Source organism: Tenrec ecaudatus, chromosome 4 (genome assembly GCF_050624435.1).
Source record: "Tenrec ecaudatus isolate mTenEca1 chromosome 4, mTenEca1.hap1, whole genome shotgun sequence".
Taxonomy (NCBI): Eukaryota; Metazoa; Chordata; class Mammalia; order Afrosoricida; family Tenrecidae; genus Tenrec; species Tenrec ecaudatus.
The window spans coordinates 66,093,637-66,165,277 of record NC_134533.1 but is presented as its reverse complement, the minus strand read 5'-3'; the positions used below and the strand labels follow the sequence as shown (position 1 = coordinate 66,165,277).

Below are 71,641 nucleotides of genomic sequence, written 5' to 3'. Positions count from 1 at the left end.
CAATTCTGACTCAGGAACTGCTTGAGATGGTGCCTCTCTGTGTCTCAGAACTGCGGGGGAAATGTTTCCCTGTCCCTCTGCCCTATCGGGTCACCATGAGTTAGAAGGGACTCTGACAGTGAGTTTAGTTCGTTTTCTCTCAGAGGAGTCCCTAGGTGGTGCCCATGGTCATTCTAAAGGTCTCTCATCCAAAGGTTGGGGTTTCAGGTGAACCCAGAAGAAAGGCTGGGCTATCTAGTTATGGAAAAAACACAAACCAGTCATTGGACATCCTGTTCTGCGGAAGAGGAACTATGGAAATTGGTTGGTTGGTGAATGTCTTTGCTGTTGATATTTTCACCACCACTCACGCAAAAAATAACCAAGGTACTTTTTTAGAGTGATTGGAAGTAGTTCTGCTTTCTATCTGTTCTTCTCTGACACACACAAGGTTGTTAAGATTCAGGGTTGATTGACTTATTGGCCACTGGGTTTTATGTCTCTCAGAACTAGTCTGGCTCAAGAGAATGCTGTTTCCCCAGCTGTTTATTCCACCTCTCTAACGACCTTGTGTCCATGGGGCAGGCCAACTGCTACCGCACCGCACTGTGCAGTACAATCTGCGAAAGCAACGTGTTACTAGAGGACCTTGCATGTCAGGTTCATGCAAACTTCCTGCCTTAGGCAGTACAGTCTCATCACTTTTCTGTCTTTCTGTATGAATGGGAAATGTTTGCTTTCCTTCTCTGACTGATTTCTGATTTTCACAGGTTCCAGCTTTCAATGATTTCAGTGTTTCTGATTCTCTTATGCCTGCCCTCTGCTCTCAGGACCTCCCTCTCTTATTGAAGTGAACTTTAACTGCTTAATTTGATTTCCTTTGGTCTGAGGCTCTATCCTTTTGCAAGCACTCATTTGCTGAATATGACCGAGATTCTCAAATGCTTAGCACAACACAGTTCCGCTGGATTAATTAATGGCAGGAATGCTTGAAAATTATAAGGGATTTTCCAGTCTAACCAGCCAATTACAAAATCATTTGACCAAGTTCACTTACAATACCAAACCCAAATCAAACCCACTGCCATTGAGTTGACTCCAACTCAAAGTGACCCTATTCGGACTGGGTAGAATTGTAGCTGTAACTCTGCAGGAGCAGCGAGCTTCTTTCGCCCGCAGAGCAACTGGTGGTTGTGACCTGCTGACGGTCCAGTTAGCAACCCAACACATAACCGTCATGACTCGGGGACCCCAGTTACTTTGAGTGCGGTCCTTTTGTGGGTTTGGTGTGGTTTTGAAGTTTGTTGTCATATTTTTGTTTCATTATGTTTTTGCTTGTTAGAGTAAAGGCTTCTAATCCAGTTCTCTTTCCTGCTCCCCACTATTCAACCAATTGTATACAACTCTTATTGCTCCCTATGATTTGGCACAATTCCATTTGTCCAAGGATTCTTGGGATTTCTCCATTGACTAGTTTTTGGGTTTTATTTTTCATCTGTCCTTTGTTTGATCTCACCTGCAGAAGGTATTTGGAGAGATTCATATCTATCCTCTTGCTATACTCAGACCATGATTATTTCCCTGAGCCCTATGACTTTATTTTAGAAAAATTGTTTCATGATCCTTTCAGGAAAAGAAGAAAAAATACAATAGCTGTTTTAAGAAGTAATGCTGGTTTCTACTCTTTGCCCAAGGTTCTGCTTTCCCAAAACTGTGTGTCCAAGTTGAGTTATGCTATAGCCTGTCTTGCCAGTGGGAGGCACATGCTCTTGTGTTTACCTCTGACAATTTTCTACTTGCCTATGAAGTCTGCATTGATGGATCTGCATGAATTTGTGTGGATTTATTTCTCTTCATGAGTTACTGCCCTAGGGATTGGGTACTATGTCTTTGAACTACCTCTCTTTGGTTGGGACATGCATTAAAATCTCTAGACTGGGCTGCTCACTGAAGTACCTGAGTGGCCATATTTCAGCAGATTGTGGAACATGAATATTGCTACTGAAGAAAACTTGCTCCATCAGCATCTACTAGTCTGCTTCTTAGAATCTTACCAGTTCCCTAGAAGATCTTAGCCTCTCACTCCCAGTCGTGTCCTAGAGATGATAACATAAGATTATTTTTTCACTGAACTTGTCTCTTGGTTGTCAAATTCTGAATTGTAGGTGTATGATTTTTATTATGTAGTTGATTAGCAAATATATTTTTTCCATTTCATTATATAGAACTCAGAGAGCACTCTGATATATTTCACACAAGGAAAGTTGATCATAGCTGTTACATATCTTCACCTTCTAAAGTTTAAATATACTTAGAATTATTATTCCTTATAAAAGCTTAGGGTAGTGCCTATAATTTTAGGAAACATAATCCAAGATCATAAAATGGTTTACATGAATGCATTTTTGTGTGTCTCATTTTTAAGAGCAAATTTACTTGAAAGCATAGATGTGAGTAATATATTGATGGGGCAAAAAGGACTTAATCAAAGATCATCTTATATTAGTCTAAGAGAAGTCTGCAATAATCGGTGGCCTGGTTAATTACAATATGCTGCACCTGGTGTTCTGAGCTATGGCTTATAGCCAGGCTACTTCATATAACTAATAATAGGCACCCCATTGTAGGTTGATGTAGAGGATAAGATTGACATCGTCTAAAGGTCAGTTCTGGATCACCTAAATATCACTAATAACAACAAATTCCTGCGATACCTGACTTTCTACTGATCAGAGTCTGGTTCCCAATAGTATCTTATGCAACCTCCTGCGGATCTCTTTAGTCTTGATGGAATAGATAATTGGGTTCAGCATTGGAGGGACAAAGAGGTAGACCAAGGACATGAACTTGTGCACATATTCAGGGGCATGCCTCCCAAACCTGTGGACCATGGACACGCTAACCATGGGCATGTAGAAGATGAGCACAGCACAGATGTGTGACGCACAGGTGTTGAGGGTCTTAAGCCTCTCCTCCCGGGAAGCGATGGCCAGCACAGAGCGCAGTATGAGCACATAGGAGAGAAGGGTGAGCACAGAGTCGACGCCAAAGGCAGAGATGACAATGGCCAGGCCATACAAGCTGTTGATTGTGGTATCTCCACAGGGCAGGCGGATCAAGTCTGGATGTAGGCAGTAGGCATGGGTCAGCAGGTTGGCCTTACAGAACGGCAGCCTCTTCAGGAGAAATGGCAGTGGGAAAACCATACAGAAGCTTCGAATGATGATGAACAGACCCATGTGAGCAACACAGGCATCAGTGAGCACTGTCGAGTAGCGCAAAGGGTTACAGATAGCAACATATCTGTCAAAACTCATGGCGAGGAGGATCCCAGACTCTGTCCAGGAGAAAAAGTGGATGAAGAACATTTGGGCCAGGCAGGCATCAAATGCAGCCTCTGGAGCATGAAAGCACAGGGCAGCGAGTACAGTGGGCAACGTGGAAAAGGACACACCCAAGTCATTGACAGACAGCAGGGAGAGGAAATAGTACATTGGCTGGTGCAAGCTCTGCTCCTCCTTCACGATGAATAGAATGAGAGTGTTTCCCAGGATAGAGACGGCAGAGAGAAGCAAGAGTATGGCCGTCAGCAAGGGCTCCAGAGCCCCCATCTCTGGGAAGCCTGTTAACATGAAGCTGGAGGTGTTTGAGATGTTGGTCCCAGCACTTCCCATAAGGGTCACCGCGTGCCTTCTGAAGAAAACTGAGTGCTGATTCAGTCAGGTGGCGGGAGATGTGAAGACCACGCGAGGTCTGTGTCCTCAAGCTGGACAGAAGAATTATATTCAGACTCCAGTCCAAATCCAAAGATTGTGGAAGAGCCAGAAAAAGGGAGGTCAGGAGTCACTGGTTACATCTCTGGCCTCCTGCCATCTGAAGGGTCCACCATGGGCTCCAGCTTTTATTCCAAAGAAAATCGTTTACTATTTTTTTGGACATTATCTCTTCCTTCCTATCTTTGTGTTATTTACATAGATTAGGATTTTCGCCAATGAGAAAATAAATTATATTTGCCTTTGATGCCCCATAAGTGAGCGCAATTTACCCCATAGAGTCTTCCCTTAACACTCTCAACCCACTGCTTTCTGTCCTCTGGTGCAGCACTTCCTGTCTGCATTCTTGAGTACTTCCACTCTGGGGTCTCTGCACTCAAGCATCCCTCCCAGCCCTCACTCTCCTGGAAATGCTTTCTCTCCTCACTTTCTCAGCAAGACAGAGCCAGGCACTGATGTTCCCCAGCTGCTGGTTCTTCTGGGCTTTCCCCCGGTCTGCTCACATGCGGATTTCACTCTTTTAGATCAAGGATTCTCAAGCTATGAAGAATGTCAGATTAAAGAGGGACTATTACAAATCCCTTCCTCTAGGCCTCTTCCACACCAATTACATCAGACCCCTGGATGGTAAAACTCAGGAATCTAAAAAGTATTGCTTTTTAAAAACTTTGCAGGTGATTCCAGTGTGGAGTCAAACTTGATAAACGAAGGTTGAGGTGACTCCTATAAGCCTTCAAATATGTCGCATTCCCTGCAAATGTCTTCTTTCACTGAGAATCAGTCTCACCAGCTACTGATCCAGGAAAAGAAACAAACAAAAACCTCTGTATTGATCCCACTTGTCCTTATACTTATCACTGGCTTCTCTGTTCTGCCTTATAACTAATGATCTGAAATTTGTTTCTCTTATTAATAGCTTTCCCGTCTTTCCTTTGTGTTGTTGACTTCTAAATTTGTCTCTCTAGATTACACTTCCTTCTAGCTCTAGATTCAAGCATCCAACTCCTTGTTTGACTAACAACTATAATAGTTCAAATTACAATATTAATAGACCAAAATGGTACACTTTGTCAATCACTACCTTTGCTGCTTTCAAATATTCATCATGTTAAAATTCAACACCTGGATGATCAAGACAGAAAAATACAAGAAGCATCCTTGATATTGTTATAATCTGTCCTATGAGATTTAATCTATTACCATCTTTCCAGTGTATATTTAACCCTGTCCTCTAGTCTCCTTCTAACTTACAATTTCCATCTATCCCTCCGTGTCTCTAATCAGGAAGTCTACAAGGGGTTATCTTGCTGATTGCTTGGCTTAGTGTCCTGTCTTTCTCTAATTCATTCTCCAGAATCAAGCTAAAATGTGTGTTTTCAATATCAATAAAATGCTGATACACTTTTACTGAAAACCTCCCAAAAGCCTCCTTTAAGTTTGAATAAGTATTCCACTATGCTATCCTGGGAGCCCTGGTGACCCTGTGGAGTGGTCCCAGGCTACTAAGCATACAACTCACCAGTAGTTCTGAGGAACGAAGATGAGACTGCCTAATACCATAAAGATTTAGTCTCAGAAAACCTATGCCATGTTGACTATGTGTCAGAATTGATGTATTGAAAGTGGGTTTAGGTTTGATTTAACAAAGTCCTATAGCAGCAGCCACACTGCTTGAGAGCTCAATGTCTTTTAATTTTGCTAATTTTTCAGTACTACTCTGCTTATGGTTGTATGTCTCTGTGACACACATTTGCACATATTTTTCTTTGTGGCCCTTACCATGCTTTAGAATGGTAATATATGCTTGGCTATTCATGAGTGTCTTCCTCTCCCCCCACCTCACTGAATTATAAACGTGTTGCTATTGAGATAATTTTGACTCTCAATTTGCTTGCAGGATAGGGAACTACTGCCTCATAGGGGTCCCAAGGCAGCAATCTGTACTAGAGCAGTCTGCCGGGACTTTCTCCCAGGAAGCAGCTGTGGGTTTGAACTGCCACCATTCAAGTCAGCTGCCGAGCGTTTGATCACCAAACCAGAGTGCCTGCAATAAATTGTGTTGTCATAGCTAGATGCCGTAGAGTTAGTTTGGACTCCTGGCAACACTGTATGTACAACAGAACAAAGCATTCCCCAACTGGGCACCATCCTCAACCCCTTCCCTTGATGTGACTCGATGGCACAGGCTCTGGTCGATCAATAAATTAGAGGTACCCATGGTTTTGTTTTCATTGTTCTTCATCTTCATTGTTAAGGTCATTTGACATGGAATTCTGACCGAATCATCAGACCCAGCAGATATTCTAAGCAGCTGTATTTTTACCTTTTGAATTTTTTATTAATAGCTTTATTGGGACATAATCCATATGTCACACAATTTAATAGTTGAATCATATCAAGAAAAGGTGTACAATCATTGCCAAAATCAATTTTATCACATTTACCTCTTTCTTGTGCTCCTTGTTATTAGCTCTCCACCCACCCTCCTACCCGCCATGAGCTGTATTTTTAAGGGTACAATGAATTCAGAGAAGTAAAATTACTCTTTTAATATGCATCAAATGAATTTTTATCTCAGCTTTGCCACAAGATAGCTGTGATTATATTTAACTTCTTCAGTTTCCTTTCAGAACTATAATACAGGAAAAACTATAGAGTAAGGCCTCAAGTTCATATCCAGGTATCTGGTGCAAGGAACTGATGGAATAAAGGACCAAGAAGGAAAAGCACCCCCGGAGCAGGAGGACTGGAATGCCTTCAGGGGAAGACAGGGTTCAGGCAGACACTGCTGGCCCAAAGGCCACCATCCAAACCCACCCGGGCACGTGGAGGACAAGCTCAGCAGCATGCTTCCACAAGTTCACCGTCTTGCAAACTTGCAGAGCAGTTGGGCCTTGTCATCCATTAAGAGCACCACAGGAGTGGGGTCCCTCATCCCCTCCACCCTGCCCTCTCACTGTCAGGGTCTCAACCGCGGCTTTCTTCTTGGGCCTCAGACCTTTTCTCTCATACCTGTGAGAACAGGAATGGACCTTAATGATGGGTCCGCTGAACTGAAGAATTCTCACCAAACTAAAGCTTCAGAAAATGCCTCTCTGGGCCAGGTTTCTCCATCATAGAAACCACGAACTGAAGCAGAAGAAACGGGGTGAAGATAGCAGGATTTCAGGTGCCATCGGCCTTAGGTTAGGAATATGAGTGTTAGAGCAAACTTTCTCAGGATTAGTCACACGAAGCCTCTCCTTCTTCCAATGGTTTCACGCTGAGTGTGTTGGGATGTGTGAGCCCCAGAGGAAGTGCTATCGCCTCTGTGAAGGAATTGCTGAAGGCCCGACTTACCTCCATGGATGGCTTTGGTGGAGGAGTGAGAGGCAGGTGAAGTGCTTCTCAAGATGAGACACACCCAGGACTCCGCTTAGTCTGCACTCAGCTGCCCTGAGGCTCAGCCCTGGTCTCTACAAAGGTGCCTTCAGAAGTCCCTCAGGGCTTAGGAAGTCCAGGGGCTCAGTCAGGTGACTGGAGCCTTAGGGAGGCAAGGAGTGAGTCCTCCTGTCTGGCATTTCTCCTCCTTAGGGATTTCATAGAAATTACAAGCCAGGACTGCCTAACCCTAGAATGATCAAGCTTCCCCACCCCCTTCATCTTACAGAGACTCAAATGAGGTTGCAGAATAATCAATTCAGTACAAACACAACAGAAATTAAGCTTCAAACTTAACGAGTCTCACTGGTCCCCACCTTAGAGGTCTTTAACTTGCCATGCCACACCCGAGAGATGTCTAAAGGCACCACCCTAAAAGCTTACATCTTTAGAGTAGTAAGTAGCTTCCCCGCCCTGTGTTGTAAAATTAATACCTGTGTGAAGGAGCCCTGGTGGTGTGGTGGGTCACACATATTAACCTAAAGGTCAGCAGTTCAAAACCACCAGTGGCTGCTTAGAGAAAGATAGGATCCCTTAAAGGTTTATGCCCTGGGAACCCACAGGAGCAGTTCTACTGTCCTCTAGGAAACCATGAGTCACAATTGACTTGATGGCAGTGCATTTAGTGAAGTTTTTCAAAGGACCCTGGACCCTGGGGATGTCAGGGAAGCTTTGGGTACTAACAGGAAAGTCAGTGGTTCAAACCCACCCATCTCCCGGAGGGAGAAAGATAAAGCTGTCTGCTCCCTTAAATATTTATAGTCTCGGAAACCCGATGGGGCAGTTCTATACTGTCCTGTAGTGTCGTTATGAGTTGGAATTGTCACAGTGTCAATGGGGTCTGGTTGGTTTTGGATGGCACAATGATCAAGCATTTCTAGATGATCAACACCCGCTCAGAAGGAAGGGTCGGACAATCTGCTCCTGTAACGATTGGCTGACAGGAAAGTGTGGGGGACAGTTCTTCTCTGTCCTGTAGACTTGCTGCGACTCAGAATCATCTCAATGGCCCTCAGCAACCCCACACCAGCTTTACCAGAGAAAGTCCTGTGCCTGGGCAAACTGCTCAGTCGTGGGGAAACTAAGATAATCTGTCACCTTATGCTTAGGCCTGAAGTAAAAATCACCAGCTCCTTCCCTGTCTCAGGGAGTATCCCTTGAAAAATGAGTTAATTTGTTTGAGTTTTAGAGTCCTTGGTTGTAAGATTGAAGTTAACATTTCTACAGATCAACTTAAATGTGAAATGTGATCACATGATAAGTGCTTATGAAACAAAATCTATTGTAATTACTTACCGTATGTCTGTCATCTGCCAGAGGAGAACTTGAACTTGAACAGAAGGTATAATCTGAGGGCTGACTGACCCCTCCTCCCCAATTCACTAATTCAAGCATCTTAAAATTAAAGTATCTCCTCCCACCCAGGTGGATGAGAACAGAAACATGGTTGAGGGGAGACAACGGACAGTATAAGACATGAAGTAACAATAATAATATCTAATTGATCAAGGATCCACAATGGTGGAAGGGTGGGGGAGAAAGAAGGGGAAAGAGATGACCTGATACCATGGGCTCAAACAGAAAGAAATGTTTTGGAAATGTTGATGGCAACATATGTCCAAGTGTGCTTAATACAATTGAATGATGGATTGTTATAAGATTTTTAAGAGCCCCCAATAAAATGACTAATTTTTTTTAAAATCTGGGGGAAAATTATAGAATCTTTGGAACACCTTATATGGCAGCTACACTTTGGTAATAGAGAAACTGAAATTCTAAGAGGGCGAAAAGCTAGTTGATGTACAGAGGAAATGGTTTCCAAAGTAGATCTTGACCATAATTTATCTAGTCCCAGGTCAATCCTTTTATCACTGGATTGGAGAATGAAAAAGTAGAGAGGAACACAAAAGCATTCAAGATTTAGTATCTCAAAAATCCTTTCTTAATGTCTGTTTGCAAAGCCTATGTTTGTGTATATGAGTGTGTGGAGGGTGAACATAAATATCCATATGGAAGAGGAGACAGGACCTTGTGAAAGCAGAAAGAAGACATGGAGGGAAAAGTGTCCCAAGCTATTTGAAAATGACAAGACTATATCTACCTTCCTAAAATTAACCAGTAAGTCAATCACAAGAGATTAAAAGAAAGAAATTAAACTTTATTTTCACAATGAAATTATTTCACTGCTTTGACCTGATGGAAAATATACAATAAGAAAAGTAATTTCCAATTATTGAACACCTACATTAGTAAACTTACCAGGATAAATTGTCCATGTATAAAATTTAATATTATAATTCTAACATTTAGGCTTCTTTTATTTCTAGCATTCAAATCAGATATCAAGAAGATAACTGAGCTTAATTAGATTCAGGAAATTTATGAAACTTGTCAGGAATATAACATTAATGTAGGATCCAAGATTCCACTTTAACATCTAAGTCTCCAACCGGTGGTGTTTTTCAGTCAGATCCTGTGTCTATAAAAACTGGACAATGAGTAAGAAAGAATGAACACATTAGAGTCATGGTGTTGGCAAAAGATGGAATGTTCTATGACTCCCAGAAGTACGAACAAATCTGTCTTGGAGAAAATACAGCCATGATGATCTTAAAAATGAGGTGGCGAGCCTTCATCTTACGTATTTTGGACATGCTATTAGGAGAGACCAATCCCTGGAGGGCGACAACGTGCTTGCTAAAGTAGAGGGTGAGCAAAAAAAAAAGGGGGGGGGGAATCTATTATTACAGAAGCTGAAACATGGGTCCAAACATACCTACTCTTGTGTAGGAGACACAGAACCAGGCAGCAGTCATTGTTGCTGCTGCTGCTGCAGAGGGAAGGTTTGCTGTTTCCATTGGCCTGTGCTGGGGAGGCGGGGTCACCATGGTTAAGACACTGACTGGAGCTAGAAGGGATCAGGCAGGAGCCTGATGGTGATAAGGCATGCGATGGTCTCTCATCAGTTGATAGACTTTAGAGGAGCCTCGTGCTTGAGAGGGAGACACTGAGATACTTGCCCAGCCTCCCTGGTGGGCTGAGCAGCTCGTGGAAATTGGTTAAGGGCTCGCCTTCTTCTTGAGGAGTTCCACCTCCTCAGCTAGAAAATGTTTCCAGAGACTATCCCAGAAATGAGGTGTCTGTGCGTATAAAATCACAGGTCTCTGAAGAGTCTGGATCATGTTCTTCCCCAGTGCTCTAGCTTGAGCCTCTGCTGCTCATCCTGGGGCAGCTTGTGGGTGTGCTAGGAGTGACCCAGTTGCTGAGCTCCTTTTATCACATCAGTCATCACCCTCACGCTTCTTGACCAACTCGAGAAAGGACTGCCCCATCCTTTCCAAACCACATCCCTTTGATCTACATGGAAGCCCAAGGAGAGATAAAGATACAAGTTGACCAGACAATTAACAAGGATCTCTGTTTTGGTGGAATTATTATTGTCCATGATTGGTGGACAACTGTAAGCTAACTACCAAGAACAGTGGGGGCAGGTCTAGGAAACAGAGAATGGCCAAGAGATTACCAAAGGTGGCAGAAGAAGTTGGAAGGTGGTCCAACGAGGTGGTAGGAAGTCTCTGGGTCTGTTTCATGCAAACACTGCTGAAGTCAGGGACAGATTCATGGGATCCCTGGACAAACACTGAAACACACAGCATTTTGTTCTCTTACATATATGATTCCTATGAGTCAGTCATGAGGTCTAAAAGGGAACAGTTATCAGACATCAAAGAACTAGAAATGATATCAGTGTGTGCCCACCTCCCAGATATGGTCACTGAAGACAAACATGTGCATAAGCAAATGTGGTGAAGAAAGCTGATGGTGCCCGGATATCAAAAGATATAGCGTCCGGGGTCTTAAAGGCTTGAAGATAAACAAGTGGTCATCTAGTTCAGAAGCAACAAAGCCCACATGGAAGAAACACACCAGCCTGTGTTACCATGAGTTGTTAAAGAGATCAGATAACAAGCATCAAAGAACAAAAAAATCATATAATTGTAAATGAGGGTGAGTGCAGAGTGGAGACTCAAAGCCCATCTGTAGGCAATTGAACATCCCCTACTGAAGGGTTGTGGGGAGATGAGGCAGTCAGGGTGCAGGGTAGCAACAATGAAACATATAACTTTCCTTCAAATGCTTCCTCCCCCTCACTCTCATGATCCCAATTCTACCTTACAAATCAGGCTAAACCAGAGGATATACTTTGGTACAGAGAGCAACTGGAAATACAGGGAATCCAGGACAGATGACTCCTTCAGGACAAGTGGTGAGTGTGGCGAAGACTGGAGGTAGAAAGGGGGAACCAATTACAAGAATCTATGTATAGCCTCCTCCCTGGGGGATGGGCAGCAGAGAAGAGGGCGGGGAGAGACATCGGACAGTGTAACATATGACAAAATAATAATAATTTATGAACTATGAAGGGTTCATGAGGTAGGGGAGAGTGGGGAGAGGGGGAATACAAGCAGCCTATATTAAGGGCTCAAGTGGAAGGCAAATGTTTTGAGAATGATGATGGCACCAAGTGAACATATGTGCTTGACACAATGGATGGATGTATGGATTGTGATAAGAATTGTATGAGCCCCCAATAGTGTGATTAAAAAAAAAAAGATTCCTGTGAGTCAGAGTGCCTCATAGTCTCCTAAGAGCAATAACAAGATTTCATTTGAGGAGAATAATTAATCTTTATCAACATGCACACAAAACCATTACTTGGAAGAGGAGAATTAAAACAAGGAAATAGAGATTTGAAGAAGACTATCAAGCAGACACATACAAGGAGAAGACACGACTGGACAAAGGAACACCAGGAGCTAATGTACTGATGCACTGCTTATTTGAAGATGGACACTCGTTCATTAAAACCTGAGATAGGACACCTTAAGTCACATCCATAGGTCCCATTTTTCTTGTTGTTTGTACATGCACAAATATAATCGTGGTGTGTTTCTCACTAGGAAGAATGCGCTTGAGTTGACAAGAGGATTTTTATCTAAGTAGTCATTCTATTTCTCATAGCAGATTAGTAGCATGACACATGCATTATTTTCTTTTAGAGATCCTTCTTTAAATGATTCCTATTTGTATTGACCCTCTTTCCTCTTATCCTCACACTCTGAGTTGAGTACAGCAGCACCCCAGTTGATGTCGAGACATTAAGTCTGCCTTCTTCCAAACCATTTTCCACATTACAGAAATATGTTTCATTCAAGTTTAACCACATCAAATTTGCTATTTCAACTCTGAGAGTCCAAACCTTTATATGGCCTACAGGACTCTGGATTACAGGATTCCTGCCTTCCAACTTCATTTGAAATATTTGCTCCTTTGTCCCTCCAGAGGCAATTGTATTGCTATTCTTTTGGTTCCTTGAAGATGGTGTTCGCTTTTGCCTGACAATGTTCACTTCTGCTGCTTCCCGTGTCTTCCAAGCTCTTCCCCACTCACCTTCCCTTCATCTGGCCACCTCCTATCCTGCAGCTCTCAGCCTAAGCATGTCTGTCTAGGCAGGATTCCCCTAACTCCTAGTTTGGCTGATACTCTAAACTGATCCCTCCTAGTGTTTCACAGTTTAAGTGATTTATTACAAATAATACATTATTTATGTAATTTCTCTCTTCTCTATTAACAGGTAAATTATATGAAAGATGGGTTTATGTCTTTCTTGCTCATTTTTGCTTTAAGAACACATTTGCAGAATGAGCTGCTGGATTCCAGCCCAATCTTCAGCTAGATAATAAGCACACAAATGATAGTTTTACTACAATCAGCACCAGTAACAGGTTTCTCTCCACAGTTTTCTGCTAAATTGGTGCCTTGTATGCTAAAGAATATGTGAAATGCACACACCAATTTAACCTACCTTTTATGATCAATTTATCAGATAAGCATCACCACACATACAATCTTGCTGACTGACGCACAGTTTGGTGATTTATAAAAGATAAATAAAGTTAGATTTCCAATCTAAATCATCTTTCACTCAAAGTGTAAAATAGAATGTTTGGCTTATTTTGCTATCTTTGTTAGTGCAATCCAAGGTGCACTAGAGAAATCTCCGACCTTCCTAGCTGGATTGGGCATTCCTTCACGGCGTCACAGCAGACAAGAACCACAGTGCTTTCTCACTCTGGATTGCATCTGTTCTTCCCCAGCCCGTTATGTCATCTCTGGTAACAGTTAATCCTGTAAAAGCTGGCATTTGTGTAAGATGAATAAAACCTGTCAGAGAAAGCAAACTTAAATTTTTGACTAATAGAGAATGATAGAAAAGTGACAAAGCTGCTGCCAAAAGAGGAAAATTTTCAACACACGGAAAACCAGGCTTTTCTATGGAGATCCAATTCTCACCGATTTACCCTATCTTATTGAGAGCTTTGGGTGCCAATTAAGTTTAAATGTCAGTTACTCATCTAAATCTGACAGTACTCTTATGAAGTAGGTACCATAATCATTTATATATTTTCACAAATAAGGAAAGTGAATGGCAGTGAATTTAATAACTTTTTAAAAAATCATAAACCATGTAAGTGGCATAATTAGCATTTGAATCCAGGCACCTTGAACCATTATGCTAGTGTACACTGACCACTGTGAGCTCTTTCCTGCACACTTCCCCGTGGACCCTAACTCATGGGGGAGCCTCACAAAGAAGCACTAAGGACCTTTCTCTGGGAGCTGACAACCTCCAAACAAGACTCAATCGATCAGTGTTAAATGCATATGTATACTGATTATAAAATGCAGTAGGAAGAAGAACAAGAGCAGTACACTCATGTCCCCAGCCTCATCCTCCCCTCCCATCCGAGAATAACTTGGGTGATGTGCTAATGCTTCTTTGGATGCCTTCAAACAATCGTGAACTGTCCCTTGGGGCACTGGAGTATCTATACTCAGGGACCTGCTCCTCGACTGTGGGCCATCCCTTTTGTATATAAGTTTTCCCCTTGCAGATCATACCCTTTTTTTGGACCCATTCTATTTGTAAGATAAGAGCCCGTCTCTGTATTATCTTACAGAGGAACAGTGAAACAGAGGAAGATCTTTGGCAAGATGGAGTGACACAGAGGCTGCAACAGTGGGCTCAGAAAGAATAATGGCGAGGTCCGTTCAAGACCGGGCAGTGTTTTGTCATGTCATGTACTTAAGGTTACTATGGGTCAGAACACCTCAATGTCGCTCGACAACAACAATATAACTCTTAAAAAAACAGTTATTTAAATTCTTGTAAGTAGATTGTACATCTTCCCAAACTATCCATTCACACCAATCTGTTGTAGCAGCCTCATCTTCCATTTCCCTTGAGGTCGCTTTGTCATCATTCCACGTCAAAGTAGCTTGGTTGTTATATTCCTATTTCAAATGTTTCACCATTTCAGAGTTTTTGAAGGAATGACGCAGCACTTGCACACACATTTAAAGTTTAAAATAATTTTGCTGACATCTCAAAAATATGCCTGTTTAGGAGGCAAATTTAGTTATATATTTTAGACACAACAAAACCTCTCAAGGAACTAAGCCTCCATGACATGGGATCAGGACCATCACTCCAAGCGACAGTACGGTCCATTGATACAACATGGTGGAGAAAGGGAGAACTAATTGCAATGATCAATTATAACCACCACCATCCCACCCCCCAAGGTGATGAACAATGGGAACCTGGGTGAAGGAAGACTAGAGAGTGTAAAATATGAAAATAACAATAATTTATACTTATCAAAGGTCACAATGGTGGGAGGAGAGGGGAGAGAGGAGGGAAAAAGGAGCTGATAACAAGGCTCAAGTAGAAAGAAAATGTTTTGAAAATAATAATGGCAACATACGTGCAAATGTGATTGATACAATTTATTTATGGATTATTATAAGAGCTGTAAGAGCCCCCAATAAAGTGATAAAAAAGGAATATTAAGTAAAATGTTGGTACAGAGGTATAAAAAGATATTATATAGGCATTAACATGATATTTATGAAGATATTTTAAGGAGATAGGGAAAAAGATATTAAAATATACTTTCAGCCCATGTAGCTGCATGTTATTGATGTCCACCAAGTCCTAGGTGTGGAGCCTGTAAAGTAAATATAAATATGTCAGACAAAAACTTTCCTCTGTTTTAGGTATGTGCTCCTGACCAAAACAGGTCCAGTAACAGTGTATTTTGGACCGTTGTTAGAAATATTGGAACAAATCACTTTTCTTTTTTCTTTTTTTTTTTTTTAGAGACTGAGATAGTGAGTAGGTGAGTGAGTGAGAGTGAGTGAGAGAGAGACTGAGAGTGAGTGGGTGAGTGAGTGAGAGAGTGAGTGAGTGAGAGACAGACTGAGAGAGTGAGTCAACAAATCACTTTTCACCATAAAACTTCGTGTCAAAGAGATGCTTTCTTCGAATAGTCAGTGAGAGGATGTAAAGTCTGCAGCTGATACTGTTGGGTCTGTTAGTACACCAGCAGTGGAGCTATCATAAGTCTGAGTCAAATGGAGAGAGTGATATAAGAAAATTACTGAACCGGAGCCTGGATCAATCTCTGAATCACACTTCAATCCATTTTTCTCTTTTGAAATTTTTTATTTCAGAGCCAATACATACCTGGATCTGTTTCACCCAGTTTGAACTTGGGTTACTAATGCTTGATATTCTAAATGGAAAATACATGTGGCCTCATGAAAGACCAGTTCCTAGTCCCAGGAGAAGGACAGTATGCTCAGAAAAAAATCAAGCCTTCTGTGTTTGTTAAGTACCCTATTAGGAGGTATTTTCCTAATTTCTGCTATTCCTACAATTTCCTGTTTCATTATTCCATGTGCTTGCTATTGAAAAAACCATATTGCATTTCAAAAATACTGAGGGGAAGGATCAGTTGATATGCATACATAGACTTCCAATAAAGGCTCATAGGGAAAATATATACATATATTTACATATCCGGGATAAAGTAGAAAAAAAATGTTCAACAAACTCAAAATCATAAGAGCCCAGTCTTAGATTTGAGAGAAACAGGTGAGACCCTCAAGATGACAGCCCTCAATCGTCCTTGAGGTTGGGAAGTGAACCTATGCTTATAATAAATTAAGCAACCACTTAAGATCAGAGGGGCAGCATGTATCTAAGGACAGCACCCTGGTGGTTAGGAAAGAAAGGAGAACATAGAAATGAAATGCAGGAGGAAGTGAAATAGGAGAAAGTACATTGAGGGAATTGCAGTAGATGATGGATTGAAACAAAATGTGCGAGTTGTTAAATGTAAAATTGATGATCTGTACTAAAATGTTTTAAAGTATCCTGAATAAATTAAATTAATTTGAGAACTGATCTTTTAAACTATTCATTCAATCTTTTCCTTGGAACATGCTTTAGTGTCTATTCATTCAGGTTTATTTTGAAACATATCAATAATATTTTGATATTTTCATCCATTAAAATATTTTCTCATTAAATTATTTTCTAGTCCTAGAAAAATTATAACTGGTGTTTCCCTAAATTATGTTTGACATATTTTCTCCATTTTTAGAGTTTTTGTGCTTCCTTGATTAACAAATAATGTAATTTGTAAACAACTGCTCTACAGTTTCATTGGTTCATTTGTCCAGGACTCAGGTGTTGATGGAAATCTATGCGCGTGACCTTGGCGGTAGAGTGGGTTCCATGCTGGACTGCTGTGTGCAAGGTCAGCCACTTGGACGTCCAGCTTCCACTCTTCAGAGGATGATATTTCCCTGTTCTGTAAGGATTAAGAATCCCACAAACACACGGGGGCAGTTCATTCTTGTTCTATAAGGTCTCAATGGGACAAATCAGCTCCATGGCTGTGAATAAGATTGAATTAGCATAATGCCAAACAAAAAGGATAAAATCTGATTACTATAAAAACAGTTTTCTGTACTGAATAAATGTTATGTGACAAACAAAGTACCAATCATCTTACATATATTGGTGTGTTAGGCAGATTTTTGTAGGAAAACTAAACAAGGACATTCATATTGTATAGATAGAGATGATATAGGTATAGACAGATGATAGATGGATAGGATAGACAGACTTGTACAGCAAGAAGGAATATAACAGATAAGTTGTCCAAATAGTAGTCCCGAGGGCTGAGTCCAACTTACTTTTGTGGAGCAGTTAATAAACTGGAAGTCATTTGACTCACATGGGCTGCTGGGTCCAAGGTCAAGGAAGCAAACCTTGGAGTCCTCCCTCAGGCAAGACAGGCAAGGTGGGTCAGCAACAGTCAGTTGCTCAGGAGCTTAGTGAAGCAGGCCCAGAGGGGATCTCAAACTCAAGCAATGCACAGCTACAGGATGCACCAGCCTCCAGCTCAAGGGATGGAAGCACCAGCAGCGTGGTCAAGCCGGTCTCAGAGAAGCCTCAAACTCCAGCAACACCATCCATGATGTCCTAGACGACGGGGCCCGCAGGCGTTATAACACACAGGTTGAGGAAGAGAACTAGCATTAGCAGCAGCACGCTGGGCCGATCAGCAGAGAACAAGCAAGAAGGGTGGACCTTTGTGAGCCCTTTAGCTCTTTGCCCTCCAATCCCATATGTTCCTATTGGCCAGGATGGCACAATAAACTTAACTATCATGATTGGTTATAAACATTTAATAATCTGGTTATCTTGTACCAATTTTACAAATGAATAAACAGTGTCGGGCGTTGTTTTTTCTAAGGCCATAGTCTGCCTCCCACAAAATTCACACTCTTTCTAACGTTACCATACAGTCCATTCTGTAATGAAATATTACTTTCACATAGAGAACTGTATATAATTAAACAGATAAGTACAGAATAATATGTGGGAACAACAGTATAAGTCTATAAAGTTACACTTGAGGCAGACCGAGACGCCTTGTGAGAGAGAGAAAGCAGGTAAGTAGAAACACTAAAGCAAGTACTAGAAATATTTCACGCAGTGAACAGCAGAAACTGAACCAGTGCCTAGCATCATGCATCTGTTCAGTAATATTTTAAACATTTATTTTCAATGAATGGTGTAGAGTTAAGACATTCAAAACAGAATCTATAAAAACAAAGACACCGAGACATTTGTGGGGGAAAGCGCTGTTGTTTCAGGAGACTACAGTGCACAGGATGGCTGAGGCAAATTGTTTGAGCCTATGGAAGATAAGCAGAGACCTGGTGACAGAAACGATTAACAGACTTTACTGCTGAGCAAAAGGTTGATGCTCTGATTATACTGAGAAGGGCCTCGAAAGACAGGCCTAGTGTTCTACTCCCCCGCCCCCTGCAGATCCTATGGATTATCATCTACTCTGACACATGAGCTGTGACAAGATGGAGTTTACTCCACCACAAGAGATATTTTATCAAATTTCATCTTACTGAAAATTAGATCGTATAATGCAATGTGGCTGTAATTTAATTTGAAGGGCCATGCCAATGCGATGCATCCTGTGGACTGAATCCTTCCGAGCATCGTTATCCATGTGTGGCTGCTGTTCGGTTTTGTCCAGTGGCTGCACACACAGCAACCCTATGCACAACAGAACAAACTGCTCTCCAACCTGGTGCCACCCTCGTAATTGGTCTTGTGTTTGAGCCTATTGTTGCAACCACGGTGTCAGGCCATCTCATGGAAGGTCTTCCTCTTTTCCATTGGCCCTCCACTCTGCCAAGCATGATGTCCTTCCCCAGTGACTGGTCTCTCCTGATAACATGGCCATGTCCAAAGTAAATAAATATATATAAAATTCTCTTATTCTATTCTATTCTATATTCTCTTATTATGTAGAAATATGTATAGATAGATAGATAGGTATACACAGCAGTATACTGTGATCATAACTAATATTGCTTTAACATAATCTTTGGGGAAAGAATCATTTGCCCATTAATACAGTGTTTCCATTGTAACAAGTAGTTTCCTTGTGGCGATTCCCATTAAACAAGGATAAAAGAAAGACATTGTGCCAAGAAAAAGACAGACAGATAATCAGGTTATATACTTTTTTAATGAATAAAAGAGAAGGCAAAATCTTACCCACTCTCCCCACTAAATTATAACCCGTTTAACCTATCTGAAATCAACGGATTTGAGGCTTAACTCTTACCAGGATTTGCACCATACGTACAGTGTCAGGGAATCTAATAGTGGGTCATTTTCAAAAGGAAATTAAAAATTTTTGTCAAAGCAGGTCTTGGAAATTCAATGTTTGGTGTAGTTGTAAACATCCTTTGGCCTTCAACCTGTCTCCGGCTCAAAACTTGCTTCCCAGCAGAATTTTGTGAAGCCTTCGGCGAATCTCTTTGGTTTTGATGGAATAGATGACAGGGTTGAGCATTGGAGGCACAAAGAGGTAGACCAGGGACATAAGTGTGTGCACATACTTTGGGGCCTGCCTCCCGTAGTGAGCAGCCATGGACACACCAACCATGGGCACGTAAAAGATGAGCACGGCACAAATGTGGGAGACGCAGGTATTGAGTGTCTTCAGTCGCTCCTCCTTCGAGGCAATGGCCAGAACAGAACGCAGGATGAGCACGTAGGAGAGGACAATAAGTGCAGAGTCCAGGCCAAAGGTAGAGATGACAATGAATAAACCAAAGACGTTGTTGATGGTGATATCACCACAGGGCAGGCGGATCAAGTCGGGGTGCAGACAGTAGGCGTGGGAGAGTACATTGGCCTTACAGAAAGGCAGCCGCTTCAAAAGAAAAGGCAGTGGGAAAACCATGCAGAAACTGCGGATGATAATAGACAGCCCCATATGCACCACTCTTGCATCAGTGAGCACTGTGGCATACCGGAGTGGGTTGCAGATGGCCACATAGCGGTCAAAGCTCATGGCCAGTAGGATCCCAGACTCCATGAAGGAGAATAGGTGGATAAAGAACATTTGAGCCATGCACGAATCAAAATTGATCCCCCTAACATGGAAACAAAATGTGGCCAGCACCGTTGGCAGGGTGGAAAAAGACACACCTAGGTCATTGATTGACAGTAGGGACAGAAAATAGTACATAGGTTGGTGCAAGCTTTGCTCTTCTTTGATGATGAACAGAATCAGGGCATTTCCCACAATGGAGACAGTGTAGAGGACGCCCAGCGGCAGAAACATCCAGTGCTGGGAGGTCTCCAGCCCTGGAAGCCCTGTTAGCCTGAAAGGAGGAGCCCGCGAGCTGTTTGGTGGGTGCTCGCCCATGCTGGAACTCCTACTTAGATTTGAGGACCACTAATCTGTAGAGAAGACAAACATATAATTTTATCCACGGCCTTCGCCTAGTGTCTTAATACTATATCACTCCGTTTCCCACTCTCTAAAAAGAAACTTTTACCTCCTTAATCACTCATTATTGCTCCTCTCGCAAAGATTTCAGAAATTGCCTAAGCATTCTCCGTCCTACCAGTTAGCTAGGTAGGTCACTTTGTTTTCCTTTACACCTGTGTCAGTTATTATCATACTCTTTCTCATATTTAAAGTTATGAAACACTTTTTAATCAATCGATAGGTATAACTTTGTTTCAGACTTAAGACAAAACTCTCCCGATCATTACCTCTTCAAATATGATGCACTTTCACATTGCAAACACTTACTACACCATGACCGCTCCCTGGATTCATGCTCTCATTCTACTGAAGCTCTACCACCTTATTGTGACTTCCAGGTTTCTTTGGTTCTTGTTAGTCTTTCATTTCTTTCAGCCATTTATCCAGAAAAAATACATAAGAAGATATCCCTTCTTAGAGATAATTTTTCTGACATTAAGGCACATACTCTTGTTGATATATACCATCGAATCAATTCCAACTCACATCCCAAATTCCATTTATCTTTTCATTCTTCAGGGGCTCCTGGGTTAAGCAAATAATTAACTTACTCTTATGCTAATTCTCAGACCTTCAAGTCCACCCAGAGGTGCTACAAAAGAAAGATCTGGATTCATTTCCACTTATGAAAATTCAGTCATTGAAACCTTATGGAATACCATTTTACTCCTACACCCATGGGGTCTTGTTTAGATGGAGCCAACTTGACTGATTATTATTTTTCTTTTTTTTGCTTGTTTATTTGTTTTTATTTTTCTGTATACTTAGCTCATGGCAACCAATGTCTACTTAAACAATTTGCTACCAAGTCATTTCCAGGATTTTTTCCCACAACAAAATAGTACCCCAAATTCACTAATTTCCTTGTAATGTAAAATTGTTTCTCACATGTGTTCTCTAGCATTACATTAAAAGAGAACATGTGTGTTTTTATCATCTTATTGAAGATAAAAACTCAAATTCCAAACATCACTTTGCCTTCTTTATCTATTACATCAAAGGATGTTAATAAACAATGCAATGTGCTCTGTCAACACCGTGCTCTGTATTACTCTACTTTCATCGTTATACTTCAGATCCAAGATAATGTGTTCCTGTGACATAATAACATCCGTTTAATATACCTCCTGCCTCTCCCCAGTCACTTCTCTAATCTGGAGCAGGAGCAATCATTTTTAAGAACAAGCATAAGAATGGCATTGCTCTGCTGAGTAACATTAAGTGCTTCCAAAGATTCAAATTCTTTACATAAAGGTCCCAACAATCAAGTTCATCTAAAAGAAACAAACAAACAAAATAATAAGAAGAAAGCATACGAGTGGGGAGAAGAAGTACTCATATTGGGGGAAAAATTTCCCCCTTCTGATCGTCATATCACAGCACCCAGGATTTAAAAAGTCTGAATAGGGTGTCTTAGGGTCGGGCATGCCGTTTTACCTACCTGAGATAGCTTCACGTGTGAAAGGTGCAGAGAGGGAAAGAAGAACCAGAGGCCCTGCATGCCCTGCCCATAGTCCTTAATTACTTTGCTCAAGCTTCCTGACAAACGATTTAAGACTGTCTTTGAGAAGTCCCCTGAGCTTATTTCAGCTCAATGGCCATGGACTGCTGGGAATATGGGGAGGCTCCCCTCCTCTCTACCTGCAAAATTCCTCACAGATAAGGGTCCAGGGTTATTGGAGGGGTGGGTTTTATCAGAAGCTGAAGCAGTTGACCCTATCTTAACCCAACCTGAATTTTCTGTAGGCTCAGGTATTTCTCACTTGTTCCACAACAGAAATTTCTTCTCCAGCTTTTTAAAATATTGATGGTGGTTGTTTCTTTCTTACTCTTTATTTTTATCTTTGTATTACTATCATTATTTTCTTCTTGACTTTGTTTCAGTTGGGTTTCCCAGTTTGTGGAGCACAGAAGGAGTGGATACATAGAGACAATAACGGATGCAATGATTTATCCAAGAATTGGGGTGGGGAAAGGGTGAGGGAATTTGGGGAGCAAACAATGAACATGGGAGGTGGGAAGGGAGCATTAGAACTGATTGTGATGGTTTATATACAACTCTTTTTAAAAGCTATTTGACTATGGGAGTGTATGATATGTGAATTTTATATGAATAAAGCTACTACTTCTAAACAAAAAAAGAAAAAGCCACACATTACCAATGGTTACCATGGGTGAAGGAAGAAGAGGTTTTGTTTAGGGGCCATTGAGTTTGTGTTAATGATGGTGTAATAATTTGTAAAAGGATTTCAACAATGGTTGGACAACATGAAGAATATGATTAATGTCACTGAATTATACACGTAGAAGTTGAATTGGAGAATATTTTGTTGTGTACACTTTTGTCACAATTTTAAAAATTACATGAAATCAATGAGCATAATGGGGGAAATAAAAAGAAGCAGCAGCACTGTGGGCACTGGAGTATAATTGTTGCACTGCTAACTACAAGGTCTGAAAGTTCAAATCCACTAGCTGCTTAGCAGGAGAAATATGAGACTATCTGCTCCCATTTTCAAGGCTACAAAAACCCTGCATAAGGTTACCCTGAGTTGGGATGAGTCAATGACAGTGGGCAGGTTTACAGGGTTTTAAAGGAAGACCTGGGAGAACAAGAAGTTCAGCACTTGACTTCTATTAAAAGGATGGCAGTTTGAACCGACTGAGTGGCACCTGCCAATCAATTCCCCAAAGGTCACAAAACTGAAAATTCCATGGAGTATATGGGATAGCTAGGAGTGAAAATTAACTTAAGAGAAGCTAACAACAACTTAGCATTTTCAAAACCCTTTTATGGAATGCCTAAGACATATGTAGAAACTGTTTGTTTGGAATACGGTGGCGAGTAATGGGGGTTACAAAGGAAACGAGGGCTGTGCTCTGAAGACATGAAGTAGAAACTAATTTATCTGGAAGGCGGCTTACTGAAAGGAACCTTTAGCAGAAGAACTTGAGAGACTAGAAGGCCAATGTTAAGCGATGGGAGGAAATCTGCTTAGAACACTGGTGTCATTCACTCCTCAGGGCAGCTTCAGGGGTGAGTCAGCTGGCCCGTGGAGCACATTTCCTGGCTCAGAAAGCCGTGTTTTACTAAATACTTTGCTTCCTGTCGTTGTCTTAAGACACCTCACCTCCCCATCCCAGCCCCCAGGAGATGAACAACAGAAACTGTGGGGGAGGGGAGACAGCAGTCACTGTAAGATATAAAAATAATAATTTATGATCTATCAAGGGGTTACTAGGGGCAGGGGGAAGAGGAGCTAATACCAAGGACTCAGTAGAAAGGAAATGTTTAGAAAATATTGAAGCAACTTATGTACAAATATGCATGATACAATTGATGTATGGGTTCTTATACAAGCTGCAAGAGCCAATAAAATGATCTTTTAAGTAAAAAAAGAAGCCTAATAATTTTATCTTTGAACTTGTGTTCTCTCAAAAAGTGTAATGACATAATGGAGCATATGCATATTTGCAACCATTTCTTGCTGCCGATTCACATGTAGCGTTCACACAACTCATGCACACAGAAAACCCATCCCATCACTGTGTAGGGCAGTTTTCAGGAGACTCATAGGAATTAGAAGAAGAGAAAAGGGAACATGAAGAAGTAATGAAGAGAAGAGAACACAGGATAACACAAAAAAACATGCAAATTCAATGATTATTGTCGGGAATTTCCTTGCAAAGGTCCTGAGCAAGGATCCTTCCCGGTTGTTAGCTGCCATCACACTAGTTCCCTATCACAGCCACTTCGGGATCTTCCCTTCATTTACCTCAACTACCTGTTCAAAATGCTCCCTAGTGGTGGAGGGGTTCCACGTTGGGCTGGAAGCTGCATGGTCGGCAGTTCGAAACCACCACCAGCAACTTGGGGAAAGACCGGGCTTTCTGCTCCTACACAGTCTCAGAAACCTATGGGGGTGTCTCTACTCTGTCCTATAATGTTGCTATGAGTCAGAATTGATACAATGGCAGCGAGAAGAAGAATCATTTTTCTAGGAACTTGGTGGCATGGTGATTAAGTGCCTGGCTGGCTTCCAACCAAAGACTGAGAGATCCTATCTATCAGCCACTCTTAGAGCAAGATGTAACAGCCTACTTTCATGAAGATAACAGATTTGGAACCTGTATAGGGAAATGTTCCCCTGTCCCATGAAAATCAAAACCAAGCACACAGCCAATGTTGACTCATTGTGACCCTCTGAGGGTTTCTGAGACTGTAACTGTTGACGAGAGTAGAAGGTCCAGTCTTTCTCCCAAGGAGCTGCTGGTGGTTTTGAACTGCTAAACATGAGGATTGCAGCCCAAGCTGTAACCACTATGCCACCAGGGCTCAATATTCTGTCATTTAGGGTGGCTCTAAGTTGGAATTGACTTGAAGAATTAGGTTTGTTTATCGGGGTGTTTTCTCTCTCCCAGAGTAAATCAAATCCCTAGGACAAGCCTCCTGGGATTCACACATCAGTGAACCATAAATAGCCTCACTTGCCATTCTTCCTGAATAAAGTACGCTGGGAACCAGAGGCGAGTTAACAACTCTTTCGGAACTCAAAGGCCAAGGGAGGAAAAGGTATTTCAATCCTGATGAATTACTTAGATTACTTCACTTCTCATAGGAGAGCCACCCAAACCTGCACTGATTCGCAACTTCAATCTCACTGAAAACATCTTCATTCAGATACGCGTCATCGGACCGCCTGACCCTCACAGCCTCACATCCATGTACTGTAGGGAGCTGAGTATCTCCATCTGCAAATGAATGTCTTTGCAAAGGTATGTTCTCTAAACCAGATTCCCAGAAATTAAGGCAGTTTGTAGAAGATACTGGGTGGCACAGACCATTCGTACAAGCTTACTAACAAAAAGGTTGGCAGTTTGAGCCCACCCAGCCACACTGGGGGTGCAGGAGCTGCCCATTGGTTTCTGTAAAGATTATAACCGGAAACCCCTCTGTAGCCACTCTCCTCACGCATTCCATGAGAACAAACGGACTCTGAGGCAATAGGTTTGGCGAGAGGTCTTAGGTTCAGAGGGGGCCCTCCAAAAATCAGTCACTGTGGCATCCCAAAACAAAACTGATGGGAATGTTGGCCCCATGATAGAGGAAAAAGAGCCCCACTCAGCAGCTTTTCCCCATTGTTTCTTCTGGAAAACCATTTCATTTTAACCCGTAGCAGCCTGGTCCCCATTTGGTAGATGCTCCCAGGGCAGCAGTTTTTTACTTTGGTCATTAGACTCTTCCTTTTGGGGCACGAAAAAGAAGGTGGCAAGAACTCTAACTGCCTACTCTCCATAGTTTATGATTTTCCTAAGAGAAACGGGACAGTGTTCAGGCTGAGCACATGAGAGCCAATATCAGACATTGCCCTGCAATTAGGAGGCTCTCCTTCCCTCTGTCACTGGAGAGTCTAGAAGATGACTAATTCCAATAGGAACTAGTGATAGAAAATGTGGAAAGAGACTGGAAAACAAAGCTTTGGGATATAAATGGTCAATTGGGTAAAATGAAAATCCCAACCTAATCAAGAGACCCGAGGTCTAATTTCATTATTGCCAACAACAAGCTTTGTGATGTGAATTGCACTCATCGTCCCATCTGGAGTTAATCTTCCAAATCTTTAAGCTAGCGTGGGATTACTTATTATATTCTGTCCACTCTATAATTCTGGTAGGAGATAGAGACCTTTCGAAACTGGGGTTTATCATGATTTGCGGCATCAGAATTTTTATCTTATGTACTTTTCTTCAGGTCAACCACACACAAAAAAACTCTTAATGAGGTAAGTAGATCAAGTGTTGCCATTACCAATTTATAAATGATAAAACTACTATAGAATTTTTGAATACCACATAGTAAGAGAGTTGGAAAGCTGAGACGATAATTTCATTGCTTTTCCTAAACTGACTCTTTTCACTAAAACAAACTGTTCGAGGCCATACAACAATCTTGTAAAAGAAGCAAAGCTACAATATGAATTTCCTGGCAGCACACCCAGGTTTCTGTTAAGTAAAATGCATTGATGAGGGAAAGTATGCAAAGTGAGTGTTTTTTATAAAAATAAGCTTATCCAGATGTACTTACTGCTAGCATCATAAGTGTCCTGAAATCTATGTCAGTCAGCTCCCGTCCACTTGATGGTTTGATCTACATGTCATATCCCGTCATTAGACTGGTACCCATGTACTACTGTACAATGGGTGTGCCACAGTTGAGAATACAACCTCTTGCTTTGTTCTAGTGTGCTTAATTACTTCAGATATACAATTAGGAAGCATGTGAGTACATTTAGAATCCCCAACCCCCCCCCTTTTTTTGTAGGGTGGATTATATCAGACGATATAAAAAACATTCATTTGGATTTGGACAGATATGATACACAGAAAACAAAGTGAATATAAAATCGGAGCCTTCCGTCTAAAAGTGAGAAGCAAGATAATAAGAGTTACCAAAATCCCCTCCTTTAGTGGACATGGATCTAAATATCAACAAACAGATTCGTTATTAACAAGTACAGTTTACAATAACCTGGGAATATGGCCCTACTGTAAAAGATGGTGATATGAATGAGAAAATGGGTGGGAAATAAAATCTCACTAAGGACTTATTAAGATAATAAAACTTCTGGGATGATTAATTTTCCCCAAGTCCATGAGAAATAGATAAGGGAGAAAGGTAGAGAGCAGGCTCACTATGAGTGACCAACAACCTGACTATAGAGCATTGGTAAAGAACTCCCTAGGTACATGTGGTCAAAGTCAGTAAGTGATGCCCTAGAAATAATGGGAAATAAGTTGAGATTGGTCCAATTATGCACAGGTCTACCTGCTTAGCTTGGTGCATGGGATAGAGAACTCTGAATGTCTCATAACTGGGAAGGAAACAGCAAATAGCAGGAGGGAGGGGAGGGGGGATTTTTGTGGTAAAATTTACAACTCTATAACAAATCAATAACAATTCATCTCTTTTTTTCAGTCTAAGGGGATTATTTGCCATGGAGATGAATATTTCATGTGAATGAACCAAATACTGATGGGGCAGGCATACCAGCACACTTTATAGACCCCTTCTTTTGTCAAGCAGCATGTCAGCTTTCAACATTACTGAAAACAGTCTCCCAGACACTCTCTTCCTGACAGGGATCCCAGGACTGGAGGCCAGCCATACCTGGCTTGCCATCCCCTTTTGTGCTGTGTACCTGGTGGCACTGGCTGGAAATGCTGCCCTTATCTTGGTCATTGTAACAAATCATGCTCTACATGAACCCATGTACCTCTTCCTGTGTCTTCTCTCACTCACGGACCTGGCCCTCAGCTCAACAACAGTGCCTAAGACACTGGCCATTTTGTGGCTCCAGGATGGAGAGATTTCCTTAGCTGCCTGCTTAGCCCAGATGTTCTGTGTCCATGCCATCTATGCTCTGGAGTCCTCGGTTCTGCTTGCCATGGCCTTTGATCGCTATGTGGCCATCTGCCAGCCTCTGAGATACACCACCATTCTCAACCAAAGTGTCATAGGCAGAATCACATTGGCTGGGATTTTCAGAAGTATAGCCATGGTTTCCCCTTTCATCTTCTTGCTGAAGCAACTGCCCTACTGTGGGCATCGGGTCATGGCACATACTTACTGTGAGCACATGGGCATTGCTCGCTTGGCCTGTGCCAACATCACTGTCAATGTTGTCTATGGGCTGACAGCAGCCTTGCTGGCCATGGGTTTGGATTCCATCCTCATTGCCATCTCCTATGTGTTTATTCTCCAAGCGGTCTTCTGCCTGCCATCCCGTGAAGCCCGGCGCAAGGCTCTGAGTACCTGTGGCTCCCATCTTGGTGTTATCTTGGTTTTCTACATCCCTGCCTTCTTCTCCTTCCTTACTCACCGCTTTGGCAGACACCGTGTCCCCAAGAATGTGCACATATTTCTAGCCAATCTCTATGTGCTGGTGCCCCCTGTGCTCAACCCAATCATCTATGGGGCCAGAACCAAGGAAATCCAGATTCGACTTCTAAGAATGTTTCACTTGAGCAAAGACTCAGTGTAAGTTCTGAGCAAATATCAGATATGACACCACAAGAGTAGTGGGTAGAGGAACTGTATTATATGCATGAACCCCAATGGAATGGAAAGTATGAATTTACTTGGGAGGGAACTCCGGAAGGAAGAAGACTGGCCAGATGAAGCAGAAATATCATCTTCCCATGGCTCAACTTGTTCCGGAATAGCATTGTTCTCTCTTGCCTCCGAAGGAGCTATGATTTAGCAAAGAGGAAGGCTGTTCTCAGTCTGGAAACATTCTACTAAGAGAACAAATGAAAAACAAAACAAAGTAAACTCCTGGAGTTGAATTTTAATTCAACTAAAATCAGAGTGTCTGGTTTCAATACTCTTTCATGTCTTAATGTATTAATTTTATGTCTTTGAGAAAATTGCTAGCTCTCTCTGTGCCACAGTTTGGCCAACCATAAAATGGGGGTAATAGTAATACCTAAACATTTAGTCTATGGTGAGGAATAAATAAGTGATTAAATGTAGAAAATTTAAAAGTGTCTAATGCAATAGTGATGGATAAATACATGTAAGATGAGAAACATATCTAACCCCTTTAAGCTTCATTAAAAGAGCTCCAGTGGCATGCTGGGTTACTTGATGGATTGCTAACCGCAAGGTCAGCAATTCAAACCCTGCAGTCACCCTGAAAAAGAAAGATGAGACTTCGCCACCAAACCAACCTCATTGCCACTGAGTCGATGCAGATTCAGTGATCCTATAGGTCAGGGTAGACTGCTCCTGTGAGTGTCTGTGACTGTAATTATTTTTAACAGTTTTATTGTCATGTAATTCACATATACAATTCAATAGTTAAATCGCATCAAGAATAGTTGTACAATCATCACCACAATCAGTTTTAGAATGTTTTCTTCATTCTTGTACTCATCGTTAATAGCCCCCCACTCACCCCCAAACCTACCCTGTCAACTCCTAAGGAGCCATGAATCCAGTTACTGTCTCAGTAGAGTTATCTATCCTAGCATTAATATATAGAAAAACATTTAAACAATAAAAACAACCAAAATTTAACAACAATAACAAAGTAAATTAGCTTAAAATCTCAATTGAAAAGAAAGTAGTAAATATTTAACAACGAGGACATATTCAAAAGGATCATAAGGGATGTCACGAGAGCTTACTAAATTTTAACATAGCTCCATCTGCATCGACCCAAAACTCAATACTTGGCAACTTCCAAACTGGTACCTTGGAACACCTGTGCTGCTGAGACCAGGACAAGTTATAATCACACACGATTCACCACTCTTCCCAAATTCCAGCCAATTTCCTTGAATTAAAGACTTAGGGTTTCTACAAGTCTATTTAACTTCCAGAATACTGAAAATAACATTTAATTTCCAGAGTAATAAAAAATTCCAATGTTTGTCAGTATTCCAGTTGTTTTATTTTTTTTAATGTTTTATTAGGGGCTCATACAACTCTTATCACAATCCATACATACATCAATTGTGTAATACACATCTATACATTCATTGCCCTCATCATTTTCAAAACATTTGCTCTCCACTTAAGCCCTTGGCATTAGCTCCTCTTTTCCAGTTGTTTCATTGAAGAGAACATTTTCAGAAGTTTTTAATTAACTGCACTTACTGATAGCAACCATTTACTGTTCCTTATGATTTCTTGGGATCTTCATGGGAACAACGATGTATTATGTACAAAGAGAAAAGAAAACATAGTGTCTTTGGGAAAACCAATCTACATACACAGACCCATGTATAAAAAATAAATTACTAATTACCATTTTCATATTATTTTGGTTGTAATCTAAACTTCAGGTTCTTCAATTTTAAAATACAGATAATAACTTACAAATTTCCTCGCTGACTAGTGGTGCCAAATAGATTATTTACTTAGTTTATAGCATGGTAGGAATGCAGTGAACATTACTATCCATCCTTAACTATCTACCTAAATTTGAATACAAGATAAAGAGGGTAGAAATCAGAGGCATCTTTAGTGGACGAGGGCTGGGGATGGAGTGGGATGAAGAGTGTACTCACATGGAAAGAGTTTTTCTGACCTCAAGCCCAAAGCCCCGGGAGGTTCTCCTCCTGTGTTTTCTCATTGAAGGCTGGGCCACTCTCGGTACTGACCTGCTGCTTTACACTCACCTGTTGCCATTTCCTCTCATCTCTGATATCAGGTCACCTTGTCACGTTTCCTCAAATTGTTTAGCACTTAATTTATTATTGATTTTCCTAAGTTATTCTTTCACTGTCATCTGAATTATAAAGCACCGTCCGGCTTCTTGCTACATTAATTCTGTCAGTACTGACACATTTATTCCCTTTATCCACTGAGTGGTGTTTCTAACTCCCACATCCACCTGCTGCAATTCTTCCACATGGACACATGAACCTTTTTCTAGCCTCCCCTCCCACCCAAAATGGCACACACACTTATCTTCCTTTATGAACTGATCTTAACTATCTCTCTAATTTTTAGACCTACTAACTTTTTAGATAGAACAAAATACCAAACACTACTTTGGTTTCAATATATATTCAAATGAGCATTTTTCAGTGATAATAAACTAGTTTCCTCAGTGATGTTTTTAGGGGTATCTGAGGGAAGATTGGGAGAAATGGGGAGCCAATAACAATGAGTGCAAGAGAGAAGAATGGATTCTGGTGATGATCGCATAAGTCTTCTTCACGTGGTTGAACTATGAATTGTGTGATGTGTGAAATAGATGCCAGTAGAACTGTTTTTTAAAAAATATTTTCATCAGAACATATGTTTAGGTAGAATAAAAAATGCTACCAAATAGCTGCAGTGCTGTACTGGAAAATATACTTACAATCAAAATGCTTTTAAATATTACCAAAATTTAAGTATTACCAGTATATATTAGATGTAACATAAGGATAAAAATTAATTTGCATAGGAGTTTCTGTTAGTTTTATAAGTAAGCAGTATGATATTTAATAGGAACTTAGTATTTATTTTTAACAAATCATATCACTACTTTAGTTTTCAAATTAGAGTTAATCCTGGTTTTATTAAAATGTACCTAATGTTTTATATTTTTAACATATTTACCATATTCTTTTTCAGCAGTGTAAGATAAGATAAAATAATTATTTATAAACTATTAAGGGACCAGGGGGAAGGGGGGAAGGGGGAGCGGGGAGGGAGGCTGAGGGGAAAAAAAGGGAAACTGAGCTGATTCCAGGAACCCAAGTGGAAGGTGAATTCTGAGAATGACGAGTGCAACGAATGTATAAGGGTGCTTTGCTCAATTGATGTATGTATGGATTGTGATAAGAGTTGTATGAACCCCAACAAAAAGATTTATTAAGAAAAAAATAAAAATAAAAAGAAGTTTAAGTGCAAAATATATATATTTTTTAATTTTTACTGTGAGGGCTAAACAAAATTGGTTAATATTAAAAATGTTTATACATAACTTAATTTTTCCTAAAATGCCCACCACAATGTGTAATACACACAAATATACCTATACATCAAGGGAATACTGTGCTGGTTAATAGATTATATTTTCTCTTTCCCAAACTAACTACCGGAGTTTGCTTTGTAACCTCGGGTTCTGGGTAAGTGGTCTCCATATCAGTACACTGTCTGAGTCAGCCGGTAGGAGGCACTGGGGGCAGGTGAAATGAGAGAGGAAAGGGGGCATTCGCCATTTCCTGTTGGTGCTTTCAGGAGGCATGATGGTGGCAGTGGTTACCCATTGGGCTTGGATCCGCGTGGTCTACATGGAAATCACAGGCAGCTCCTCAGGAGAAAGATGGGCTTTCTGCTCCTGTAACAGTTAAAGTCTCAGAAACCACAGAGGGTCATTATGAGGCTGCATGGCTATGTGTTTGTGGCGGGGGTGGGGTGGTGTGGTGTGGTTGGTTGGTGCTTATTAGTTAACAGTTGGGCTGTGATCCCAAGGTCAACAGTTCAAAACCAACAGCTGGTCTTCCAGAGAACGATGGGGATCTCTACTCAGTGGAGAGTTAGTCTTGGGTCCTATGAGTCAGCATTGCTCTCTGGCAATGAGTTCAGTTTGGTTGTTTGGTTAGTGTTCAGGGGACCCTGGTGGCATAGCGATTAGCATTGGGCTGCTAGCAGCAGTCAGCAGTTTGAAACAACCAGCTACTCTGGTCTCATTCGGAAGAAGCCCAGCCAGTGATCCTTAGAGGCAGAGATGATAAGATTTCATCGTACATGCTTTGGACATAGAGTCAAGAAAGACAAGACCCTGGGGAAGGACATCATCCTTGGTGAAGGGGAGGGCCATCGAAAACCAGGAAGGCCCTCAACCAGCTGGGTTGACACCATGGCTGCAGTGATGAGCTCAGGCCTGGGAACAATTGTAAAGATGGTGCAGGTCCATGCAGTATTTGTTCGATTGTGCATGGACTGCATTGGACAGAGGGCACCGAACAAGAGTCATTCCACTGGAGAAAGCTGCGACTTTCTATTCGTCTTGGAAACCGACAGGGCACTTCCACCCTATCCTATCTAAGTCACCAAGACTCAGAATTGTCTCAATGGCAGTGTGGGTTTGTTTGTTTTTGTTTTGTTTGTTCTCACTTCCTCAGGATCAATACTAATCATTTTTTCTTGGCAAAAACAATTGATGCTAGTAATAAAAGTTGTTCCAATTTGTGAGTTTTGTGCTTTATTGTGTTTGGTTTTGGGGGGTATTTTTTTGCCTCCCTACTTCAGATCAGCTTCATTGTGCCTCCTCAACATATAACTCCAGGGCTTGGGACATCCGTTCTTAGAATTCTGGCTCCCAGTTCTGTAGGGATCATCCTTGGAAATTCTAAGAAGCAGAACTTCCTCCATCAGGACAGTACTTGATCCTAACAGCACTTCGATAGTAAGGTCCCCTCACTGGCAACAAGAAACTCCTTCCACTCTCAGAGCTATTTGTATAAACAAGGGTTCCCTCAGTCTGCTTTCATGAGGATAAAATTTAGAGTAACTGAATCTTGGACACAACATTTTAATGGATGGTGGTTGTCGAGTGAGCAAAGAGGAAATCGGCCTACAGCACTAATATCCACTACCAGGCCAGCTTCATGGACAAACATCCATGCAATTAATTGCATGAGCTCTACTTTTAGCAGGATCCTGTACTTCCTTTCATGCTCTTTGCCATCATTATGTAATACTAACAATTTTAGCTCTGGACTTTTGTTTTCTAGTGACATCGACTTGGACTGTGAGGCATGCTCATGTCTGCTTTCATTCCTTATCCCTTCCCATGCCACCAGTCCAGAAATTGGATAGACTGAAAAGGCATAAGGGTTCAAGGAAAAACACAGAAAACAAGAGGAAGAACGGCGAGAGACAGAAGGATAAAAGAGAGTATCAAATATAAGCAAGCATATTAGATGTTTGCTTCTCTTTTTCCCCACTTATTGGTAGAAGTCACTGAGGATTTCTTCTCTCTCTCTCCCCCTCCCCTTTTTAAAACACTCCTACTCTCTTTCCCACTATTAAAATGCAAACCGCAAATCAAATCCCTTGAGGCAATCCCCCAGGGTTTTCAGAGCAGAAAGTCAGAGAGAGAGAATCATCAATAAATAAATACCCTCGGTTATAAAGTCTTTAACAGAGGAGACTGGGACACACTAACACACACACACACTATCGCATAAAACCAAGCATCAGACATTTCACCCACATCAGACATTTCGCCTGAATCACACATTTAAAGCTAATTCCATCTTCCCCCTACATGTCCTGCCCACCCAACCCTGCACAGAAAGGTAGTTTCGCTCTATTTCAGAAACGTTTACATAAGCCACCACCGCAGGCCACTCGGCCCACACAGCCTTGTACCCATATACTACACAGCCTCACACACTCCAGATTGAGATCGCTCAACCTGCAAACGCATGCCTGCCACCCGGGTAAGTCCTTGTCATCAGATCTCCTCCTAACTATATGTAATCAATTAACTTCAAAGTTGTATTATTGAGACCTAGGTCTGACAGGGGTGCCTCATTCACATGATGACCACGACTGTAACCCAGAGATAAGAAATGATTGGAGGGCCACCATTGCAGATAAAATCGACACTCCCTTTTAATGATCCTTTCTCGTTGTTTTCCTGGAAACCAATCCAGTTTTTGCTCCAATCCCAATCTCCATTAAAAAAAAAAGCTCACTAGAACATTTTAATGATAACTATATAAAATCGCCCATTGAGGGAAAGAAATGGACTAGTAAGTGAGGAGACTGGATAATTACAGTGACTTCAGCTCCTCTTCTGCTACCATACAAATATTTTCTCTAGTATCAGAGGCCAGTGTTCAGACTGAGCCCCAGTGTGTCTGGCTCCATCAGCAGGAGTCTCTGCACACGTGGAGGGGATGCCCTATTTCACACTGACTCTGAAGTTTAGAAGAGAGTCAAGGGAAGGCAGCGTTAGAGTCTGATGGTAGAAAGAATGCCGGACTGGAACGATGTGGACATGGAAAACTGACCACATCAAAAGAGACTGGGGGGGGGGCAGGAGGAGGAATCACCCATCTCCTGCTTTCAGATAACGCGTGTGGAGACCTGGGCTTCAATTGAATATCCAAACTGTGGACCCCATATACTTATCTGTGCCGAAACACAAAACATTTGAGGTAAGTAACCTGGTGTGCTGCTATGGTTTCTAAAAGGTCCACCCTAAAGTGAGAGAGTCTGGAAAGTGAAAGGATTGCTTCAAGGTCATCCGACAATCTCCTGACAGATCACAGCTAAACCTGAGATGCCCTGGCTCCATAGGCAGAAGTCATTGGTACACGTGGTATTAACATTAATACTGCTAGTTGAAAATGAGTCTGTATGAACTCAGGAAAACTCGAGTTGCAGGATGGAACCACTTCCTTGGATTTTCAAGGTTGTGACCTTTCAGAAGCAGAGGGTCAGGCCTTCCTCCTGACCCTTCTGAGTGTGTTCAACCTGCTAGTCTTCCAACACTTTACTCAGGGACGCCAGTGCTACTTAGAGTGTGTAATAATATGCATTCCCTCAACAAAGTATGCTCGCTGTTAAGAATTTCGTTTTTGTTAGCATGTCCTGAAATATCACGATCAGCTTGAATCATCATCGGCACACTGATCGGGATGTCACGGCCAGCCTGTACAGTGGTGCATTAGCAAGGTTGTGGGAGTTTTGTTGTTGCTGAAACTACTGCTCTTGTATTATTTTATTGTATCCTTGTTAGTGTGCGTAAACATTCAGGAGTGGATTTTGTAAAGCTGTCCAAGATGTTTCTAGCACTTCCGGTACGATATAAGAAGAAACGTTTGTGGAAAGATAAAAAAGCAACAGGATTTCCCAGGAACTTTTGCCTCATATAAGTGGCCATTCAAGATACAAAAGATAAATGTTAAGGTGTTATAACAGCATTAAATCAGAATGTCAATGGCATGTTGTTAATTGTCCAGCTGATCTTAACGACCACTGATCACAATACCCAGGTCCAGTTGCGGACAGTATGGAAATCACAGTTACATGAAGACATTCCCAGTCAAAAGGGATTTAGGAACGTAGTGAAAAGGGAGGACAGGAGAGTACATTGAAAAGAGCCGCTTTGGAAAGTAAGACTTCTGGAAGCAGTTCAACTTTCCATGGAACTTAAATAATGGAATGGATGTAGAATTAGGAAAACAGAATTAAGAAAAGCGGCATGAACTGAAGAACATGGAAAAGAATGGTTGTAGGTGTGTGGCCACCAAAAGCTGGTAAATTATGTGTGTGTTATTGCTGGGGAAAACAGTGCAGGGTCAGAGCCAGCCAATTCTTAAATGCTTAGCTTGATATTTGGGGATACAGAACTTAAAACATGACTGAGTAAGAAAGGGAAGGTGGTAAAATAATTACATAGAGTGGTCTTTGGGGATTGTTGAAAAAATTAACAATTTTTCTGATAGTCTGAGAAGATTGCTTGGCAGGGAAATCATCATTTGATATCCGCACTTGCTGTTACAGGGCAGGCACACCAGCACAACTAGGAGAGCCCCCTCATTTTGTCACCAAGGATGGCAGCTTCCAACATCAGTGGTAACAGACTCCCAGGCACTTTCTTCCTGACAGGGATCCCAGGACTGGAGGCCATTCATACCTGGATAGCCATTCCCTTTTGTGCCATGTACCTGGTGGCACTGGCTGGAAATGCTCTCCTTGTTCTTGTCATTGGGATGGACAAGGCTCTTCATGAACCCATGTACCTTTTCCTTTGTCTTCTCTCACTCACGGACCTGGCTCTCAGCTCGACCACCATGCCCAAGACACTGGCCATTTTGTGGCTCCAGGATGGAGAGATTTCCTTTGCTGCCTGCTTAGCCCAGATGTTCTGTGTCCACGCCATCTATGCTCTGGAGTCCTCGGTTCTGCTTGCCATGGCCTTTGATCGCTATGTGGCTATCTGCCAGCCTCTGAGATATACCACCATTCTCAACCATAGTGTCATAGGCAGAATCACATTGGCTGGGATTTTCCGTAGTATAACCATTGTTTCCCCCTTCATCTTCTTGCTGAAGCGACTGCCCTACTGTGGGCATCGGGTCATGGCACATACTTACTGTGAGCACATGGGCATTGCTCGCTTGGCCTGTGCCAACATCACTGTCAATGTTATTTATGGGCTGACTGTCGCCCTACTAGCCATGGGTTTGGATTCCATCCTCATTGCCATCTCCTATGTGTTTATTCTCCAAGCGGTCTTCCGCCTGCCATCCCGTGAAGCCCGGCGCAAGGCTCTGAGTACCTGTGGCTCCCATCTTGGTGTTATCTTGGTTTTCTACATCCCTGCCTTCTTCTCCTTCCTTACTCACCGCTTTGGCAGACACCGAGTCCCCAAGTATGTGCACATTCTGGTGGCCAATCTCTATGTGCTGGTGCCCCCTGTGCTCAACCCAATCATCTATGGGGCCAGAACCAAGGAAATCCAGATTCGACTTCTCAGACTGCTTCAAGTGAAGAAGGACTCAGTGTGAGTTCTGAGCACAGATTGACCACAAGAAAGACAATCAGATGGGCAGGGCCATTGTCCAGAGCCATTTACATGAAGAAAAATGTGCATCGGACATGAAAGCATGGAAAACAAGCTTAGGAAGAACTAGAAGTAAACAGCTGAATTGGAAACACTGATGGTCACACTGAATGTTCATGATGGTAAGTCTCCTTGTACAACTCCGAAATTGTCGGAAACGAACTCACATTGTTTTTTATTGTCTCAGAAGAGCTCTGATTTACCAAAAAGAAAGGCTATCTTTGGTCTCAGGAAGACACTGTGATGCATGGTTTTCAAGTTTGGAAGGAATTTAAAAAGCTCATGGAGTGAATTTAAGTCTGACCTTCATCATTTTGAGTCCTGATATAAGCAAAGCATCTAAAATTGTATTGCCTGATTTTGAACCCTAACTGGTCCACCTAACTTATTCTGTGACCTTAACAAATCTTAATTAGCAAGTCTTTCTATACATCAGTTTAACCACTTGTATCCTGAGTATAATAGTAATATTGACTCTTTAGGTTATGATGAGTTAAATAAATGAATAAATATAGAAAATTTTGGATAATAACGGGCATGTTTTAGTTCAATGTGTATTTGCAAAATGAAAAAGTTACTTAACTTCTCCAAGCTTTATTAGTCAAGTTACTGTATTTACTAGAGTTCTCTATATATTTCTATGGAGCCCTGGTGGTGTAGTGGTTACATGTTGGGCTGATAAGCCCAAGGTCAGCAGTTGGGAACCACCAGCTGCTCCATAAGAGAAAGATGGAACTTTCTGGTCCTGTAAACAGTTCATCTCAGAAACTCACAGGATAGTCCTACCCTGTCCTATAGGGCCGCTGTCAGTCTGAGTCAATTCTATGGCAATGAGATTTTAATATATTGGTACATATATATTGTAGTAACTATATTTTAAATGACCTTAAAATGACAAGACAGTTCTTGGGATATAATAGTGCTCAACAAAAAATATTTCATATGTCATTATTCCTCTAATCCTCTGATATTGAGTTCCTTTCTGCTTAACCATAAAGGTATTTATGATTGAGGATGAAGGAAATCCTGCTACAAGTCACAATGCAGTTCTTCAGGCTGCAGTAATATCAATTCTACCATCTAACAGTAGTCTGCAGACCAGCCTCACAACTACTCGAAAAGCTGGTGGTTTGTGCTGTGGAGTGGGGTTCAGGTCAAAGTCACCCTGTGAAACATCGGCAGTCTTGTACCATCCCTCTCAACTGTTGCTGATTTGAGTTCATTGTTGCAGAATATCTTGTCAAGGTACTGGTGCCTCATGAGAATGTGTCCAAAGTACATGAGATAAAGCTTCAACACCCTAGCTTTCAAGAAACCTTAGGGCCATACTTTGTCTAGGAAAGATTTCTTCAACCCTCTGGCAGTCCATATTCAATATTCATTGCCAGCCCCATATTTCCAATGAGGTCTTCTGTGGTGGATAGATTGTACGCCACTTGAGTATACCTAAGTGGAGGTGGAGTGGAGGCCCACCTGTCAATCAGGTGGTATATTGATTATGTCTCCATGGGGTTGTGGCCTTTTAATAAAAGAAACAATGAGACCTTCTCTTTGACCCTTCCCCCCCCCCATCCCTCTTGCTTGGATTCCCTATTTGCCTCCATGGGTGACCCCATGTGACCTGGGACCCAGGGAGCTGTCGGAGTCCTGTCACCCTACCTTGGATCCACATGTCTCTACATCCACCACCCTTTTATCTCCCTGCTTTCTGCTTCACCTTTCTGTTTCAGCAGCCTGTACCTCGGTGAGTCTGACAAGGGCTTTGGCTGGCCTCAGACCTATATAGATTGGGCTTGGATGACTTTGTGATATAAAAGTGTTTCTAATGTAAACTTATTTCTTACACATAGATGAGTGTCAATGGATTTGTTTCTATAGATAACTCAACTTAATGTCTTTTAAATCCATTATACAGTGTGTGAGACTGGGTTGACTAGAGGGAAAAAATTGTTGACATGTGTGAGAGAGCTTTATATCAAACAGCAGTTGTATATTTAGAAAACATCCCAGGCCAGTCCACATCATGTCCAATATTAGCCCATATGCCTGATACTAGTCCATAAATTCCTCTTTAGACTCATGCAGCACATACAATGATGCCTAATGCATGAAGATCACAGGCGAAAACGTGGAAAGACTTGTGAATCTAATGGTGCTGGAAGCATCTCCAGGGCACTGGCTGCCATCAACGTGGCTCCATGTGGCTTGTCACCTGGTATGTGAAGCAGAGAGAGCATGGCCTGCCTCTTCTGATGGCAGAATCCAGACAGAGGAAATTCCAGAATCTTTATGGAAAGACCACTTCAACAGGGAGGCATCATCAGGGTGTGACCTGATTGACAAGCTAGACTCCAGCCGTTCATTCTTTTATCAAGTTGACATGAAATTGTTGTGTAACTACCACATTCAGCTTTCACAAGCATATGAAGTGTTTCAAAATATCAGGCTTTGAATGAGGAAATCCTTAGTCCCCAAAGTGATATATTTGTCTTTTAACACTTTAAAGGGTCCTTTTCAGAAGCTATTAAATATATTTCAATGAGCAGCCCGTGATTGAGAGGTTAACAATCCTAATATTAAAATATTTATATGGCTGTCTTGAGATGTTTCTTGTAAATTACAATCAAAAGAACATGAAATCGGTGTTTGGATAAATTTGGAGTTAAATCTTGACTTCTTTATATTCTAACTCCATGCATTAGGGCAGTGGTTCTCAATCTCCCTAATACTGAAACACTTTAATACAGTTCATGTTGTGATGATGCCCCAATCATAAATTTATGTATTTGCTACTTCATAACTGTAATTTTTCTACTGTTACGAATCGGGCAACCCCTATGAAAGGATTGTTCGGTTCGACCACCAAAGGGGTCAAGACCCAAGTGTTGAGAGTCACTGCATTAGGGCATTTTATACAAACGCTTCCTTGTCTCAGAAATGTGTTTATTACAGAGTCTGACACAAAGTAAGTACTCAATAAGAATGTTTAGTAGTTGGTAATATTTTAGCTTGTCTTGTTTGTGTTAGCTGTCATTGATTTAGCTCCCACCCATGGCAAACTTGCCTATAACAGAACAAAACACTGTTCAGTCCAGTGACACAAGTAAGCCTATGGTATTTCAGTCAATTATCCTTCAACTGACCGATCACATAATATTTTTGTAATATTTACATGTGATTGTTTTGTTAGTCTGCAGTGACTAGAGAAATAAATCCGGAGACACTCATGTGTATGAGAGAGCTGTATATCAAAGAGTACTTGCATATTAAGAAAACATCCCAGCCCAGTCCAGATCAAATCCATAAGCCCGGTATTAGCCCATATGTCCAATACTAGTCTATAAATTCCTCTTCAGACTCATACAACACATGCAATGATGCTGAATGCAGGAAGATCACAGGCTTCTGTGTGAAAAGCCTTGTGGATCCAGTAGTGGTAGAAGCATCTCCAGGCCTCTGGCTGCCATGAGCATGGCTCCATGTGACTTGTCAACATTGAAAGGTGAAGCAGAGTGTGTGTGTGTGTGTGTCCCGCCTCCAGGGAGAAAGACAGGAATTCCCAGAATCCTCAGGAGGAGTCCACGCCCACACAGAGGCATCATTGGTTAGGACCTGATTAACAGGCTTAATACCACCCCGATTATGTAACTGCCACAATCGTAAATAATTTACAGTTTGCTTTGTTATTGTCTAAGACTTCATTACAGGAGGCACATGTCTATGTTTTATCCATAGTTATACTATTATTGGCATTCAATAAATATTATCAATCAAATATTATGGATAATTCTGGTTTATAGTATGAAGTGAAGTATTTTTTTAATTCATGAATAAATGATACCTTTATAGTGTTGTTGCAAGAATTAATGAGTGTTCAACTCAACAACAAAATTAGAGGAAAGAGTGTCATAATATCCATGAGTAACACCAGAGAAGTTTCATTTTTGGCCATTGGACAGATCCAAATAGAGCTGAATATCAAATGCCACATGTAGGAAACTGTCCTATGCCAAGGACAGTTAAGTCTATGTCTTCAGAAGAGCTCAGAGAAAGCCCGAACGTAAGCAAGTGGCCATCGAACTCAGAAGCAACAAGGCCCACATGGAAGAAGCACACCAGCCTGTGTGATCCTGAGATGTCAAAGAGATCAGGTGTCAGGCATCATCAGAACAAAAACTCTTGCCTTAGTGAATGAGGGTGGGGAGTGCAGAGTGGAGACCCAAAACCCATGTGTAGGCCACTGGAGATCTCCTTGCAGAGGGGTCTAGGCGAGCTAGTCAAGGTGTGATGTAGCAACAAAGAAAAATACAACTTTCCTCTACTTCCTAAATGATTTCTTCCCCCCTCCACTCCCCACTATCATGATCCCAATTCTACCTTGCAAGTCTGCCTAGACCAGAGGATGTACACCGGTACAGATAGGAACTGGAAACTCAGGGAATCCAGGGCAGATGATCCCTTCAAGACCAGTGGTGTGAGTGGCGATACTGGGAGGGTGGAGGGAGGGTGAGTTGGAAAGGAGCAACCGATTACAGGGATCTACATGTGACCTCCTCCCTGGGGGATGGACAACAGAAAAGTGGGTGAAGGGAGACGTCTGACAGGACAAGATATGACAAAAAAAGAAAGATGTGACAATATAATAATTTATAAATTATCATGTGTTCATGAGGGAGGGGAAAAATGAGCTGATGTCAGGGGCTTAGGTGGAAAGCAAATGTTTTGAGAATGATGAGGGCAATGGCTGTACAAATGTGCTTTACACATTGATGAATGTATGGATTGTGATAAGAGTTGTATGAGCCCCTAATAAAACAATTTAAAAATGAGAGCAAGCAAACAAACAAACAAAATCATTTCTTCATGGCTCCACCAAATGTCAAGATGTATCTATACATGACCCAGTCATGATGGACCTCTCATAGCTACTTCTAGTGGACAAGGACCACTGACTCCAGAACTATTGATCAACAAATACACATATTTTTAATTAAAAAATCAGCATCTCAGAGACAATTAGATCTCATATGAAGAAATAAAAGAACATGTTGCAAACAAAACCAATTTTTGGAGCCAAATTATCTTTCTGAGGAAGATAGGCATAGGAACTACCCGAAAATAGATTTAGAATAATTTAGGTTGGGAGACATAAAGATCTTTCCAGATATGGAGAAATTAAGGGAATTTTTAAACCATGACTAAATGTACAAATATACTAAAGGAAGGAATCTGGACAGTGAATCGATATGAATGACTACGCCGCCCAGAAGTCAACTTAATTATTGTTGTCACCAAAGTAAAACAAACTTATACGACTGAAAATAGGTAGCCATGGTGATGCTAATGATGAAGCAAATGGAGGGAATAACAGACATGCGAACATTTGAACAGAGAGAACGTCGAGAAGATTTCAAAAGAGATTATACTATTTTAAACTTGGGAAGAAAATTATAGATACTAAGGCAATCTCGAGGAAAATACATAAACATCTTGAAAATATAAACTAGAACAATCACAAAGACTTAGTAAAACAGCAGAAAATAAAACAAAAACAGTCAAACAAACAAAAGACACAGTGGGGAGATGAAAGAAAAAAATCAAATGAATAGAAATTGTATAATATTTGCTAAAGAACTACTGGGTAATTGGTGACATAAGGAATGAAATGTAAAATTACCTTCAATCAAATGAAAATAAAATACAACATATCTAATGATTTTTAACACAGCACAAACAGAACTCAGAGGGCAATATATAGCAATAAACATACACTTCCAAAACGTGGGAGAAAGAGCCAAAATCAACACCTTAGTCAAACATTCTCAATAGCTAGAACAAGAGCAAGAAAATAAACTTTCAGCCACTAGGACAAAAGAAATAATAAAGATTAGAGTAAAAATAAATTAATAAGAAAACAAAATAGAAAGAATCAACAAGGCAAGAAGTTGGTTCCTTGAAAGGATTAGGAAAATTGATAAACCACTAGCAAACCCAAAAAGGAAAAAAAAAAAACCAAAGATGCAAATACCAAGAATAAGAAATGAAGTGGGCAACATCACAACAGAACCAACTGAAATAAAAAAAAAACATAATACAATATTATGCAGGGATGCACTCCAATAAATTAGAAAGCTAGAATAAATGGACATGGCTAAGGGAGAAGGGAAACAAATGCATACATACACCTAATTAATTAATTAACTGAAACAGATTAAAAATCACACTAGATAAAATAAAAACAAAGAAGAGTCAGTAATTAAATTTTGTACAGAATTTTAGGAGAATGAGGAATAAGAAATTAAGAAATAGCTTTAAGAAATTCCCTGCACTTTGCTGGGGAAAGTCTCTGAACTACAGTATATGGAGTAATACAGTCACTGGGAGATTGAAAGCTTTTAAGAAAAGCAGAGGCAAAGAGATAGTAACAGAACAAAACTTTTTTTTTCAAAATAAAGAAATTTGCAGATAATAAATAGAGCTTTAGCAATCATAGGTTGGTCCAGTAGAGCAGGAAACTGATGCCGAAAGCTAGCAAGAGTCATAGTTGAAAGGGAAATCGGACATCTTTGCTACCACATCAAGTGGCTGGATTGATGACAGAAACACTGGACAGTAAAAAGTGACTGGGTTCAAGAGGCCATAAGAAAAATCCGCATTCTTAAGGAAAATAGCAGAATGCCTTCAGAATCCATCAGGAGTTAGAAGGGAGATGGGTCATTGTATGGTGGGGGGGGGCTTGTTCCCAGGAACACACTCAGTCCCTCGCCGAATCACCTTCTCCTTGCCCACCCACTCCCAAATAGCATCACACATGAGATCCAAGCATTCCTTTTAATGCATAACAGGCTTGGGCAATGAGAGGGGTTGTCCAATTGTATGCAAGATCTGTGTGGGAGAAATTCTCAAAATAAGGTACTTCCCACCCCTTACCCTCCCCTTTTTTTTTCTTGCTCGTCCCACTGGTAATTATTCTCCATGGGCATCAGCAGGAGGGACCTAAGCCTGTAGCAGTCCCCAATAGCCTCTCAATGGCAGCATAGATGTCTCCGCCTGTGGCCCTCAGGGCCTGCAGGTTGGCATTGCGGTTGGTGAAACCCATGGCCTTCAGCTGCTCCAGTTCTTGCTGGTAGTGACCTGCACTGAGGGAGCCTGAGAGTGAGGACTGGGTACACGGGGAGCAGGCATTGGCTAGTGTGTGGAGAAAATGAAGAACAGACATGGCGGGCTGTCCAGCTTTATGACCCTGACCTTCGCCCTTAGGTTCAGTTGTGCCTCCAGTGCCACGTCGTCTGCTTGGGTTCCATAAACAAGGTGCCAATTCAGGCACCTCTCTAGAAAGCATCTGGAGGCCCTGTTCTACTAGTAGCAAGGCCTGCAGTGCTCGTGGGTTGGTGAGGATGGGAAGCAGTGGTATATGACGTTGCAGGGGGCTGTCCATCGCCAGTTGATGGAGCAGAGATGGGTTCTGCTGTAGGACATGCAAGGCTCTACTCAAGGTGGAGGGTGAGGGTCGGAACTGACCAGTTAGAGTGGGTTTTCCTGTGGGCTGATGGCTCTCCTGGGAAGGAAAATCCGGACCCGAGTCTAAGTCCAACACGTTGGTTCTGTACCCTGAATTGGTGGTATCTGAGGTCACATCGCTGGCCTGAGCAACGATTCCCACACCCTCCTTGTGTGTCATTGGCCTGGAAGGTGCAGAGGTGGTGCAGGTGACTGGAGCGATGTCATTACTGCTCGGAGTCTCAGCTCTCCAGGGCTCAGTATCTTGGATGGGGCCTTTGGAAGCAACCAGAGGAGCCATATGGGAGAGCAGGAGGTGCGGGGTGTCAGTGCAGACTGGTCGGGGCGCATTGTCACTGTCTGGTACTGTCCTTGAGGCCTCCAATCCTGGTTTTTCTGTATGCAGGGCTTCTGGCCGCTGTATTGAGCCTTGTAGTATTTCTAGAGCCTTGAGAGCTGACTCAGGTTTCTGTACTGGCCTGGAGGTTTCAGGACCACGACTGCCACTTGGTGGTTTCTCAATATCCAAACCTTGAAGCAGAGGATCTTCCAAGAACTGCGCTCCAGATTCAGATGAAGTTTTCAAGAGTTGAGTCAGCTGGCCAAGGAAAACAGCCAGCTCCGGTGAGCTCCGGGCCATCCGGCCCAGTCTGCCTAGCATCCTAGTCCTTCCAGAGGCGGATGGTCCAGAGTGATTGGTGCAGTGGCTTGGAGGACCTGGCAGAGTTCTCAGACCCGCTGGCCCTTTCGCATGCGTCCTCACAACTAAATGGACAGTACTGCCGTCAAGGATGCCACGTTGACTCAGTATGTCATGATCTCGAAGGATCTTTCCAGTGAAAATGAGCACCAGTTGGTCTGTGTTGCAGTGAAAGCGTTTTGAGATTTGCTTCTTGAAGTAGCAAACACTGCTATTTTCTGCCACTATAAATTCCTGACAGTCCTGTGGAGTCTTGACAGATACTCTGATGATGCGTGATGCTGGTTCCCGGCCAGATACTAGCTGGTTATCCCCTGCTTCTTCCCTACTCTGCGCCATACTTCTTTGAGAATAGGATGTAGGACCTCCTTAAGGCAGGATGTATAGAAGCCTAGATGTAACACTGAGCAAGCCTAGGTCTTTGGACCAATAAGCATCCAATGATGTCCTCTCACTCACCTGCTATGGACTCCACCTCCCAGTGTAGCCCAGCACCCAACTGGCTCCCATAGGGGTGACAACTACCCTTCTTCTGGGCCTGCCTCAGGGCTATGATGTCAGTGATGAGATCACAGAGGAGCGGTTCACTTGGGTGGGGGATGGGCCATCTGCCTGATAATGGGACACTCTTTACAATTTGATTTAAATAGCAACAGAGACCTTAGAATGGCTCTATCTAGAAACATGATTAACACCACTTTTTAAACACCCCATCATGAACAAGTAAATATGGCTGAGTAGAAAATGTACTGATCTTAGAGCTAGCTTGGGAAGCGTCCCTAAAGTCTTAGACCCAGATTGTATTTCTGAGGCCTTCTCAACCTGTTTCTAGACAGGAGGAGTCCCTCAGAGACTATTAAACATTATTGCTCAGAGAAATCGACTATGAACTCAGTGTTCTAGCATCATAGGGGAGACCAAAGAAATCATCGGAAAGTAGCAGTTTGGTTCTAGTGTTTATGACAACATTTATTAGATTAAAATTATTCAAATACTTGTCACTTGGAAGGGGACACAATTCTGCTGTAAACACAGACCATGATTAGGCTCAGGGCATTGGTTTGACCACTACAAGCATTGGGGCCTCAGGGTGAGTTCTGTTTAACTCCTGAAGCAAAATGTAAAGTTATAAAGATGGGTTATATGTACTTCACCCCTCTTAATGTGTAGAACTTTCAAAGACCACCTAATTAGGAGCTGGCTGCCTAAAGTGTAAATATTTTGCTAGACTTTGAGAACATGAGCATCCAGATCCCTGAAGATATGTTGTGCACTGTAGAGGTTCTTTAATTTTGAATAGCTTGAATCTATATGCTCTGAGTTCCAACCACTATCAAGACCCTAATCAGCTGTAATTCATATATTTGAAAAACCCTCCCAGACTTATAGCATAAGTCGCATATCTGGAAGCCAGTCAGGCTGGCGGCTTCTCTTGCTAAGACATAAATACAATTTCTACTATACAAATATTACTGGCAAAAATAATTTCCTTTAAGGATTCTGCATTCAACAGATTTCCCTGGTATGTGTGCTGGACAGTTTACTATACAAGTTAAGTGGATCTGGCAAATAAGGGGTTAGATCAGTTTTGCCACCCTGCTAGGCTCAAAAGTACCAATTCCACAGAGGTCAGGGGAACTTCATGATCATAAAGAAAAAAAATCTTAAGAGGAGTGCATTCTTTGGACCCTGGTTGCCTGAGAAACGAATCTCCTGTACCCTTGAGACAGAGCTTAACACAGACAGTGGTGTACGATGGCAGCAGATGAGATCATCACAATGTGAGACTGGCAGACAGCTGCAGAGTGCTCACGGACCAATATGCAAGAGCTGAGTACCTTCAGGTGAGAGACTTGATGGTGGAGCAGGGTGCTTCTGAGAATGAGACAAGTGAGCCAACTGAACTGCATGAGTCGTGGTCAGTGACAGAGGCCAAGTAGAGCCGGCAGCAGAGGCCTGTGCAGAGCCCAGTCTGTGCAAACAGTTGGGAAGCATGAGTTGCATGTCAAGATGGTTGCAAAGGAGCAAGAGCTGTCTTGGTTGGAAACTGTCCTGCCTGACAAACTGTATCCTATCTCCTGAGTGGCTTTTGCTGCTTACAAGGTGATTCCAGGCCCCACATTATAGCCTGTTACTTGCCTAACAAAACACAAAATCTTAAGTATGAGCTGTGAGTTTTGTGTGACCAACAGTGAATTATCAAATCCTGCAAAGAAGTAGCATTCCATGGAGACAATGACTATTGTTAGAATTGGTTTAAAAAAAACAAAACAAAAGCAAAAACAGTGTATCTGGTTTATATCACAAAGGAATCTGCTTTGGCTGGTGATGGTTCTCATGCCTCCCTTTGGCAATGGGGAGCCACCTGATGCCACCATGTTAAGGAAGACTTTAGAGTCACCCCTATGGGAATTATTTAAATCAATGTTCCTAGCAGTTAACAATTGTCCACAATAAGCTTGGCATATCTCATTTTTTTCTTGTATCGTGTTAGCAATGAACCCTCTCTTTTTCTCTTCCTGTACCAGCTTTATTGTCAAGGGCTAGCTTAGTCTTTCCCAACTACAGCTGTTCTAAATCCATTTACTAAAGGCAGGAGCCCTGCCCACACAGGCATCAGAGTTCTCTAGCACACAAATCCCACCTTATCCTTCCTTGAGGGCTGGGGGCTTTTGTTAATGTTTTACCTTGTATATATATATATTGATTTTATAACTGTAAAGTAAAACCAATCAATTTACAAAACAAAAAAAAACAATTAGAAAAATAAAAAGGTTGGATTCTATAATTAAATAGTCCTGGGTTGAATTTTCATTTCTACCACTTCAGAAGTTCAAAGTGTTATTTATGCCTTGTAAGCCTAAGTTTCATTTCCTTAAAATAAAATGTTTTTTTCATTGATTTGCTTTGAAGACTCAAGAAAGTTGTGCATGTCAAGTGTAACTCAAGTTGCAGTCACGTGCTAAATATCGAGTATTATTTCCATCATAAAATATAGATATTTAACAGTATTGGCAATCTTGGACTTGCCATTTTGTACAGATCATCAATGGATTAGGATGAGATCTGCCTGTCATTATAAATAAATACTAGTGTCACCCTCAAAACTCTAGGAAAAAATGTAAGCATGTATTTGATGTAGAAAGATATTAGGGAGAATGTCTTTTAAAAGGCTAAGGAGAAGCAATAGAAGCCCTTGTATTGATTGAATACCTTCCTCTTAACCATCCATCCATCTCCCTAGCTGTGTGTGCTGCAACCCACCAGAGCAGACCTTACCGCTTCTACTGCATCTCAAGAAAAGATAGCTTCTTTAGAAGCAAGCAGCCACTAGACCAAGTCTCACTAAACTGTGTCACTATATCTTCTATTTTCCATCTACATATCTCCCACGTCCTGTCCTTCTTGGACCCAGATGTCACATCAGGAGCCACCGCTATTCGAGTGAGAAGACCAGATTAGGAGCTGGTCTTCGGAGACCCGCCCTTCCAATGATTTCAGTCTTCAGAGTATGATCTCCCTATTAACTCCAACAGCCTTTATGTCGTCCTAGTCTCGCCAACCACTTGTTCTATTGGTGGCTCATTTACTCATTCATCAGTAAACATTCAATGATTTATTTAGGCTGTCATGTACCAGACCTTATCTCAGCTTCTAGGTAAAAGATAATGGTTATGTTTGTCTCAGGAACTTCTTTTCGAGACTCATTACCGTGTGCCTATGCACAAGACTTACGAGTTCAATCTCTGCTGCATCTAGAGACCAGATTCCGAACATCCAATCATTTGTAGACAACTTTCAATCCATTACATTAACTATTTCCTCTTTATCAAGGATGGTTAGACTCAAATTTCTGTCCGCTGTGTCCCTTACTGAGCTAGGCTTAACTGTATACAGAGCCTTCGGGCTTTCTTTTGCCAAGATTGCATTACCTATTAAAACCAGCAGCTTTTCTCCCCATCAGGCTTTTTCCTTGGGTTTGCCTGGTCTTCCAAGAGTAGAGATGTGTGTCTATTATCTATCATCCCCCGTCAGTGACAGCTCCCAGAGCACTTTACTTTAGTAGTTGCAAGAAGCCTAGGAGCCAGGGTGTCTTCTTCGTGTGCTCTAACATCACCACAAACCATTGGGCTTTTCATCTGGACAAGAAATCCTACTCATGAGTGGTGGGGCTCAGAGGTGGGACAAAGGGGTGGAGGTGGGGGTGTTCTAAGGACTTGCCCACCACTTAGAGTTTGAAACCTAAAATTCTGGGGGAAATTTATCCCCCCAAACATGTGCCATCCCTTCACCCACATGCTGAATAGCTAAATAGTAAAACACAAGCTGGTCCAAGTAGCCAAGACAGATTTTGTTTTGTTCCTGAAAGGACCCACAAACTCTGACATTTAAGCACAAGGAATGGTACTTTTATCACATTGATATTTTTCATCAGGGACTCTTTTATTTCCTTAACAGGAATAAAGCATGAATTTTGGTTTACATTCTCATTCTATCATAAAAATCTAATATAGATAACTACGTTTTATAGGTGTACTTCTGCACATATGCATGGGATGTACATACGTGTGTAGGTACTTGTGTGGTATTTGTGTGCCCATGTGACAGTGTATTCAAATGCCAATATGTATTGTTCTAGTGCATTTATCTGGAGTATCTTCAGGGTTATATGTTTATCAGTTAGTACCTTTCTCTAGAGCAATGTTTTTATCACTATGGGAAGATTTATATATGTACCATTGTTTTATGTGCATGAATTGAATTTAAAGAGTCTTAAACATATTAACCATTGAGGTACCAAGGTAAAATAGGTTCTTGAGAGAAAATAGAAATTTAGTCTGAGATGCTGAGGGCACTCCCCATACTATGCACTTTCTCTCCTAACTTTAGTGTGCAGAATGGCCCCTTTTCCAGAAATCTCTTCCATCTTGACTTCATCAGATCGTTTACCTACATGCTTCCTTCTACTCTTCCCATTTCATCTTACAGGGCACTCTCTCCCAGCTTCCTGATCCACCTTCTCTGCTACCCCAGTACATCAAACCCGATTACTCTAGTGCACAGATCCTTGCCATAGTCTTTACAGCACTTAGTTTAGAGTTGTAGATATTTCAAGTGGGCAATTTTCTGTTGAAAATATTGAAAGTACTATGGACTGCTAAAAGGATACATCTATCATGGAAGAAGTACAGCCAGAGTGCTCCTCAGAAGAAAGATGGGGAGACTGCATCTCACATACTTTGGACATGTTGTCGGGAGAGACCAGTACCTGGAGGAGGATGTAAGGCATGGTAAAGTAGCAGCACAGTGAGAGAGAGGAAGACTCTCATGAGATGGATCGATGTAGTGGAGGCAACAATGGGTCCAAGCCTAGGAACAATGGTGAGGATGGCACAGGCCTGGGCAGGGTTACATTCTGTTGTACAGAGGCTTCAATGTGTCGGTACAGATTCTACGGCATCGTTTTTCCCATTACCAGATCATGAGGATTTGTTTGTGAGTTCGCATACCTCAATTTCCATAGAATGGATTAATAAAGGAGCTAACTGTTGCAAGAAAGCTAAAACCTTGGACATGCAGAGTCCAGGGCAGTGAAGGAAACCCTCTGAATTGGCTACTAGGGCAAGTACCTTTGGAAACACATTGTGAGGTGAAGGGAGCTGAACTCAAGCTGCATCCTTGTTGCTTCCTCTCCCCTCCCCTAAGGATCGGCAGATGGCCTTCCAATGCATTCCACTTGTGGGACAGTCTGCAGGAATAATTGTCCCTCTTTTCCTTTGTTTAAAGGAAGTTGTTTTCACTCTGCTGTCACACTGGCGGGAGGGAATGCCAACGAACAGAGTAGGTGGTGGCAGTGCCACATGGACACACAATCTGGGCAACTTTTAGAGGCACCACAGGAAATCTGCAGGCTTCAGTCTTGGGAGGATTGCAGCAGGGACCTCAACACCCTCCTATGTTTTCCATAACTCAGCATCTGCTCATTTCAAACCCTGTCATCCCCGGCCCGAGTATTCTTTTGTATAGAGCGACAGCCCTGATTACCCACCTCCTCTCCCAGCCCATAAAGAATGGAACTCACACAACAGTGGACAGTGGAGATTGGGTGTAATTGCATCTCAAGATAAGCACAAGCAGAGCTCAGATTAAGCCCCCATGGTAGTGTGATGGCAGAAGTGGCTGGGTCACACACAGCACCCTCCCCCTGGTTCTGGCTCTCCTTCGTCCACATTGAATCTGGAACTACAGTGTCTCTGCAGTAACGGGCATCATAGTACATTTGGTTCATAGAGCAGCTGCATTCAAGAATGGGGGAGCTGAGGGAGTGGGATATGTAGGCTGAGGAGGCACAGAGGAACTGTGACATAGTCTGAACCACACGCTTCCTACGACTTCCTCAGCCTCTCCACAGCAGCCTCCAAGTTCCCCCCTGTGGCGATGAGAGCCTGGAGATTGGCTTCAGGGTTGAGGAAGCCCATGGCCCGAAGTTGCTCCAGCTGCACCTGGAAGTGAGCCTCAAGTTGTAGCGGCTGGGGATTGGTACCAGCTAAGCCTTGTAGCATCTGGAGGAGGGAGGGAGTTGAGTGGCAGCCCAGCTCAGTAGAGCCCTGTCCTTGGGGAACTTCAGGGGCTGGGGCTGACAGTCTCTCTTCAGGCACAACGGTATGCTCTCTAGGCTCTCTACATCCTGCCATAGCCCTCAGCCCTGTTAGGCAAGGCATGAAGCACAGCAGGAGACAGGGGGCTTCGGTTGCCAGGATCTGCAGACCTTGCTCAATCTGCAGGAGGGCGTTCATGGCGCGAGGGTTAGCCACGGCAGCCTGAAGGTGCAGCATCAGTGGTGGCTGCTGATTCATCTCATTCTGTACCTGAGGGCCCTGGTTCAGATCAGTTAGCCTCAAAGACCTCGGCGAAGTAGGTGGCGGCAGCCAGGCAGGCTCAGGGACTCCGGTGGGGGCTGCCACGGAGGAAAGATGTGAAGGTACTAAGGGGACCCTTTTAGCAGAGTCCCCCAGCCCTGAGACAAGATCAGGAATATTGGTATTGTGCCCAGTGGAGTCCTTCCCTGCTCTGTCTTGGCCTCCATTTTGCCCAGTGCTGCTCTCTGTGGGATATCTCAGGAAAGTTGGGCGAGTATTTTCTTTGATGGGCACTGTCTCCTTGGAGAGAGACTGGCCTGAACCTGATTCCTGGGATGAGGATGAAGTTGGAGGGACTCGGTTTCCTTGTGGGCATGGTTCCTGACGTGGGTTAAGGGAGACTGTAGGACCTTGCAAATATGTTCCAAGGGGCTGTAGGGTCTCAGGTAATTGCTGGAGGTAGTCATAAATCCCTGTATTACTCAGAAAATGTAAGACCCCATTTCTAACTTCAGATGCCTCCTGTTCTCCAGGCTGCCTTCCTTGTCTGCTACCTGAGCCTGCATACGTGGGAGCCCAGGGGTTGGGGAGAGGGTCACAGTTCTCAGTCCTTGATGGTTGGCTGCTGGTGGTGGTACTGTCAGTAGAGGTGGTAGTAACAAAGGGATTTCCCCCGAACTGCTCCTGGACTGCATTGAGCATCGGATCCATAATATCGGTGTACATGGTACGAAGTACATTGTAGCCCCCAGGGATGCTCTCGAGGTTGCTGAGCGCCCGGTCCTGACTGCGCATCATCTCCTGCATCATGGCGGGGTTGCGCAGGAATTCTAGCGTCTGCCGCATGATTTCGGGGTTGTTGAGAATATGCCCGATCTCCGGGTTGTGTTGGATCAACTGTTGCATGTGAGGGTTGTCGATAACCAGCTGTCTTACCAGGCCTGTATTGGACAGCAGACCTTGGATAAAGGGGTCGTCGATGATCTGAGCTACAAAGTCAGGCATGGAGACATGCTGCCACATCAGTGAGTTTGGCTGGTCAGGAAAGCTCCCGGAAGTCAGGCTCAGTCCATTGAGGCCGGTGAGGACACCTAAGCTGAATGCGGGAGTCCCGTCTGATGGGAAAATGGAGGCTGGCTGGGGGAGCGACCCAGGGCTTCGGGCTTGGGAAGGGAGTGAAGTGGCTGGGCACTCGGCGCCCCTGGTACGCCGGTGCATCTTGATCACCAGGTGGACGGTGAGCCCGTCCCGCACGCCACATTGTGCCAGTGAGTCGGGGTCCCTGAGGATCTTGCCGGCAAAGATTAGAACCAGTTGATCAGGGTGGGCTTTAAAGCGCTGAGATATCTCTTCCTTCAGCTGCTGGATGGTGCATGTGTCTGTGACTGAGAAGTCCTCTTTGTCCTTGGGTGTCTTCACTGTCACCTTGATGAGGCGAGGGTCCTGGACTGGTGCTGGGCTGCCCTGTGGCAGAGCTTCTCCGCTTTTGGCCATGGTGGGCAACGGAAGAGCCAGGTCTGTAGGGACACAGCTGGGGGATGGGGATGAGACTGAGATCACCCTTTGGGGCAATGGCAAGAGTAGGATAAGGAAGCAAGAGGGTCTGAGGTCCTAAGCTGGGGGAAGTTGAAGGGTTTGCATGAAAGGGGCTGTGAGGTGCCGAGGACAGGCTGTTTATGGGGGATTATGGGGTTGAGAGCTGCCTAGGCCAGAGAAGGGACATAGGGTATCCTGCGAAAGACATGTGTAGTTCATGAGTGATGAGTTAAATACAAGGGACAAATTTGGGGAATACACACCAATCAGCTGTGACCCCGTCCTCCTTTTATGCAGGGCTCCAAACCACCCTCATCTTGCTGCACAGCCACCCCTGAGACTTGTGAGCTGGAACCCACTCCATCAGGTCACCTCTGTGACGTAAGCATTGACATCACAGCCTCATGCAGTAGATTCTTGATACTAATCCAAGGCTCTCTGGGTTTCTGGAAACTCCCTGTCCCCAACCATTACCTTTCCGGCCTTTCCACCTCAGCTGTGGTCTTCAGAAAGAGGTATAAACTGAGGCCAATAGTCCTGCTTCCACACAACTTAGTATGTGGAGACACAAGCTAAACCAAATATTCAAAAGCCGCCTCCAACCCATTTCTCCCTTCAGACCCCAATTCAGCTCATTCCCCAGTCACGGCAACCTGTCTTCTCTCTGATTCAAAGTATTAAATCGATTTGTTAATAGAATTTAGGGTATGAGAGGAATTGCGGATGATAAAAAGGGTTTCTTTCACATCATCATACCCTAAAGCAGTGGTTCTCAACCTGTGGGTCGCGACCCCTTGGGGGGTCAAACAACCCTTTCCCAGGGGTTGCCCAATTCATAACAGTAGTAAAATGACAGTGATGAAGTAGCAATAAGCAATTTATGTTTAGGGGGTTTAATGTGATGACAACATGAGGAACTTTATTAAAGGGTCATGGCATTAGGAAGCCTGAGAACCACTGTCCTAAACCTAAAGGAACACAAGTGATTGTTTACTGAGAAAAAAAATAGAAATTTAAAAACACAAAATAGTAGGTTATTAAGCCATGCATTAAGAGTATTGGATTGCCTGATTGTAGCAGTAATAAAAGACTTACAATGATTAAAAAACACCCCCTGCATAATCTGTGGGTTCCCTCTACCCTAACAAGTAGTTGTTGTTTTTTCATTTACCAATCTGAACAAGCAGGGTTTGAAAATCAAAGAACAGTCTTTACGGGTAAATGAGCAGTAGTAGAATAGTGGGGTATGAGTTGAGCTGTTCACTTCAAGGTCAGCAGTTCAAAAACCACAAGCCACTCTGAGACAGATGAAGCTTTCTACTCCCAAAAGATTTCGTCTCGTAAACCCACAAGAGCAGTTCTATTCTGTCCTATAATCAGAATTGCTATCACTGAGTATTGACTTAATGGCAATGAGATATTTTTGTTTATTTATACAATATTTTCCCCCATTTGTATTTTATGGCTACCTTTTTCTGTAAGTGTGTCTTTTTCTTGTTTCTTTTGTGTTTTACTCTATGTATATACATGTCTCCATGTAATTATCTTTTGTTGGCTTTATATGTGTTCATGTGTGTTCATTCTTGTCTGTGTGAGCTTATGCATGTTGCATAGCTCTCTTGGGTTATGCAGGTAAGCCTTGCTTTACATTTGTATATATGGTTCTTTGTGAAACTGTGATTCCTTTTCTTTCTATATTAATATGCCTGTTTGCATGTGTGTGTTCATTTACGTATAGTAGATAATACAAGGGCATCACAATGCTAGTTCCTTAATGATAAATTAAAAAAAAACAAAAACGAACCTCAGATGGGGGAGGTAGCGGTAGCCATTTTATTGACAAATCTTCCGGCCTTGGTCAATGATTTGTTATTCCACAGGGAAAGCATTGCTTGGTTTCTCCTGTCCAGGAGTGCTCCCAGCTAGAGGCATCAAGAGACGTCAAATGGAGCTGTCAGAGGGATTAGCGGGCAGCTAACACAAACGGAGGTGGGCACGGTGGTTAGAATCCCTGGGATCTCTTAAGTTTTCGGATAGCAGCATTGGTATCTCCCTCGGTGGCAATGAGTGCCTGAAGATTGGCATGATGGTTTCCAAAGCCCATGGCCCGGAGATACTTCATCTGCTTGCTGAAGCGAATTTCAGGGGCTTGGAGAAAGTGAGTGTTGTCTTCGGCTAGGAATCTTAACTTCTGCGTGACTGCTTCCGATTTGTGGCAACTCTCAGGTCCCCTTGGCTCGGGCATGTTGTGTACATCCCAGGACCAGGAAGCCATATCAGGGTAGCTACAGCTGGGGGCCGGAAACCAACCTAGACCCCATAGGTAGGGTGCAACCCAGGGCAGAAGATCAGGAGCCTCTGTGGCCAGCAAGTGGAGACCCTGCTCAATCTGCAGTATTGCCTGGGATGCCTTAGGGTTGGCTAGAGAAACCAGCAAGTCAGAGAGCTGTGTCTGCAACACTGGCTGCTTCCATTGTTCACTCAGCTGGGGTAAACTCAGAAGCATCATCACTTGGGCTGCCAGGGAGGAGTTGCTCATGAGCAGCTGCATCACGGTGCCTGTAATCTGGGAGCTTGTCTGTTCATCCCACAGTGGCAGCTCATCTTCCAACCTCTGGTCCGGGTCTCTCGGAGAAATGTCGTCCTGGCCTTCCTCTTGGGGCAGCTGAGTAGGCTGTATGCTGAGGAGGGCTGGGACCCCAGCTGGCTGCTGAAGGGCACACTTATAATTTTGGTCCTTGGTCGAGCCGGTAGAGGCACTCACCCTGGCAGTGTGGCTCATCCTGTTGAGGGTGGCATTGGCTGAGGATAAACCACATGAACCCGTATAGATCACTCGGGTTGTCGGGAGATGTGGGAGTTGGTCGCGCTGTTCCTGAGACGGTGGTGGAACTGAGCGTGAGGACTGGACTTGTTCTGACACCTGGCCTGACAGGAGATTTGTTACATGATTACCCGCAGAGGACTCATGCACGTGGTTGGGTGTCTGGTCACTGAAATCAGCATAGCTCTGACCCAGAGTATTCTCCCCACCTGGAATCGTCTCTAAGCCGAGATATGGCTGTGGGTTCTGTGGAGGGTCAAGGTTCGGTGCAGGTGGTTGCGTCTGCATTATCTCTTGGATGATTGTCAGGTTCCTGGCCAGCTCCAGAGTCTGCCATAGGATCTCAGAATTGTCAAGGATTTGAAAGACCTCTGGATTCTGCTGCACTAGCTGCTGCATCTCTGCATGCTCGTCAATGAACTGCCGCATGAGGTTCATGTTGAACATGAACTGCTGGAAGCTAGGATTATTTAGTATCTGTGCCATGTGCTCAGAAGTGCCTGTTTCCAGGTTCTGGTTTTGTTCGCTGGACATCTCAGGCTTCATCAGGAGGGGTGAGTCCATTGGGATTTCGCTCACACCTGCAGACTGATGTACCCCACTGCTGTTTTCATCGATGTTTTCATCCCTGTTGCAGGCCTTGCTAGTTGACATGTCCCTGGAGCAATGGGCTAGCGGTGGAGAGCCATGCTTAGATTTGATAACCAGGTAGATGGTGTGACCATCCAGAATACCTCTCTGGGTGAGTGTGTCATGGTCTCTGAGAAGGTGACCCATGAAGACCAGCACTATTTGGTCCGTTTGGCAGTTGAAGTGGGCTGATAGCTTCTCTTTGAACTGCCTTACTGAGGTGTCATCTGCTACTATAAAGTCTTGCTCCTTGCCTGGGGTCTTCACTATTACTCGGGTAGAAGTTGAAGAGGCATCCTTGTCCGCAGGTACATTTTTAGGACTCCCACTCTGGGCCATCCTGGGTATTCGGGCAGTGACATGCGGCATGGACCTGAGCAGGTGGGCAGATGAGGAACAGAGAGATGCAGAGGGGTGAGGGTGGACAAAGGTTTCTTCTGGTCTTTGTCTCATGAACTGGTTACTTCGTCTCAGGCCACTGGTTACTTTTCTTGTTGCTTGTAAAGGAAGTAATCACTGGTCTGGAACCAGATATTGTGCGATGTTGCACCCTCACCCCAGCTCTCCAGATGTGGCCTGGCTGAGATTGGTCTTGGCTACTGATTCATGCTTGCTACAGGGTGAGCTAAATGACGGTGACTTTTCCCAGGGTTACCTCTGCACCTGCCCCACCCTTCAAGCACATAGACTTGTCAGCAAAGAGGTATTATGATGTCAATTTTGGTCTCACAGTCCTTGCCAAAGTAAGACAGCCCGGGGAAGGAGGATGTTTGTAGAATCTAAAGTTCCCTAATGAAATAAAAGAGGACAGCTCTTCAGATAATTGGGGACAAAGTTCTCAGACTGGGACTAGTAAAAAAAGAAAAAGACTAGGTTGCTTATGGGACATGGTTTAATATGGTGTTTTGTGTGGGTTCCCTAGAGGGATGTCAGGCTTGTAGTGAGAAAATCTGAATCCATTAAAGCCATAAATAATACCAAATATCTAGGGGAAAGAATGTATTAATGAATAAAACCATGTACATGTGGGTCAACTTGGGGTCTATCCTATCAGGCAAGCATATAAATTTTGTTAATAATCTATGGATCCATAGAAAAGGGACAAAGATCTTAAGAGGAAACATGGGCATGTTGTTCTCTAGGGTCTAGATTGAGATATAAATTTAATGAGGAGTGTTTTCCCATATATATTCTCCAGTTCATACATGCACCAATTTATTCCAAATAAAATATGTTTAAGCATGTCTCTGGGATAAGTAGATGGCTACAGATAAGTTATCTCTGTAAACACACACATTTGGTTTAGTCTTATTCAAAAGGGTAAGCCAAACCAGACAAACAAAAACCAAACTTACAGCTGCTTCCAATCCATAGTGACCCTATAGGACAGAGAAGAATTGCCCTTGTGGATTTCTGAGACAGTGAATCTTTACAGGAGTAGAAAGCCTCATCTTTCTCCTTCAGAGTGGCTGTTGGTTTCAAGCTGCTAGCCTTGCAATTGGAAGTTCAATGCACAACTCACTACACCACCAGAGCCCCACTAGTGAGAGTGCTAAAAAAAAAACAAGTTCAAAGTTCAATTGAACAGTGGCTTCCTAAGGGAGCTTCTGGACCAGCTACATTGAAAACAAAACGATCAATCAGCTCCTAAGGTCCTCAGGAACGTTTGGGGAGGAGGATTCAAGGGGACAGTCTTTATTAGTAGTATTAAATACTTTTATTGGGGGCTCTTACATCTCTTATCACAATCTGCACATTCATCCATGCACATTTGTACATATGTTGTCATCATCATTTTCAAAGCATTTTCTTTCTACTTGAGCCCTTGATATCAGCTCCTCACTTTCCCCCTCCTTCCCCCACCTGCCCTCCCTCATGAACCCTTGATAAGTTATAGATTATTAGTTTCACAACTAACATTGTCCTCTGTCACCCTTTATGCACCTTTCTGTTGTTCTTCACCCTGGAAGGGGGTTATATGTTAATCCTTGTGATAGAGTCCCCCTTTTTTCCCCCACCTTCCCCTTATCCTTCCTGGTATCTCTATTCTCACTGTTGGCCCTGAGGGGTTTATCTATCCTGGATTCTCTGCATTGTGGGCTCTTATCTGTAGCAGTCAGTGTGCATATTATGGTCTAATCCGATATATAAAGTAAAACTGAGGTCATGATAGCAGTGGAAAGGAAGAATTAAAGAACTAGAGAAAACATGTGTTTCATCGGTGCTATGCTGTACCTTGTGATCATTCTGTGGGGGGATGTCCAATTGTCTACAGATGGGCTTTGGGTCTCCACTCCACACCCCCCACCCCTGTCTCATTCATATTGAGTATGATTTTGTTCTGGGTCTTAGATACATGTTACCTGATCCTGTGGACATCTCATGATCGCACATGCTGTGTGTGCTTCTTCCATGTGGGTTTTGTTGCTTCTCAGCTAGATAGCCGCTTGTTTATCTTCAAGCTTTTAAGACTCCAGACACTATATCTTTTGATAGCCGGGCACCATCAGCTTTCTTTACCACATTTGCTTATGCACCCATTTTGTCTTCAGCTATCGTGGGGGGGAAGGTGGGCATCACGGAGTGACAGATTATTAGAACAAAGTGTTCTTGTGTTGAGGGAGTACTTGAGTAGAGGCCCAATGTCCATCTGCAACCTAATTCTTTTTTTAAAATCATTTTATTGGGGACTCCTACAATTCTTATCACTATCCATACATACATCCATTGTGTCAAGCTCATATGTACATTTGTTGCCATCATCATTCTCAAAACATTTGCCTTCCACTTGAGCCCTTAATACCAGCTCCTCATTTTCCCCCTCCTTCCCCACTCCCACCTACCTCATGAACCCTTCATAATTCATAAATTATTATTATTTGGTCATATGTTACACTGTCTGAGGTCTCCCCATGCCATCTTCTCTGCTGTTCATCCCCCAGGGAGGTGGCTATACATAGATTCTTGTAATCAGTTCCCCCTTTCTACCCCAAATTCCCTCTACCCCCCAGGCATCGCCACTCTCACCACTGGCCCTGGAGGAGTCATCTTTCCTGGATTCCCTCTGTTTTCAGTTGCTATCTGTACCAATGTACATCCTCTGGTATAGCCAGGTTTGTAAGGTAGAATTGGGATCATGAAAGTTGGGGGGAAGAAGTATTTAAGAACTAGAGGAAAGTTATATGTCATCATTGCTACCCTGCACCCCAAGTGGCTCATTTCCTCCCCACAACCCTTCAGTAAGGGAGTGTCCGGTTGGCTGCCGATGGACTTTGATCTCCACTCTGCACTCACACATTTACAATGATATGATTTTTTAGTTCCTTGATGCTTGCTACCTGGTCCCTTCGACAGCTCGTGGTCACACAGGTTGGTGTGTTTCTTCCATGTGGGCTTTGTTGCTTTTGAACTAGATGGCCAAGTTTTTATCATCAAGCCTCCAAGACCCCAGATGCTATGTCTTTTGATAGCCAGGAACCATCAGCTTTCTTCACCACATTTACTTATGTACATGTTTGTCTTCTGCTTATTCTATGCCCATCATTAAGTTCATGACTTCTGACATTGTCTGATGTTTCTCCTGCTTTTTCGTTGAAGCTGTTAGAACTGGTTGCTGTTTGCGTGTTGTTTTAGAGGAGCCATCTTCCTGAGTCTAAGAGCCCTGGGCTCTCTCTTGGGGGATTCATATGAGTACTTCTATGAACTACCTGCTGGTAGCTATACTGAGGGGTCAGGCTGTCGCTATATCTTCCTGTGGCTTCACTCTTATCCCAGCCGTCCAGTATTCCATTACTTGGAATGTGTGTTGAATAGTCCTCTCATGTGACACTGGTCGGGTTGTTGTGGGCCCACGAGGGCGTCGCTTCCCTGGCCGATATCTAAGTAGGCTTCACAGTTCTTGGAACACCTCAGCTGGCCTGTGTTGTTTTTCTCTGTAACTGTAGAGTTGAGGAGGTTGTGCGGGTATACCCTCCGTGGTGTGGAGCTCTGTAGTTGGCAGGGGAATTACCATAAACAGATAGATCGCCTGGGAGGTTGGGTAGATGTTGCTGCAGTAGCGTGAAGCCCCACAAGTGGTAGTCAGGCGTTTCGCCAAGTCACTTGTAGGTCCTCAGGATTTAGTCTGGGGATACCCCCCACTTTTTGTAGGGGAGAACCCCCTGCTGTTTGGTGTGTAGAAGAGGAGCAACGTGAATTCTCCAGATGCTTGCCAAGCCAATAAATGCGGGTGGAGGTCCCCTAGTTGGGCCTTCAGAGTTGCCCTAGGCACAGGGGAGTGGCCTGGAGGCTGCTAGTGTCTTGTGACAGGAAAGAGAGTGAAAGGAGAGGAAAAAGAGAGAAAGAGGAAGACACAGACTGGAGCAATAATGCCGAGCAAACTAACACCCTCTCACACACACAACTAAAATGCACAGAGTAACAAAAAGTGAAAATAGTAGACAAAAAGAAAAGAAAACAACTAAAAAGGAGAACTAAGTCTGCTGAGGCTGTGGTAGGAAATAGAGAAGAGCTAGAAGAAGAGCAGAAAAGAAGAAAACGTGAAAGAAGAACACGAAGAAAGAAAAAAGAGAAGAGAACCAGAAAGAGAAGGGGGAATTTTGAAAATAGTTAAAGAAATAGCTGACCACGTGCTGTGCTGTGTGTAGCACTGACTCGTCCTGTCTGCAGAGCTGTCTTAGGGGTCAGGCTGCCCACTGGGAGGACAGAGTTGCCCTGGGCAGAGTGTAGGGGTCTTGGAACCAGCAGTGGCACGTGAAAGGAATGAGAGGGGGCAGAGAGAATCATACAAGCAGAGAGATTAGCGAAGACTACAGAGACAAAAAGAGGAAAGAAAAAAAGAGAATAAAGAGAAAGAAGGCAGAAAAAAACCCAACTGTGTTCACTAATATTGGCTGTGATGGTAAAGAGGGAGGAGAGAGAAGGAGGAAATAAAGACATAGGTGATCCCTGACTGCTTGGATGTGGGGCCAGAGGGGTTTAGACCCTGCCCCCACAATGGCAGGTTTGTGTGTCTTTTAATGCCAGGACCCAGTGGTGCTGGGCAGAATTGCCCCAGTTGACGAGATCACCTTAGAGGTCTGACAGAGGTTTTCCTCAGCAGTGCAGCGTGGTGTAGGTGTTTGTCCCAGCTGCCTTGTATGGGGGTACAGCACTCCCACGGAGGACAGGCTGGAGTTCCTCCTGCTATTGGGGTTGATTTACCTTAAGCAGAGGGTAGTGACCTGGAAGCCAGTAGTGGCATATGATGGACAGAGTGGAAGAGAAGAGAAGAAAGAGGAGAAAAGAAGAGAAAGAGGGAAAAAGAAGAAAGAGAGAAAAAAAACCTCAACACAAACCTCAACTCGTTGAGACTGACTGTGGTGGAAAAGATAAAAGGGCTTGTCAATAGAAAGAGAAGAAGTAGAGAAGTAGGTAAGGAGGTAACTGAGACTTGATCACCTGTCCGTGAGGCTGGAGGAATCCCCACTGTTCCTCCAGGTAGCGGGGTGGTGTACCCGTTTGATGTAGGGTTCCACAGACATTGTGTGTTACTTCAAAGGCAAATTTATATTAAGGGGCTCACACCTATGTGCTCCTTGGAGCTGAGCAACCAGACTTGGGTTTGAGTTTTAAACCAATAATATATATTTCACCTTTTTTAAAAATTATGCTTGTGATGTGCTCCAATTTGGGGGCTATCAGGCTGACCCCCAGAGGGGGAGATCCAGCTTATCAGGGGGTTGTTTCCTTCTCTGCCAATTGGAGCTAAATTTGCTCCCTGGACTCTCGACTTTCCACCTATTTTCTCCCACACTGCAATCTACCTGAGGTAAATATCTGCATTTTCTTCTACTCTAAATTATGGCTACCTGCTGCCACCACTCCCTAGGCCATGAGTTCAAGACAGCCAACCGTGCAGAGAGCTCCAGTGTGGGGTTCTCCTCATGTCTGGGATTCTGTCCCCTCTCTGGCGTCTGTCTGCAAAATTCGCTATCCCCTGGCAAGGGCACAGCCGGTGCCCACAGGCTCATCAAAGCTAGAGCACTTTAGAGCATTCTTGGTTTGCTTTGTGAGTGGAAATCCCACGCAAAAAGGGGTTCAGGAGAGACTCTGGTACCCTAGTTCTAATTTCAGGATTCTACCTCCCTGTTTCCTTCACCTTACCTCCCAATTTTCTGGTCTGGCAACAGGAGCTCTGGACAGGTGAATCCTATCAGGTTGCCATTTCCCCCCAACTCCCTTAATTCTTAACATATAGATATAAGTACATAGATCTAGTCCACTCTCATTATATATAAATATATTTACATATAGACCTCTATAAATGTCCTTGGTCTCCTGGTTCTTTCCTCTATTTCCTTTAACTGTCCTCTTGTCCGACCATCATGTTCAGTCTTCATTTGTGTTTAGTAATTCTTCGCTACTACACTGCCCTTGGTTAAGCCCCACTACACATCCTGCATCCTTCTCTCCACTGACTGTAGTTCACTTGTTGTTCTCTTGTCCCTGGATTGGTTTCCCCACCCCCATTCCTTCTCCCACCTTTCCTCCTCCCGTATCCCCCCACCAGTCGGTCCCGTTCTTTTTGTCTACAAATTGTTTATCCAGCCTATCTTATCTAGAAAGACATGCAGAGACATTAATAAGCACACACACACACACACACACACACACAAATAGGCAAAGCCAAACAAACCAACAGAGGAAGTCAAACCAACAAAATAACAACAAAAAGAAAGCCACTGACAAAAATGGAAATGCCTATAAATAGTTCAAGGTCTGTTTGTTGGCCTTTATGAAGTGTTTTCCAGTCGCATCTCATGGGGTACCACACTCTGCCTCCAAAGTCTATTTTTGGTATTCCCTAAGGATTTCATCACTTTGCTCCTCTTGCTGCTCTGTTGCGTGCCCTTAGTGTTTTGCCCCAGCATGATGGGGTCAGATTGGGCACATTTCCTGCACTGTGTCTCCAGTATTGTCCCCCATAGTGCTCTGGTCCAGTGAAGGATGCCATGTTTCACGGTGGGGACATCCCTATGGTCCTCTCTCTGTATTGTCTGCTCTGAGCAGGAATATCGTCCTTGGGGCTTGGTGAGCCAGTATGTGTTCCCCTCCCTCTCCATGCCTCTTCGCTTCTCCTGTGTGCTCTAAACAGACATGCCCCTCTCCCCAACCTGTAGCTTCAGTGCTGTCCTCTGAATTGCACTCTTCTCGAGGGGAAGGGGTGTCCACACAGTTGGGATTGGGGCCCCAGCTCCGTAGACCTCTCTATTGGTTCCCTGGTACATGCCAGTATATTGTATTCATGTCTTGGTGCATGCAGTAGAAGCCTGGTCTCTCTTTCCCTGTGGAGATATAAACACTACCCTCCCCTTGGGTGGGTTATTATCCTGCTCACACCCTACCCATATCTTTTTTCTCTCTCTTCCCCCTTCCTATTTAGATGGCTGCCATATGTATCAAAGGGGCAGTCTTGATAGAATTTCTCAAGGATATGGACCAATCATACATACTGACTAGAAGTTTTAAGAAAACTGAAAACAACATTTGTAAGAAAAAGGTAAGAAAAGTTGCACGGAGGGTTTTTGTTGTTGTTGTTTTCATCATGACCATTCTTTGCGATGGTGAGGACTGACCTACAAGAATTTTGTGGGGAAATCTGACCTCATCCTCCCCACATCCTTCAGACTTCATTTCCCACACTCAAGGACCACTGAGAAGGAGCATGCTTTGTGCTCCTCAGGGATGCTGAAACTACATTTTCATGTGGTGGAAGTCCTGTGAACACACAGTGACTCTCTAAGGCAGAACTTTCCCTGGGCGTTTCTGAGGCTAACTCTTTAGGGCAGTAGCAACCCCCCCCCCATCTTCTCTCCCCCATGGAGTGGCTGGTTGTTGCAAACTGCTGGCTCTACAGTTAGCAGCCAAATGAGGACCCATTATGCGACAAAATCTTTAGAAGTTTCAGATGTAGGTGAAGGTTTTGTCAAGAAATAGCTGCACATTTTGAACATTCCCTTATTGAAAGTTTCTAAGGTTTTCTAGCAATGCTTTTTTCTTATCCTTTTATGCCTCCTGCTCTCCTCTGTGGTGTGCTAGCAGACATTCAAAAATGATTTGTTTCAGAGTCTCCACTTGATCTTTGGTTTCGTTCTGTGGGTTAAAACACTAAAAGAGGAGGCATGGGGTGGGAGTAAAAGTCATTACTAAATGAGACTCTTAAGGAAAAACTATTTGCCTCCTAAAAGGAAAGATTCTCAGTTCCATGCAAAGGTGAAATATGGTACATATTTTATTTGGTAAGCTGAAGCATTCGCTAGTAGTAGATATGTTAAAATGTATATGTAGGCCTGTATTGATGTTTGAGGGCAGATAAGAATGGTGGATATATAGGAGTGAGACTGTATGTAGTTGAGTACATATTTGTGAGTGTATGGGCATGTGAACGTGTACTCATGCAGCAATGTAGTAAGATATTCTAGTGTCCCCTTTATGACAGTGAGGACTTCAGGGTCTGCAGCCTTGACTATCCCACTCTCTGCCTTGTGGGCAGTGACAGCAAAGAGTTTGGGATCCTCTGCTCTCAGTATGTGAAGATGAGCAAAGAGGACACCAACCTATGACCAGGAAACTTACTGCTGCTGTTACACCAAAGGAGTCTTTACTGAGAATGCTTGAACATCCAACCCCTTTCCCGGTTAGAACCTCCCCAGGCTCATTGCCCAGTTGTGAACTTCCCAGAACAGAACACAGACAGGAGAAGCTCTCTTAATTGTACTTAAAAATGAGATATAGCCAAAACAGAGAAACATTCCTTTTCAAAGTCCCTGCACCCCACAGAAGGAAAAGAGTAGGTGAATGAAATTTCATATCACACTCTAATAACCAATTCCCCAAAATATTCTGAACTGGAACTAGGTGTTGCCAGGCAGAGACAATTCTTAACAATCTGGGCCACAGCATCATAGAATTGTCTAGTTTTCAAATGGAGGGAATGTGTGTCTGGAATTCACAATTTTCAAAACAGTCATAAGAGATTCTAAGACACCAGAAAAATAAGGTCACATATCCAAAGCTATTTTAAAATTTTATTTCTTAATCAAATCCACCGAGCCCATATTTGAGAGACCCTAAATATATTGATTGAGATATTAATTACATAACTAATTAGACATAATGAAATGTGTCCAAATCATTAGTATTGATGGCCATTGGGGCCTTGCTCCATCTGGAAGTGAGGATGATACACTTCCACCACCAATGACCTGCCTCAGGGCCTGAAGGTTGTGACAAGTTTGTTGGTTTTGACAGTCTTCGGTGGGACATGGACCCCAAAGGGTCTTTTGACTGGTATTCTTGGTAGCTGGCGCTGCGGGGTCAGGAAAGTGAGGTCATAATTGATCAGATATCCATCATTATATACATAGAGTTTGTGGTCTGAGGGGCAGTAGTTGATGCCTTGCAGTGTTTCCAGCATCTTGTCCAGGATGATGCTGAGACTGTGCTCCTGCCAAGTGCTGGTATCAAACGCATAAAAGATCTCCTCTTGGCGAGTGCTCAATGAGCGCAAGGCATAGAGCACCCCACAGGCCATGAAAGCCCCTGACAAGGTCGGTTTGTACTGGCTGGTGCGCCAGGTTTTCTCCACCTCTAGGGTGCTGGCATTGAGGCGACTCACCATCAGGTTACCCTTGCTCTCCTCAGTAGAATAGAGCACCCACAGCCCTTTCTCGTCACCAGCAAAATCTATGTCCTTCCAGGACACACCAGTGTAGGAGAATCGGTTGTTGTAAGTAGCACCAGGCAACGGTCGCCGCAAGACCAAGGTGTTAGAGGAAAGTTCCACCTTGGCCATGTCTCCTGTTCCGTAGTAGTTAAAGTACATGAAGTTCTTGTACACAGTGTTGCCGCTGCCGTCACCGTAGCCCATTTTCCTCTGCTCATAGTTCTTAAGCAGCACCAGGTCATCAAAGGACTTATACAGCCGGTAGTAGTCAAAATATCTAGACCAAGCACATTCAAATCATTAGGTCATAATAGTACACAGAGTTACAAAGAATATATTTCATTCTGACTATAACCTGACTATTTAAAAAAGTCAGGTTAGTTTCTTAATTAAGAACAAGATCTTTGAAATAAGACACAATTGAGGTTTAATTCCTGCTCTGTTACTATATAGTATGACTAAATAATTGTAGAGAATAAAAACAATGAAGTAATAGAATGATAAAAATACCAACAGCAATAATGCCTATATTGCATATACATACATTAATTCATTTGTAATTTATAGTAAATGCTTAATAAAGTAGGTTCTATCCCCAGATTACTAGGTCTCATAAAGGTTAAGTAATTTGGTTAAGGTGGCATAACTGATGAGTAAAATTTGCAAATGTGATAAGAACCTATTCTTCATTGGCTGTCAAAACTGAACACGGAAATATAAACAAAACTGCAAGGTACAAGTGTTTTTTTTTTCAAAATGACACTACATCTTAAGGACAGGTGGCAGGCAGTGGAGTCTACCCACAAAATGCCCATAGAAAGATGTAGTGTCAGAAATCACTCAATAAACATGAATATTGGTGGCTTTGTAAAACTCCTTAAATTATTCCTGAGCTTTCAATAATTTTACGTCCCTGTTGTAGGCAATAACTTCTGCTTTACTTTGCCTGAAAGGATTTTTACATGATTCAAAAGAAAACAAAAGAGTGTAACTGTGCTCCAGGTGCTATGGGCCTGTAAGTATTAGGGGGCATTATTATCAGTAAGGGAGCTTCTGGGTAGGGCAACGGGTTATTGTACTCAGCTGCAAACCAAAGGATTGGAGGTTCAAGTCCACTCAGAGGAACTTCAGGAAAAAGACTTAGCTATTTCTGGGGGAGGAACCAGTCATGGAGCACCCTGTGGAGCAGTATTCTACTCTGACGTGCATGGCATCTCCATGACTCAGTGACTCAAAGACAACCGTGAATGGTTACTATCAATAGCATTAATCATTGTGAAATGGGCTTCAATGACTATGCTTTTCCATGGATGGTTAACTGTCCATTCACCCTTCCTTCCGATGGCTTTTACTCACTTTGGTCTACTCCAACGTCCACCCTCTTCCTGTTGCCTAGGAGTTTTGACTTTCTCCCGTGTTGGACAGCCAGTTTATGGAAGAGCTCATTCAGTGCTTTTGATTTTTTTTCATTTGCTACTTATCTATACCTACAATGTTAATCACATTTTGCTATGTAACCTCACATGATCACATGTTTAAATTGTCTGATTTTACAAATCACTGGGATCCAAGAAGACAATTCATTTCTCCAAGCTCACTTAAATGGCAGTAGTTAGATTCAAATGTTTGTTTGACTCTCATAAACTGAGTAAGGATAATTTTCTAACTCATACTATAAGCTAGAGATGCTAGAATTAGGATTTTTTGTGAGTCAGAATGAAAATTCTTAAACCCAGGCTAGTAAATTTTGTTCTTGAAATAGGCTCAGTTTAGGGAGAGAACTAGTTTTGGTTTCACATGGGATTAAATAGTTCCAGTCAATGGCCCTCCTTGACCCATGAAAGAACATTCAGGGATGACCTGTGAGACCTAGACTGTGCTATTCTGGAGATCATGTGAAATAAGAAGCCAGGCGAGGAGCACATGGGAACCTGTTGAGATTGGGGCAGGGGACATTTCGGGTAAATTTGAATGCAGAACAGGAATCAGCCTTGACTCACCTGCCATCTTTGTGCAGAGGGGCCACCCAGTAGAAGGGGGATACTGAATTAGGAGCTGAGTCTCGGCCCCAGGCCCCTGTCTTGTATGAGAAGCCTCTCCAATTGAGGTGTACCACAAGAGGTCTGCTGACTTTCTGGAGGATTCCATGGGCACAGGAACCTGGAAAGGGTAACAGGCAAGGTATGATGCACACAGTCCATTAAGATTACACTGTGAACATATATTAACCATATGTACATTTGAGTGCGTGTGCAAACATCTAACTGAATGCATATATAAAGTCCATAAATTGGTGTCATTTTTCATAAGACAAGTCAGTGTGTATGTCTAATTATGGTTGTGTTTATATGTCTATGCACATAAGTCCAAAATTATTGCTATAAAATCATATTAAACAAAAATATCTACATGTGCTGCTATTGTTTCTTGATATATCCTCTGCTGAGGCCTTTACATGTCTGCAAATGGTATTTCCATCTACTGAGTTTTCAAAGAATTCCACATTATTTGATTCGGGCCATATACAAGTGGAAATTTTTGGCATCCTCAAGGGATTAAAATCATCTTCCATTTCAATGTTCTTTGGGTTTTATGAACAAAAAGAAGACTGAACGGGGCACTATTAGGTCTGTAGGGTGGAAAGGATAAGATTTTGCAATGAAATTAGCACAGGGCAGTCCTTGCTACTATTGAAGAGTGAACAGGTGCATTGTCCTGGTTGGGAGAAAAACCATCCTTGGTGGAATTTTCATGGCTTTCTCTCACCAATGAAGTTTTCAATTTTCTTCAAACATCTGCATAATAATTCTGTTTGATCATTCAATGTCCTTCAAGGTCTTTCAACATTAGCCCCTGGAATCTCCAAAACCATCTTCAGAATTTTTTTAATTGACCTCTCTCTCTTGAATTTAACTGCCCTGACAGATCCTCTCCGAAGACACCGTCTTGATTGGCTCTGTTTTTGAAGGCACCGGAATGAGATGAAGATATTTATGTTACTCCGATTCTTGTCCCCAGCCATCCACTCATCACAGCGCCCAAGGGAATCCCATTTTGCATGGAATTACCCTGTGGCCTGGAACCCTCACAGCAATTCCTTTGGCCTGACCCTGATATAAGGCGTGTCCCATGTGAAGCTAAATCCAACAAGAAAATGAAATGTTTCTTCTGTATCCGAATTGGTACTGCCCTCCCTCCACAAAGCTACAGCCAACCCGGCATTCCCAATTCTATCCTTAAGGAAAGAAGAGCTTGGCGAATTTAGTCTGGTGCCTCACCAGGTGGCAGGGGTGGACTCTGGTGGCTGGAGGTCTGTCTTTGCTCCCTGTCCCTCTCACACTCGCTCAGTCGGCCCTCCAGGACATCCACCTCCTGGTGCAGGGCACGGAAGCTCTGCTTGTCAGAATCACCTAGAAGCTTGAGGGTGAAGCTTGCATTTGCCACCTAAGGAAATTAGAAGAAGATGTGAGGTAGACACATCTTTAGAAAACAAATCCATCAAAATGAACATAGCTCAGGGTCCTGTCCCCTAGAAAGAAGTGAGTTAGGAAATTGCCAACCAAGTGGGATTAGGTGAGACAAGAAATGATAGAAGGGGACAAAAAAGCAAAAATCCTCACTGCCATCGAGTTGATCACAACTGATGGCAGCCCTATAGAACAGTATAACTGCCCCTGTGGGTTCGGAAGCTATTAACTCTTAATGACAATAGAAAGCCGCCTCTTTCTCCCATGTAGGAGCTGGTGGTTTGGAACTGCTAACTTTGCAGTTAGCAGCCCAATGCATAACCACTCCACCAGAGAGGGAAGGAGCTCCTTTAATCTGTCTACCTACCTGGCCTTGGAGTTGATTGAGGAGGTTTTCAGAGCCACTCACTCCTCCCTTGGCCTTAAGTTGAGTCACCAACTGCCGTGCTCCCTCCAGCTGCAGGCCAAGTAGTTTGAAGGCAGGGGCTTCATAGAAAGCAGGAGGAACACTGGCACTCCTGGATTGTAGCTTGTAGGTCATTTCCAGGGCCTGATTATCATGATAGTCAATGATGCCTTGGTTCTCGCTCACCTGGGCATGGACAAGATGAAGCTGATGAACAGGACATGACTGGGCACTCACATCCTCCTCATGGCACGGGGCCCACAGAGCACTTGGATATCTGTTAGCTGTGATACTTCCATTAACAACCACTGATTGGGCATTGGTGTCTATCCTACTCTACAACTGAGGCTATTCCTACCTTCCTTTAGAGCTGTATCCTTGAAAGTGCCTTGGTGAGTATATCAATGAGTAGATTACAAAATTTCAGTCTGGCTCCACATACTCAACTCCACAGGGAAGTA

At 42.9% G+C, this 71,641-nt stretch overlaps 7 protein-coding genes across 7 annotated transcripts; 2 read left to right on the top strand and 5 right to left on the bottom strand.

Moving 5' to 3' along the window:
* Window positions 1–2,708: 2,708 nt before the first annotated feature.
* LOC142446799 (olfactory receptor 51I2-like) lies at window positions 2,709–3,653 on the bottom strand. The gene has a single exon (XM_075548538.1). It carries the CDS (start codon window positions 3,651–3,653, stop codon window positions 2,709–2,711), a length of 945 nt encoding a protein of 314 aa, XP_075404653.1.
* Window positions 3,654–19,393: 15,740 nt separating this feature from the next.
* LOC142446798 (olfactory receptor 51I2-like) lies at window positions 19,394–20,338 on the bottom strand. Its single transcript, XM_075548537.1, has one exon. It carries the CDS (start codon window positions 20,336–20,338, stop codon window positions 19,394–19,396), a length of 945 nt encoding a protein of 314 aa, XP_075404652.1.
* A 7,144-nt stretch (window positions 20,339–27,482) lies between these two features.
* LOC142446797 (olfactory receptor 52D1-like) lies at window positions 27,483–28,506 on the top strand. Its single transcript, XM_075548535.1, is given in 2 exon segments — window positions 27,483–27,523; window positions 27,525–28,506. Coding segments are annotated over 2 exon segments (1,023 nt in total).
* Window positions 28,507–36,490: 7,984 nt separating this feature from the next.
* Window positions 36,491–37,495, top strand: OR52D1 (olfactory receptor family 52 subfamily D member 1). The gene has a single exon (XM_075548534.1). The coding sequence runs from the start codon at window positions 36,539–36,541 to the stop codon at window positions 37,493–37,495; it is 957 nt and encodes a 318-aa protein (XP_075404649.1). The 5' UTR covers window positions 36,491–36,538.
* Window positions 37,496–44,533: 7,038 nt separating this feature from the next.
* LOC142445868 (ubiquilin-4-like) lies at window positions 44,534–46,090 on the bottom strand. The gene has a single exon (XM_075547742.1). It carries the CDS (start codon window positions 46,088–46,090, stop codon window positions 44,534–44,536), a length of 1,557 nt encoding a protein of 518 aa, XP_075403857.1.
* A 6,047-nt stretch (window positions 46,091–52,137) lies between these two features.
* On the bottom strand, window positions 52,138–54,105 carry UBQLN3 (ubiquilin 3). The gene has a single exon (XM_075548533.1). It carries the CDS (start codon window positions 54,103–54,105, stop codon window positions 52,138–52,140), a length of 1,968 nt encoding a protein of 655 aa, XP_075404648.1.
* A 2,044-nt stretch (window positions 54,106–56,149) lies between these two features.
* Window positions 56,150–57,970, bottom strand: UBQLNL (ubiquilin like). Its single transcript, XM_075547741.1, has one exon. It carries the CDS (start codon window positions 57,968–57,970, stop codon window positions 56,150–56,152), a length of 1,821 nt encoding a protein of 606 aa, XP_075403856.1.
* Window positions 57,971–71,641: the final 13,671 nt, after the last annotated feature.

Excerpts from the sequence above, each read along its gene's own strand:
- LOC142445868 (XM_075547742.1), bottom strand. The coding sequence starts at position 46,090 with ATGGCGCAGAGTAGGGAAGAAGCAGGGGATAACCAGCTAGTATCTGGC.
- LOC142446798 (XM_075548537.1), bottom strand. The coding sequence starts at position 20,338 with ATGGGCGAGCACCCACCAAACAGCTCGCGGGCTCCTCCTTTCAGGCTA.
- UBQLN3 (XM_075548533.1), bottom strand. The coding sequence starts at position 54,105 with ATGGCCAAAAGCGGAGAAGCTCTGCCACAGGGCAGCCCAGCACCAGTC.
- LOC142446799 (XM_075548538.1), bottom strand. The coding sequence starts at position 3,653 with ATGGGAAGTGCTGGGACCAACATCTCAAACACCTCCAGCTTCATGTTA.
- OR52D1 (XM_075548534.1), top strand. The coding sequence starts at position 36,539 with ATGGCAGCTTCCAACATCAGTGGTAACAGACTCCCAGGCACTTTCTTC.
- UBQLNL (XM_075547741.1), bottom strand. The coding sequence starts at position 57,970 with ATGCCGCATGTCACTGCCCGAATACCCAGGATGGCCCAGAGTGGGAGT.